Source organism: Arachis hypogaea, chromosome 19 (assembly GCF_003086295.3).
Source record: "Arachis hypogaea cultivar Tifrunner chromosome 19, arahy.Tifrunner.gnm2.J5K5, whole genome shotgun sequence".
NCBI lineage: Eukaryota > Viridiplantae > Streptophyta > Magnoliopsida > Fabales > Fabaceae > Arachis > Arachis hypogaea.
In genome coordinates, this window is record NC_092054.1 from 99,154,899 (window position 1) to 99,226,987 (window position 72,089).

General features: G+C 35.9%; 4 protein-coding genes across 11 annotated transcripts; 2 read left to right on the forward strand and 2 right to left on the reverse strand.

Annotated features, from left to right (window-relative positions):
• The first annotated feature begins 23,352 nt into the window (after nt 1–23,352).
• Nucleotides 23,353–29,785, forward strand: LOC112777646 (protein HLB1). Its single transcript, XM_025822030.3, has 14 exons — nt 23,353–24,086; nt 24,471–24,602; nt 24,785–24,854; nt 25,245–25,358; nt 26,455–26,538; nt 26,753–26,803; nt 27,060–27,089; nt 27,766–27,828; nt 27,953–28,018; nt 28,136–28,264; nt 28,453–28,488; nt 28,747–28,866; nt 29,006–29,194; nt 29,470–29,785. Exons 1-14 carry the CDS (start codon nt 23,728–23,730, stop codon nt 29,578–29,580), a joined length of 1,554 nt encoding a protein of 517 aa, XP_025677815.1. The 5' UTR covers nt 23,353–23,727; the 3' UTR covers nt 29,581–29,785.
• A 484-nt stretch (nt 29,786–30,269) lies between these two features.
• Nucleotides 30,270–31,428, forward strand: LOC112777647 (uncharacterized). The gene is made up of 4 exons (XM_025822031.3): nt 30,270–30,394; nt 30,504–30,525; nt 30,606–30,822; nt 31,152–31,428. Exons 1-4 carry the CDS (start codon nt 30,322–30,324, stop codon nt 31,251–31,253), a joined length of 414 nt encoding a protein of 137 aa, XP_025677816.1. The 5' UTR covers nt 30,270–30,321; the 3' UTR covers nt 31,254–31,428.
• LOC112777645 (metal-nicotianamine transporter YSL1) lies at nt 31,394–35,898 on the reverse strand. Of its 8 annotated transcripts, none has more exons than XM_025822024.3 (7): nt 35,017–35,898; nt 34,446–34,867; nt 33,931–34,103; nt 33,506–33,600; nt 33,147–33,281; nt 32,738–33,051; nt 31,394–32,623 (listed from the first exon to the last, which is right to left on the reverse strand). In XM_025822024.3, exons 2-7 carry the CDS (start codon nt 34,834–34,836, stop codon nt 31,692–31,694), a joined length of 2,040 nt encoding a protein of 679 aa, XP_025677809.1. In that variant the 5' UTR covers nt 34,837–34,867; nt 35,017–35,898; the 3' UTR covers nt 31,394–31,691. The 8 variants fall into 8 exon arrangements, with proteins under 8 accessions (XP_025677809.1, XP_072083901.1, XP_025677810.1 ...); XM_072227800.1 differs by having other exon boundaries at nt 31,394–32,620; nt 35,024–35,879; XM_025822025.3 differs by having other exon boundaries at nt 35,024–35,879.
• A 30,098-nt stretch (nt 35,899–65,996) lies between these two features.
• On the reverse strand, nt 65,997–67,594 carry LOC140182300 (serine/threonine-protein phosphatase 7 long form homolog). Its single transcript, XM_072228460.1, has 2 exons — nt 67,517–67,594; nt 65,997–66,536 (listed from the first exon to the last, which is right to left on the reverse strand). Exons 1-2 carry the CDS (start codon nt 67,592–67,594, stop codon nt 65,997–65,999), a joined length of 618 nt encoding a protein of 205 aa, XP_072084561.1.
• Nucleotides 67,595–72,089: the final 4,495 nt, after the last annotated feature.

Below are 72,089 nucleotides of genomic sequence, written 5' to 3' on the forward strand. Positions count from 1 at the left end.
TCACGTTAGCAACGTGGGTTGCCCTCCAAGGCTGCCTAGCTTACTGGCGTTGTTGCTGAACACGCCATGCAATCCCAAGTTGGCAACGTGCTTCTCCATTCCAAGGTTGTCTAGCTTGCTGCGTTGTTGATGAACACGCCCATGCAATCCCAAGTTGGCAACGTGCTCTCCATTCCCAAGGCTTGACAAGCTTGCTTGGCGTTGGAGGCAAACACGCCTTTACATCTTCAAGTTGCCAACGTGCTTTCCATCCTCCTTGAGCCAAAATCTTGTGTTAGAGTTGCCAACTCAAGTTGGCAACGTGCTTAGTGGCTTCCCTCTTGCTCTTGAGCTTATTTTGTGCTTTTTGCTTCTTTTTCTACCATTTTCTACAAAATAAATCAATTCAAAGAGATCAAAGCAATATATAACTTAAGCACAAGAACATTACATAATTAAGCTCTAAACATTAATTTCTTGTGTGAAAAAGCATAGAAAACACAACATGATGCCCATGCATCAGGACAGTGGTGTTTGGTTAGAATAGAAATTCCCTAAGATAGAGTACCTTGTTTATTTATGTTAAGATTTATACACATATGCTTTATTGTTTTAGTATGCCTTAAGATGAATCCTGTGGTGGATATGAAGTTTAGGATTGCCTCTGGCGTTCCGGGGTCTTATATCTTACATCACTGGGCACTGTTACCATACTGAGAACCTCCTGTTCTCATATCATATTTCTGTTGTGTTTTTCAGATGCAGATCGTAACCCACCTCGGTGAGTTGCTTTGATGGTGACAGGAGCGGAGGATATCTATTTGTTTTGAATTCTTTTTGATCTCTTTTGTATATGTCTCTCATCTTTTGTATTTTGCTTGGCCTAGAGGCTTAAGTTTGAGAGAACAAAACTTGTATAAGCTGTTTTTACTGTCTGGTTTCATGTATGGTTTGTATATGGCTAGCCGGCTTAAACTCTACGAGCCGTGGCTAGCGTCTTATGATATTATACTATTATACTATGATATTTTGTTATTTTATACCTGTTTCTTGTGCCTTAAGTCAGTAGCTTCGTTAGCACGTTTTGCGCTTTTGAAATCCTGTTTTTGAGCTGTATCCTTCATCGGGCTTCTAGATTATACTATTCTTTCTATATATATTATATTATGAGCTTAGAACTGTCGTAATCCTTGATTAACCTTTGCTTTATGACGCGAGGTAAAGCTTAGACTAATTAGGGTGTTACATTTCTATTCTCTGAAATTCGGCAAAGCAAAAAAAATCATCTATCTTCCCAAATCCCAATTTGTGGATCATCAATCCGTCCTAAATATTCAACTAAGGTTCAAAACCTACAGTTTCAAAAGGCATCCTTGCAGCAATGCCTACTCAAGCAAATTATCACAGTTATACCAAGTACACAACCAATTCAAAATATCTGTTAAACATCAATCCATGCAAACTAACATGATATATTATCTAATTGTCATGGAATAAGATACCTTTTCTTGTTTATCAGACAAGGTATCTACAAAAGCTCACAAAGGAGCAACCAGTTTAACTACACCAACTACTAAAGAGTTCACACCAACAAACAAAGTCTAAACAAAATTAAAATACCAAACACAACAATCTATTCAAACATTTTCGGCCTCTTCCTCGACGTCACCATCATCTTCAACCATGGCTCCATCCCGAACTATCTTCCCCGGATCCATCTAAGAAAAGTCGGCTCCTGGCACCAAAAACTTTGCTTGGATAGATGCTCGCTCAAAACTTTCCACAAAGGAGTCCAATATTTCTGTCTCTTTGCTTTTTTCTAAGGCCTTCATTTGGGTAGTTACCTCAATCATCCTCGTCTCCATACTTGTCAAATCAGCCTCCTTTTTCTTCAAATAATCAACTTCCTTTGCATAGTTCTCCTTCAGTAACTTCAGTTCCTTCTCACTTTCACTTAACTTAGCTTCCAACTGAGAAATTGTTGCTTTCTTTGACTCCAACTCCTCCATCAATAAGCTCGGATCTTCTGTCCGATTAACCAGCTTCTTATGCTTTAGTTCTTGGCTACGACCCAGACTAGCCAACCTCAAACCAAGAACCTAAAAACACAACAATCAGCACAATTAACTGTTCACCAAAAAAAAAAGAAAAAACCTAACCATTACCTACATATACTGGCCAATAGCCAGATCTCTGACCTCATTTGCCAAGCTCACATCAGTAGATGATTGGCAAACATCATCGGCTACAGCCATGAAAGGGAAGTCTCTACTCCAAACAAACAAACCATCACTTTGATCGGTGGTGACATGAAACTTTTTATGGTTATCCATAAAATTATGAATTTCCTCAATGGGAAGTTCATCCCCATCGTTATCCGAATCCTCGGACAGATCCACCACATCCGCTTTTCTCTTCTTTAAAATGACCTTTTTCCTCCTCGAACGAGGTTGATTAACCTCTCCTGCAGCAGTGGCGACCTTCTCGGGCTTCGAAGTCAATCCGTCTTTATCAACATTCTTACTCCTCACCCGAGCCCTCAATATAGCCACAGAAACTCCAGGATATTTTTCACCTATAAATATATAAATAAACTGTGAATCATAAAGAAAATTTGAAGTCTCAATGGGAGTAACGGCCAAAAACAATATGACTACCTAAATACTCCATCACGGCCTGTCTATCATCATCCCATTGTAACAAATCGAAAACAGATATCAACTATTTACAATCAACAACTTCAACCAAATACCTAATCACACATTCCACCCTCGGACTAATGGTCTCAAAGCCGATAATATTTTGAGGCTCCGAACACCACCATAAAGGAAATCTCTCATACAAATCCTGGTCTAAATAGAATGAAAACTCATCTTCAACACTCTGAACTTTCAAATACATCTCTTTGAAATCCTTGAAGGAGAATTTATACAGTTTGAACACAGCAAAACTAGGGGAGCTATTCAGATTCACCCAACCCCCCTTCCACACTCCTTTTGCCTGAAACATTGAGAAGAACAACTCCAACGTGAGTTCCTCCTCTAAATACTCCATTAAAATCTCAAAACTTCGGAGGAAGGCCCAACCATTAGGGTGCAGTTGGGATGGAGCATAGTTCAACTGTGTCAAAACTTTGCACTGAAACTCTGAAAATGAAAGTTTCACTCTTAACTCCTCTAAGATGTAACTGTACATATAGAAAAATTCAGGTGCATCACACCTATGAAAACACGATCATCAACAGAGCACGGTAAAAGCTCAACACGAACACCAGAACCTGGCCTCACTATTTTTTTCGAATCCATTTCTCTAATGACATCAGAATCAGAAAACAGAGAGACCCGACTCCTCACATCTTCGCTCACCTAGTCATACGACCAGTCAATTTTTCCATTCCCCTCCTTTTCCTTCTCGAAACCCATTTTCCTTTTTCCAAACATAAACCCAGAAAAACTACAGAAAAAGAGAAGTAGAGACGATACAGAACTTGAAGAAAGAAAATGTGTACCTCTTTTGCTCATGATAAAAAACCCTCTGATAACAATCCAAATGCCAAAAGACCAACTCTTTGGATTCCAAAGATTTTAATTGCAATTTGAAAAACTGCTTTGAAATCCACTAAGCCACAAACCGTCCCATCAGTTGCATCAGGAGAAACGATGCACATTGGAAACACGCAATTCATTAATGAGCATTCATCACAACTTCTCTCTCTTACTCACAGCAAATTAAATAACTATTTAATAAAGCATATTGAACTGGGAGCTCCAAGGCCATATCAATTGCCAAGTTATGCACCCGCTCAATGACCGATTTATTTATTAAAAGCTCAACCTGCTTCGTTAAACACATTTCCAGGCTAAGCTTGGGGGCTATGATCCGGCCGTTACAAATCTAATGTTATAACTCGGCATCACACACCATAATTCGGCATTATGGACCATAACTCGGCATAAAGCGTTACATCTCGGCTCAACGGATTACCTCCTAAAATAAAACGTTCGACCTGGTGTTGTCACCTACTAAATTCTAATAACTGCTCTTCAATGCAGACGACCAACAGAAGCGTAACCGATCTATCCTACTCCACTTATAAAGGTATGATATTTCATCATGAAGAGGTACATTTTTTGAATTCTTAATACTAACTTAAGTATCGGAGTGCCTTTGCAGGTATACTCCTCTCTCCTCCTCTTTTTGTTCATACTCTCCACGATTGGACATCTCCTTAGGTGGAAAGCTCGGACTTTTCCAAAGTTCATAGATCGGCGTTAAAGGAAATAACTCGGCGTCGATTCTTAGAAGCCGAGCTACCCTCAAGGTATTCATAAAAGAACAATAATAATCCACGATAATAATAATATTGCACGCTGTAACACCCTACCATACTTAATCTTATGCTTAAGTCATAAGACTGAGATAGTAAGGTATTACGACCTCTAAAAATAGAAATATATATAATAATAGAAAAAGAGATACTTAACTAGGAGCCTTGAAAAACGGGTAAATTAAAATCGCAAAATAAAAAAAAACGCAATGCTCAGGAAAAAGTATTACTTGCGTGCTAAGAAACCTAAAGGTTATAAACATAAATAAGCAAAAGAACGGAAAGAGAGCCAAGAATACAGTGAAACTAGCTCCTGACTCAGCCTGCGTAGCCAAGGCTGGCCGGAGAATATTTACATATATATACCACTATCCCAAAATACTCAAAATACAGAAACAAAGTCCTAACTCTCCTGTAACCTCTATGAGGAACAAAATAAATAAGTTTCTTGGAGAGCAAGCTAGGTACATAGATACATATATATATACAATCATAAAACCCAAAATAACCCAGGAGCTACTCCGCTTCAAGATCCATACGCTTAGTGAGAAGCCTCTCGACCTGCATCTGAAAATAGCAACACAATATGGAATGAGAACCGGAGGTTCTCAACATGGTAAAGGTGCCACGCATATAATAAATAAGGTCCTGGGAATGCCAGAGGCAAATCCTAGAACTCCGTCATGTAATTATAAAACTTAATCTCTAAGCAGAAGCCATAAAAGGGGTAGGTTACCTAAAGAATCCTAACCTTACATACTTTAAACCTATCATTAACTCCAAACCAGTCCACCCTTCCTCCGCTCCTCCATCACTAATTAATTTACACAGACAAATAAGCACACAAGGCAAGCACAAGTAACTTACAAGTAATACAGATAACAATTACATCAAATAGCATGTTATAATCACGTAGGCATTCCCAAATAGTTCATAAACAAGCAATTCAAACAATGTGCACATGATGCATGCCTGTTCTCCTGCAATTCCTTGAGAGACGACCCAAGGTTTAAATACTTCGGTTAATTTTATTGGGTTTGCTTAAGTGACAAACAATTTAAACGTTGACCGAGGATTGCTTGTCGATTTAGAACTATATTTGCAACGCGATATTTTGAGAAATTCTTTACCGACAATTTTTCTCCGTCAAGTTTTTGGCGCCGTTGCTGGGGAATTGCAAATGTATGCCTTGTTATTGGTTATATGTTAATATTGTAAATATTTTGATTGTTTTGGTGTGTTTATTAGTTTTTGCTAGTTTTAAAACTTTGTTTGCTTACTTTTTTGTTAGTATTTGTTTTTATTTTCTCTCACTATCATGAATTCTCACCCCTTTGGCTATAAGTGTGGTTACAATTATGTTGTATAAAGTGGAGATTACAATGAAGTCTTGCATCAAGGATGAGACAATCAAAGATGGGAGGAGCCACAAGGATTTGATCAACCCTCATGGCAACAACCTCCTCCAATGTACTATGAACAACAACCATTCCATGATTCATACAAAGACAATGGTTATAGTGGACCTCTTTGTGACAATCAATAACCACCACCATATACCTATGAACCCCCTCCTCAATATAGCCCTCAACCACCATACCCACAAGCCCCATTTTTCCAAACACCATCCTATGAACCATACCCATCATACAACCAATCTTGCTTACCTCACCCTTGTGACCATTATGAAAGAAAATATATAGAACCACAATAATTCTAACACAATTACTCCCAAGAACCACCACCTCAATATACACCACCTCCATATTTCCACTAAGAACCACCTTCCTATTATGAACCCTTTGTCTAAATAATGAACCCTCTTATCCACCCTAAATCCCAATGGATGATTCTGTCGCTTTATTACTTCAAGAGCAACGTAAAACTCAAAGGAGAACACTAGAATTCATGGCTACCTTGACTGAGGTAGTAAACACTTTGGCTTCCCAATACTTATGCACTAAAAGCAGTCCCATTGCCAATTGTGGAGAATCAATAGAAGAGTGTAGCATGAAGGAGAGATTAGAAACTCCAATGGAGAACAAGGAGTGGGATTTTGTATTGGAATAACTGGAGAAAGCTATAATTATTGAAGAGGAAGAACTGGTTGAAGACTTAGGAGATGCTGAACCTCCATGGGAATCTAGAGTTTTAGAGTATTCTTCCAAGAAGCTTGAAATTGATGTTGAGGAGGATAGTGCACAACCACCAAGGCATGTTCCCTATGAAGAATTAGACGGAATCGAGCAAGAAATAAGTTCCTTTGGTGATGAAGATCCCACATCACATCCTCCTAGTGATGAACTTGCATCCGCAATTGAACCCCTTGAGTATGAAGAACCTTCTCCAATTGAAGCTGAAAGTGATGTTGAGGTAGACTTTTCTCAACCTCCAACTTATGACTTGAGTGACGGGGAAGAATTAGAAGAACTTGAAAAGGGAGCAGTTAAAGTTGAAGAAGTTTGCAAAGAGGTGGAATGATTCAAAGAAGAGCACAAGGGAGTGGAGCTTGCAAGGTCATTAGAAACACCTCTCCCCAAGTCATTACCATCTAACACAACATTCAAGTGGGTAAAATTCCTATCCTTAAACTTTACTTTCCCACTTAAATATGCTTTGTTGAAAACGGATGGGCAACTTAGATCTTTTTGTGGTTTTAAGAGTAAAAGGGGGATAGTTACTGGTTGGCAACACAATCCTAGGTTCATTATGGTTGAAAGTTCAAGGTCTAAGTGCAATGGTAGGTATAGTTCTCAATTAATTAGGTCTAGGAAGATGTCTTGGTGCCTAAATGAGAATTCTTCAACCTTGTCACCCGAATGGAAGCATGAAGATCAAGAAGGACGGGTGATGACAAACAAGGTTTGGGACCCCGAAATACACCTCAACCATCATCAATCCTGGGGACTTGTCACTTGTTCAAATTTGCTTGGAAGCTTGATGCGCCTAGTTTGGGATCCCGGTGGATATTAGAAATGCAAACATTGGTGGAGATTCAAGGAATAGTTCAAGCATAAGCTACCCTAGTAAGGGCCCCACAAAATGTCCAACTTAAGGACAATAACTAAAAGTGCTAGGTGGGAGACAACCTACCATGGTATGATCTTCCTTTTCTATAGCTTTTTACTTATTTTCCTATCTTTGTTTCATTAGATTTGTGTGAAATTTTTCAATTATGCATTTTTCCTCTGTTCATGTTAAAAAAAACAAAAAAGCCTCATGCGTGCGCATGGCCGATGCGCACGCGTCATATTGAATGCTGCAACCTCCGGTACAAAAACCAGAGAGTTACGCTGGAACCATGCGGGTGGGATGCCAGGCGCACAACCCAACCCACGCATGCGCCTTGTTGATACGTACGCATCATTTGCATTTTAGGCCATCCACGCATAAGCGTGGATTGCGCATACGTCGTATGATAATGCTGCCATCCCTGGTACATAAACTAGAGAGTTGTGATGGAATGTTGCCAGCTTCGTGCGTCTAGCACGAACTCTTATCACGCGTACGTGTGATCGAGGCTTACGCGTTGTCTCCTCTTTTCTAATTCCCACACGTACACATGGAAGATGCGTACGCGTCACCTTCTTCTTTGCACCCCATGCGTACGCGTGAACGATGCGTTCGTGTCGCATCCCCACGCTGTTCGATCCCCCATTTCTCTCTTCTCTCTTCTTTCTTCACTTCTTTCCTACTTATTCTTCTTCTTTCTTCCTTTTTTCTTCCCTCCTCCCATTTCTTTTCTCCCTTTCTTACTTTCTTATTTTCCCTCTCTTCAACACTCCACTTCTCATTTTTATCCTCTTTATTTTCTTTTGCTTATTGCATTCGCATATTTTTATTCTTTGCATTTTAAGTTTTTTATTTTTCCATTAGTGTTGAATTTTCTTATTCAACTGTTGAATACTACATGCATTGTTTTGGTGTCTCGTGACTTGTTTTATATTGATTGGGTAATAAAATTTTTACATCAATGCTTAATCTTTATTGCTACTTGCATTCTTTGTGTATTGATATGAACTCACATTTTCTTTCATGACCCTCTTTTTCCTAACCATTATTGCAATTCTTGCACCGTTGATATGTGGTGCACGAAATTGTGATCTCCAGGCTCGAACAAATCCTGGTAATGGCTCCAAAGCTTGGTGCTCTGATCTTAATTCATAATTGTCACAACTTCGATACAACTAACCAGCAAGTGCACTGGGTCGTCCAAGTAATACCTTACGTGAGTAAGGGTCGAATCCCACGGAGATTGTTGGTATGAAGCAAGCTATGGTCACCTTGTAAATCTCAGTCAGGCAGATATAAAGTGATAATGGTGTTTTCGAATATTATATAATAAAATAGGGATAGAGATACTTATGTAAATCATTGGTAGGAATTTCAGATAAGCGAATGGAGATGCTTTTCGTTCCTCTGAAGCTCTGCTTTCCTGCTATCTTCATCCAATCAGTCTCACTCCTTTCCATGGCTGGCTTTATGCAAGGGCATCACCGTTGTTAGTGGCTACATCCCCTCCTCTCAGTGAATAATATGCTCACGCACCCTGTCACGGCACGGCTATTCATCTGTCGGTTCCCGATCATGCTGGAATAGGATTTACTATCCTTTTGCGTCTGTCACTAACGCCCTGCAATCGCGAGTTAGGAGCTCGTCACAGTCATTCAATCATTGAATCCTACTCGGAATACCACAGACAAGGTTTAGACTTTCCGGATTCTCTTGAATGCCGCCATCATTCTAGCTTACGCCACGAAGATTCTGGTTAGGAGATCTAAGAGATATTCATTCTAGCTTAATTCATGTAGAACAGAAGTGTTTGTCAGGCACGCGTTCATAAGGGAGAAGGATGATGAGCGTCACACATAATCATCACCTTCATCACATTCTTGGGTGCGAATGGATATCTTAGAAGAGAAATAAGAAGAATTGAATAGAAAACAGTAGTACTTTGCATTAATCTTTGAGGAACAGCAGAGCTCCACACCTTAATCTATGGAGTGTAGAAACTCTACCGTTGAAAATACATAAGTGAAAGGTCCAGGCATGGCCGAGATGGCCAGCCCCCTAAACGAGATCACATGATCAAAATACAATCCCGGATGCCTAATACAATAGTAAGAGGTCCTATTTATAATAAACTAGCTACTAGGGTTTACATGAGTAAGTATTTGATGTATAAATCCACTTCCGGGGCCCACTTGGTGTGTGTTTGGGCTGAGCTTAAGTGTAGCACGTGTAGAGGCCATTTGTGGAGCTGAACGCCAGTATTTGTGCCAGTTTGGGCGTTCAACTCTGGTTTTGGATCCTTTTCTGGCGCTGGACGCCAGATTTGGGCAGAAGGCTGGCGTTGAACGCCAGTTTACGTCGTCAATTTTTGGACAAAGTATGGACTATTATATATTGCTGGAAAGCCCTTGATGTCTACTTTCCAACGCAATTGGAAGCGTGCCATTTCGAGTTCTGTAGCTCCAGAAAATCCACTTTGAGTGCAGGGAGGTCAGAATCCAACAGCATCAATAGTCCTTTTTCAACATCTGAATCTGATTTCTGCTCAAGTCCCTCAATTTCAGTCAGAAAATACCTGAAATCACAGAAAAACACACAAACTCATAGTAAAGTCCAGAAATGTGAATTTAACATAAAAACTAATGAAAACATCCCTAAAAGTAACTAGATCCTACTAAAAACATACTAAAAATAATGCCAAAAAGCGTATAAATTATCCGCTCATCAATATGCCCTTTGTTTACATTGTTTTCTCACTGACATGTTGTAGCTACCATGTAGTTGAGAACCCCATTCTTATTTGGCATTAGCCCCACCTATATTTTATTTGCTTTATTTTTGGGCTTAATCTTCCATCTTTTTCTCTCCTTTCGGGATGACCATCAAGAAGAAAAACGGAACACTTCTAAATGGGGTGACAAACAAGTCCCTCCACACAATCTTTTGAAGAAGCTCATCAATTATGAAAACTCAACAAGGTGGAGTCTGACTTTCAGTATCCTAATCCACCTTGCTCATCTTTGCATACACCGAGGACAGTGCAATCTTTAAGTGTGAGGAGGTCGAGACCGACTTTCGTGGGTAACTACTTCCTATTTCAACACCAATGTTTAATTTTCTTTATTAGATTAGTTATTGCATTGCATAATAGATTGCATGTGTAGTTAGTTGCTTGCATTTATGTACTACTTGGTCGAAGTAATAATTTCTTTTCCAAGAAACTATTTTAGGGCACTTCACTAATTTGAATTAAAATCTTTGAATTTGCTTGAAGAAATTTATTTTTGGAACATGGTTTTAGAGCTCGAACACATAAGCCTAGTGAGATTTTTGAACCTATTTAATTGGTTGCATCTTATCAACCAATATATTTTGTCTTGGTGTGTGTTGTTCTCTCTAAGACTATGATCTTTGTCTTGCTTGATTCTATATTTCCATTGTTTGATGTATGCATGCACTTATGTGATTGAGACCTTTGTTTCACTAAAACTCGCATACCCATATGGCCTTACCCTTTCATTACCCTTTGCAACCCAATGTTGAGCCTATTTTACCCCATTTATTCTTTATTTTAGCACATCATTAACTCTAAGCAGAAAATAATAAATGTCCCCAATTTGAATCTTTGGTTAGTTTAGACTAGTGAGAGTGCACATGAATTAAGTGTGGGAAATTTGGGTTTGGGGAATACTTGGTTTGGAAAGTGGGTATTTTATATTCTTATATGAAAATGTGAAAATAGTTTGGGTACTTATTCATGCATCTAACACTTTAATCATATGCACTAATTCCTTTATGCATATCCAAAAAAAAAAAAGAGAAAGAAAGAAAAAAAAAAGAAAAAAAAAGAGAAAGCGATAAAAAGGGGACAAAATGTCCCAAGGTAAATAATGATATCAATGCGTATGATATGTATTCAAAAATATAAAGGTGCATAAATTTGTGTAAAGACAGTCAATGAGTAGTAGGTTTTGTATTGTAATGACTTGGAATGTCTTAGGTTAGGTGGGAAGTTTAGGTTAATCAAGAATTCAGATTTTAGTCCACTTAACCAAATATATTTCTACCTTGACCCTAACTCCATTACAACCCTTGAAAAGACCTCTTGAAATGTGTATTCGTGCATTAAAATGTTGTTGATTGGTAGAAGAAGAGCAAGTCTTAGAAAGCAAGATTAGTAGAGAACCGAGAGAATCAACCCTCAAACACTAGAGTGATTAGAGTGTATACACTTTCGGTGAGGGTTCATACTCAATTCTTTGTTCCCGGCTTTCACAAGCTTTCTCTTGCGAGTTTACTTGTACTTCATTTTATAATTTGAATTAGTGGAATCTAGTTCATATTTGTTCTTAAAAGATTTATTTACTTTTAACCAAGTAGATAGAAGCATTTAGCATGTAGTTGCATTCATATAGATAAGTTGCATTGCATAAGTCTTACCATTTTCACTTCACTCCTCTGGTTCTCTTGAGTTTAGCATGAGGATATGCTAATGTTTAAGTGTGGGGAGATTGATAACCCACTATTTTATGGTATATTTAGGATTGAATTGAGTGGATTTTGTTAACTATTCTCACACTTATTCATATAAATTGCATGTTTTTAAGTTTTCTTCCTAATTTTGTGCTATGATTGAAAACATGCTTCTTTGGCCTTAAAATTGCTAATTTTTAATCTTCTCTTATTACCATTCGATGTCGTGATATGTGTGTTAAGTATTTTCAGGTTTTATAGGGCAGGAATGATTTAGAGGATGGAAAGGAAGCATGCCAAAGTGGAAGGAACATAAGAAATTGAGGATTTGAGAAGCTGGAGCCGACGTGCACGCATGGACGATGCGTACGCATGACTGGTTGATGAGCGGATATTTTATACGCTTTTTGGTGATATTTTCATGAAGTTTTTAGTATGTTTTAGTTACTTTTTATTATATTTTTATTAGTTTTTATGCAAAAATCACATTTCTGGACTTTACTATAAGTTTGTGTATTTTTCTATAATTTCAGGTATTTTCTGGCTGAAATTGAGGGACCTGAGCAAAAATCTGATTCAGAGGCTGAGAAAGGACTGCAGATGCTATTGGATTCTGACCTCCCTATACTGGAAATGGATTTTATGGAGCTATAGAAGCCTAATTAGAGCGCTCTCAATTGCGTTGGAAAGTAGACATCTTGGACTTTTCATCAATATATAATAGTACATACTTTGCCCGAGTTTTGATAACGTAAACTGGTGTCTAAACGCCAACTTTCTACCCTTTTCTGGCGTTAAACGCCAGAACTGGCATAAAAGTTAGAGTTAAACACCCAAACTGGCACAAAAGCTGAAGTTTAATGCCAGGAATAGTCTATGCACGTGAAAGCTTCAATGCTCAGTCCAAACACACATCAAATGGGCCCCAGAAGTGGATTTCTGCACTATCTATCTTAGCTTACTCATTTTCTGTAAACCTAGGTCACTGGTTTATTATAAAAACCACTTTTAGAGATTCATTTTGTACCTCATGATATTTTTACATATGAATTTTGTATCTTCTACGTTATGAGTCTCTAAACTCCATGGTTGGGGGTGAGGGGCTCTGCTGTGTCTCGATGGATTAATGCAATTACTAATGTTTTCCATTCAATCACGCTTATTTTTATTCTAAGATATTCACTCACACTTCAACATGATGAATGTGATGATCCGTGACACTCATCACCATTCTCAACCTATGAACGCGTGCCTGACAACCACTTCCGTTCTACCTTAGATTGAGTGTGTATCTCTTTGGTTCCTGGTTCACGGGTTTGATTGCCTCTCCTGACAACAGAGCATTCAAATCTGTGAGATCAGAGTCTTCGTGGTATAAGCTAGAACCAATTGACAGCATTCTTGAGATCCAGAAAGTCTAAACTTTGTCTGTGGTATTTCGAGTAGGATCCGGGAAGGGATGACTATGATGAGCTTCAAACTCACAAATGTTGGGCGTAGTGCCAGTGTGCAAAAGGATCAATGGATCTTATTTCAACACTAGTGAGAACCGACAGATGATTAGCCCTACGAAACCCGTAGCTGGACCATTTTCACTGAGAGGACGGATGGTAGCCATTGACAACGGTGATCCACCAACATACAGCTTGCCATGGAAGGAGCCTTGTGTGCGTGAAGAAGAAGACAGTAGGAAAGCAGAGATTCAGAAGACAGAGCATCTCCAAAACCTTAACATGTTCTCCATTACTGCATAACAAGTATTATTTAATCCATGTTCTTTTACTCATTCCAAAACTAAGAATTATTATTGATATCCTGACTAAGAGTTACAAGATAACCATAGCTTGCTTCAAGCCGACAATCTCCGTGGGATCGACCCTTACTCACGTAAGGTATTACTTGGACGACCCAGTGCACTTGCTGGTTAGTTGTGCGGAATTGCAAAAGTGTGATTGTAAGTTCGTGCACCAAGTTTTTGCCGCCGTTGCCGGGGATTGTTCAAGTTTGGACAACTGACGGTTTATTTTGTTGCCTAGATTAGGAAAAATTTTTCTTTTTGGTTTAGAGTCTTCTATTATTATTTTTGGTTAAAATTCTAAAATCTTTATTTTATTTTTCTAAATTATTTTCGAAAGTTTTCAAAACCAATAACTTCATAATTTAGTCTTCTATTTGAGTTTAGTTCCATATTTTAAGTTTGATGTCAATTGCATTAAGTTTATTTTTCTTTCATTTTTTTTCGAATTATTAGTGCTCAGAGTATAAAAATTTTTAAGTTTGGTGTCCTTTGTGTTTCTGTTTTCTTAAAAATTTTTCAAAAGTTGCTCTCAGTGTTCATCTTGATATTTAAGGTTTTCCTGTTTGTTTTCTTTGTTTTGATAAAAAAAATTCTAAGTTTGGTGTCATTTTATTATTTTTCTCTTTTCTCATTAAATTCAAAATCCCTTTCAAAAATCATATCCAAAGTTTTTCAAATCTTCTTAATTAAGTAATTATTTTAGTTTTCAAAATTTATATTTTAATTTCTAATTATTTTATTTTATCTTATTTTTTTTTGGTTTGTTTTTTTTAATAAAAAAAATTTAAAAATATATTTTATTTGCAATTCACATCAATTCTCTTTTCTCCATCATGGACCTAAGTGAAAATGAACAGTCCAGAAGGACTCTGGTGTCATATGCTAACCCCATTACGGCTGCATATGAGAGTAGTATCTGTATACCTCCCATCAAAGCAAGCAGTTTTGAGCTAAATCCTCAGCTCATTATCATGGTGCAGCAAAATTGCCAGTATTCTAGTCTTCCACAGGAAGAACCTACTGAATTTCTGGCACAGTTCTTACAAATTGCTAACATAGTACGTGATAAAGAAGTGGATCAAGATGTCTACAGATTATTACTGTTTCCATTTGCTGTAAAAGATCAAGCTAAGAGGTGGTTAAATAACCAACCCACAGCAAGTATAAGAACATGGAGACAGTTGTCAGACAAATTCCTGAATCAATATTTCCCTCCAAAAAGGATGACACAGCTAAGGCTGGACATCCAAGGCTTTAAACAAGAGGATCATGAATCTCTTTACAATGCCTGGGAGAGGTACAGTGGGATGCTAAGGAAATGCCCCTCTGAAATATTTTCAGAGTGGGTGCAGTTAGACATCTTTTACTATGCGCTTACAGAAAAAGCTCAAATATCTCTAGATCACTCAGTTGGTGGATCTATACATATGAAAAAGACAATTGAAGAGGCTCAAGAGCTCATTGATACAGTTGCTAGAAATCAGCATCTGTACTTGAGTAGTGAGTCCTCCCTGAAAGAAGAGGCTAAAGCAGTATCCACTGAACTTAGTCCTCAGGAACTAGTTGCTGAACTCAATCAGCAATTGCTTATTATAACAAAACAATTCGCAGAATTCAAGGAGATGCTCCAAGATACTAAAAATGCTAACCAGAATATGGAAGCACAATTGGATCAGACAAGACAGTAGCTATCTAAACAGATAACAGAAGAATGCCAAGCTGTTCAATTAAGGAGTAGGAAGACATTAAATGTCTCAACTTAAGGCAACAGAAAGTCAAGGAAGGAACAACTGACAAAAGATGAGCAGACCACTGCCCAAAATCCCTCTGAGGACAGTAAGAGCCCAGAGAGGAATAATTCTGGCATTCAAACGCCAGAAAAGGGTGAAAAACTGGCGTTAAACGCCCAATCTATGTCTAGTTTTGGCGTTCAAATGCCAGAAAAGGGTAGGAATCTGGCGTTAAACGCCCATCCATCCCCCTATCCTGGCGTTCAAACGCCAATAAGGGATCAGACAGCTGCAAGTGCTGATAATAACTCCCTCAAGAAGGCTTCTCAACCTGCCCCTGTAGGAAATAAACCTGCAGCAACTAAGGTTGAAGAATATAAAGCCAAAATGCCTTATCCTGTGAAACTCCACCAAGCGGAACATGATAAACAATTTGCTCGCTTTGCAGACTATCTCAGGACTCTCGAAATAAAGATTCTATTTGCAGAGGCACTTGAGCAAATACCCTCTTATGCTAAGTTCATGAAAGAGATCTTAAGTCATAAGAAGGATTGGAGAGAAACTGAAAAAGTTTTCCTTACTGAAGAATGCAATGCAGTCATTCTGAAAAGCTTACCAGAGAAGCTTAAAGATCCCGGAAGCTTTATGATACCATGCACATTAGAGGGTGCTTATACCAAGACAGCTCTATGTGATCTTGGGACAAGTATCAATCTAATACATGCATCCACTATCAGAAAGCTTGGCTTGACTGAAGAAGTCAAACCAACCCGAATATGCCTCCAACTTGCTGATGGCTCCATTAAATATCCATCAGGCATAATTGAGGACATGATTGTCAAGGTTGGGCCATTTGCCTTCCCCACTGACTTTGTAGTGCTGGAAATAGAGGAGCATAAGAGTGCAACTCTCATTCTAGGAAGACCCTTCCTAGCAATGGGACAAACTCTCATTGATGTCCAAAAAGGGGAAGTGACCCTGAGAGTCAATGAGGATGAGTTCAAGTTAAATGCTGTCAAAGCTATGCAGCATCCAGACACCACAAATGACTGCATGAGCGTTGATATTATTGACTCCTTGGTGAAAGAGATCAATATGACTGAAAGTCTCGATTCAGAGCTAGAGGACATCTGTAAAGATATTCAGCCTGATAAGGAGGAACCAGAGAAAACGAAAGAACCTCTGAAAACTCCTCAGGAAGAGGAGAGGCCTCCTAAACCCGAGCTCAAACCACTACCACCATCCCTGAAATATGCGTTTCTAGGAGAAGACGACACTTTTCCTGTAATCATAAGCTCTGCCTTAGAGCAACAGGAAGAGAAAGCACTACTTCAGGTGCTAAGGACATACAAGACAGCTCTTGGGTGGTCCATAAGTGACCTTAAGGGCATTAGCCCTGCCAGATGCATGCACAAGATCCTATTAGAGGATGATGCTAAGCCAGTGGTTCAACCACAGAGGCGGTTAAATCCGGCCATGAAAGAAGTGGTGCAGAAAGAGGTCACTAAATTACTAGAGGCTGGGATTATTTATCCTATTTCTGATAACCCCTGGGTGAGCCCTGTCCAAGTCGTCCCAAAGAAGGGAGGAATGACAGTGATTCATAATGAAAAAAATAAACTGGTTCTTACAAGAACAGTTACAGGGTGGCGTATGTGTATTGACTACAGAAGGCTCAATACAGTCACCAGAAAGGATCATTTTATTTTACCATTCATAGACCAGATGCTAGAGAGACTAGCAGGTCATGAATACTACTGCTTTTTGGATGACTATTCAGGTTACAACCAAATTGCAGTAGATCCTCAAGACCAAGAGAAAACAGCATTCACATGTCCATCTAGAGTATTTGCCTACAAAAGGATGCCTTTTGGTCTGTGCAATGCACCTGCAACCTTTTAGAGATGCATGCTCTCTATTTTCTCTGATATGGTGGAAAAATTTCTGGAAGTCTTCATGGATGACTTCTCAGTATTTGGAGACTCATTTAGCTCCTGTCTTGATCATCTAGCACTTGTTCTGAAAAGGTGCCAAGAGACTAACTTGGTTTTAAACTGGGAAAAATGTCACTTTATAGTGACTGAAGGAATTGTCCTTGGGCATAAAATTTTGAACAAAGGAATAGAGGTGGATCAAGCTAAGGTAGAGGTAATTGAAAAATTACTACCACCCACCAATGTTAAGGCAATCATAAGCTTTCTGGGACATGCATGATTCTACAGGAGGTTTATAAAGGATTTTTCAAGAATCGCAAAACCTCTGAGTAATCTGCTAGCTGCTGATACACCATTTGTCTTTGACACAGAGTGTTTGCAGGCCTTTGAGACTCTGAAGGCTAAGTTAGTCACAGCACCTGTCATTTCTGCACCAGACTGGACATTACCATTCGAATTAATGTGTGATGCCAGTGACCATGCTATTAGTGCAGTATTGGGACAAAGGCATAACAAGCTTCTGCACGTCATTTACTATGCCAGCCATGTTCTAAATGACGCACAGAAGAATTACACAACCACAGAAAAAGAGCTGCTTGCAGTGGTTTATGCCATTGACAAGTTTAGATCCTATTTAGTAGGATCTAAAGTGATTGTGCACACTGACCATGCTGCTCTCAAATATCTACTCACAAAGCAGGATTCAAAACCCAGGCTCATAAGATGGGTGTTGCTTCTGCAAGAGTTTGATATAGAAATAAGAGACAGAAAAGAGACAGAGAACCAAGTAGATGATCACCTATCCCAGATTTGGCAGCATTCTTGAGATCCAGAAAGTCTAAACCTTGTCTGTGGTATTCCGAGTAGGATCCGGGAAGGGATGACTGTGACGAGTTTCAAACTCACAAATGTTGGGCGCAGTGACAGTATGCAAAAGGATCAATGGATCTTATTTCAACACTAGTGAGAACCGACAGATGATTAGCCCTACAAAACCCGTAGCTGGACCATTTTTACTTAGAGGACGGATGGTAGCCATTGAAAACGGTGATCCACCAACATACAGCTTTCCATGGAAAGAGCCTTGCGTGCGTGAAGAAGAAGACGGTAGGAAAGCAGAGATTCAGAAGACAGAGCATCTCCAAAACCTCAACCTGTTCTCCATTACTGCATAACAAGTATTATTTAATCCATGTTCTTTTACTCATTCCAATTAAAACTGAGAATTATTATTGATATACTGACTAAGAGTTACAAGATAACCATACCTTGCTTCAAGCCAACAATCTCCGTGGGATCGACCCTTACTCACGTAAGGTATTACTTGGACGACCCAGTGCACTTGCTGGTTAGTTGTGCAGAATTGCAAAAGTGTGATTGTGATTTCGTGCACCACTGGTGCAGCAGACAAATCATGCGCACGCGTGGATGACACGTACGCATGACCAGATCAATATCGACGCGTACGCGTGACAAGCGTCACGTGCCTCAGTTACGAGAAAACGCTGGGGACAATTTCTGGGATGCTTTTGACCCAGTTTCAGGCCCGAAATTGAAGACAAGAGGCTGCAGAGTGGAGATTGGAATCATTCATTCAACTATTCATTCATTCACATTTTTAGGTTTTAGATGTAGAATTCTAGAGAGAGGCTCTCTCCCCTCTCTAGGTTTAGGGTTTCTTCTTCCAATTTCTCCCTAGGTTTAAGTTTCAATCTTATTTTAATTTAGTTTTCTCTTACTTTTATTTGTTCTAGTAGTTTAGTTATCTACTTCTCTCATTGATTCTTTTATTTTGCCCATTTAGTTTATGAACTCTTGTGTTACTTTCAATTTCCTTTTTAATTCAATTTTATGTTTCCATGTCTTTTTTAGGTTTGCTTTGGTTCCTCTTATTGCTTTCTTGCTTGTGTTAGTTAAAGCTCTTATTAATTCTTGCATTTATGATGTTTCTCTTTATTGCATTCTATGTATTTGATGAAATGTCTCTTTTAGCTATAGAGTAGATTTTTCTATTCTTGGCTTGAGTTGGTAACTTGGGTGACCTTGAGTTGCTAATGTCCAAGTGATTGATGGTTGATGTCCATTGACACTAGCTTTCTCTAATTTGATTAGTGAGTGGCTATGACTTATGGATTGGGATTGATGAAACTCATTTGACCTTCCTTCAATTATTAGAGAATGACTAAATGAGATTGATCCCTACAACTATCATATTGTGGTTAGTGACAAGGATAGAGATCCTTAACCATTAACCCTTGCCAAGACCTTTTTACCATTTGAGTTTTCCTTACTTTCTTGCTATTTACTTTCTTGTTCCTTATTTCAAAACTCCAAAAAGAAGTACATCATAACCAAGAATAAATACACTTCCCCGCAATTCCTTGAGAGACGACCCGAGGTTTAAATACTTCGGTTAATTTTATTGGGTTTACTTAAGTGACAAACAATTTAAACGTTGACCGAGGATTGCTTGTCAGTTTAGAACTATACTTGCAACGTGATATTTTGAGAAATTTTTTACCGACAATTTTTCTCCGTCAAACTACCGGAGCACCCACACCCTCAGTCATCCGCTGAGACATACCTAAAATAGGAAGAGCACCACCATCAGCCTACCAAAGCTACACGGCAGAAACGGAAGAAAATATGTCGGAGTACTATTATCCGCCACATCGTACGCCTACGACACAGTGGTGCTCATCCCCGCTAAAAACAAACCCACTACCCCTATTCGAAACACCCTACCAAAGAATAAAAACACAAAGCAAACACTGCCCCAACACATACAAGCAAAACATAAACAGACAAGTAATAAGGAAAAAGAGAAGAGCACCAACCTGATAAAACCAAGTATGAAGTGGAAAAACTGAAGCAGAAAACGGCATTGAACGTGGGAAAAAACACTAAAACGCACAAAGAAAGAAGAGAAATATGAAGAAGAGAGAGCAGAAAAGATACAAAACAGAGGGTACAACAGAAATGAAGCTGACGAGGAAAAAAGAAAGCGAAAATCAACACGGTTGCAAGAGGCATAATACCAAAAATGCCCTGGGAAACCAACAAAGGTAGAGGGGCATAAGAGGAATAGCAGTCCAAACGTCCCTTCGCAATAAATACTCTCTCTAAAAACGCAACTGACAGCGCACCTCGACAAGCACAACGGGCGCAAGAATATGAAAAGACCAAACCAAATCACCAACACGAATTCCAAAGGTGACGACCCAAGAGTCCCCCACTCCCACATCAGGAAACCCGTCAAAACGACCACCCGGGCTAAACCTCCATTCCAATAAACACCAAATAAAAGCCATAAAATGGCAAAACCCATGTCCTTCAGCGATGAAGACCGACCTTACTCGCTCTCCCGCTACGAGGGCAACTGTTACGGACCCAACCTCTGGATCCCATGCCTAGTGCGGCCCCCGAACTCGGCTATCCGGATTCGGCCCACTTCGTCCTTCTAGAAGGCCCAAATCGGCCTCTTATAATCTCCAACCAACATTCGAATTCAAATACCTCTCTTATCTTAGTCAAATAAGATAAGATAAGATAATCACCATCACCTATATAAAGGGGCGCCCCACGCCTCTTCAGGTACGTCATTCGTTCTATACACTTTATACCGCTTAGATCCATTCTGACTTAAACGTTGCAGTGTCTTTGCAGGTACCACCCCCATTGCTCCAGTCAGACAATCCGACAACCACCTCGACCCACAAGTCCCCAATCCTTCTCACAACCCATACCAGAGGCATCCAATACACATATTATAACAAAAAATTTAAACAAAACAACATTCATATAGTACTTATGCGAAAGAGATAATAATCAAACTCCAATTAAAACATGGTCAACATTCAAATTCACAAGGCAAAGAATGTTCATACTCAGCTTGTTGGTAGCTTTATACTAGATTCAACAGTGGATATTAACATACAAATTCATAATAAAATTGGCTGAAACAGAAAAAAAAAATGAAAAAGGAAAGACTTGTGAGAAAATGAAAAAAGATATCGACAAGAAATTCTTTAACTCCTAATTCATATCAAAAAATTAAGTAATTATAATTTTCTTGTAAGCTAGTCTGTTACAATAACCAAATTCTTTTAACCTATATAAAAAAATTACTAAATCATGAGAAGAGTTGGACCAATATGTAGTGCAGTTAAGAAATACTTCAAGTAAGAAAAATACTACACTGTAGAAATCAAATTCTTCTACATGTGTAGATGTAAGATGTACACATGTCGACTTCTCAGCGTGTCTGATCGAGACTGAGTAGAGTGATTCTCTGATGTAGACCTGCTGCACACAGTAGATTATAGAAAATATTAGACTCTTTGCACTTAGTGTTAATTTGAAGGGTTTTAATGAGTAGAATTTTATTTTATTTTATAAATATTTTCTTGGCTAAGACGGGCGGGTCCAGATTTTGTTGTGGGGCGTATATTTAATCTTAAAGTGTGCATTATTTTATTTTGTATTGCATTTTATAAATATTATAAGTATTAAAATTTTATATATTTGATTTAAATTATTTATCAATACATATAATGTTTAAAAATGTGATTTTTTATTATAATAATATATTAAAATTATTAAATCTAAGTTTATATTAATAATTGTTAATAATAAAGATTGAAAGTAAAGACTAGATTAAGTTTATATATTGTGTTTGGTGTAAAATATGTTAAACTGAGTAGATGTCTTGATATTATGTTTGGTTTAAAATAAATATAGAGACTAAAAGATATATTTAAAATTTAACAAGTTAAATGAGAGTATTTATTGTTGTTAAGAGACGTCAAATGTCTTTGAATATGAGAAGTAAAACGAGCTCAGTAATTTTATGCATATTGGATGCGTTACTTTTTGTGAATAATTAGACTTTATTAAATAAAAATAAAAAAATATTATAAAAAGAGAGTATTGATAGATTTTATAAATATAGAATATATTAATGTATAAATATATAAATATTTTTTAATATATATTATTTTAAAATAGCAAGTGCAATCTTTTTTAAAAATAAATAAATATAAAGTATATAAATACATATAAAAATATTTTTATTTATTAAAATTAATTATCATGCAGTATTATTTGTAATTACAAAATGTAATAGTATATTATTTGAAAATAATTAAATTATTAGTTAAAAAATAAAAAACAATCTAATAGTTAATTTTGTTAAAAATATATTATTATATAATATAATTTTTATGCAAATATTTGTAAACGTGCATCTTATTCAAAATATTATATGTTCACAAAATTATCCTTTGACATATACTTTAAAATATTATATATAACACATGAAAATGTTGATTTTTTAATTTTTTAACCTTTCAAAATATATTTTTTGAATTTTTTATTTATTTTCTTAAAAAATATAAAATAAACAAAAACATTGAGGTTAGGCTAGGGTTTTCAGTTTTTGTCCAAAGAGTTCCAACAACGGCTACTACAGAAACAGGTCCAACTGTGAATCTAACTTTGGGCCCAGGTCCAATATATTTTACCTAATGCAATTACGGTTATTGTAAACATTTTTATTAGCGATAAATCCAATTAGAAGTAGTCCTTACAGTAGAAGATCTCTTTTCTAATATGGACCCCATTCTTCAGTAATTGTCTGCTGTGAAGTTACTCTATTACCCAATGTTGAACAGGGAAAACTCATAGTTAGTTTGGTCCAAATATTTTCAAAGAATTAGAGTCTGTACCCAACTACAATCAAACATAAATTTGAATCAAATCTGAAACCTATGCTATAATCAAACAGGCTCATAACGATAATCAAATTCCAAAATTCCTAACTCATATATGAAATCGAGAATTTGAGAGAAAAAAAGCAGCAAAATTAAGCAAGAAGAAGGAGAAGAAATTCACCAAAAAGCAAAAGTTAATGTCACCGAAAGGTAAAAGTAGGGAAAGCAGAGAAGAATTAAACTCCAAAATCTCTAAATCAGAGTTGAAATCAAGAATTAGAAAAAAAAAAAAAAAGTGGACATCAAGCAAGAAAAAAGAGAAAAACTCACCAAAATACAAAAGATAATGTGGTCGAAATATAAAAGTAGAAAAGACAGATAACAAAGAGATAGCAAATGTGAGTAAACAAATCATAAATTCATAATTAAGAGTGGAGGAGACGGTGGTTTTGGTGCATGTAAACTTTTAGTACATGTACGAGAGTAAAAAGGAATTAATTTTTCAATTTTTAAAATTATGTCTGTATAACGTAAAATATAATAGCTAATTTTACCATACACCTCATCTAACTTCGAGGGAAAATAACATAGATTAGATAAAAGTTAAAATATTGTCGTCCTCCTCAGTCTTGTGTTTATTCGTTCTCCATTGTCACTAACCTCTGCTTCTGACCACACCAATCCCCTATCTCTTTCCCTCTCTGTTCTTCAACTGTGCCTGTGACTGCGATCACACGGAAAAGCTCTTCGCTTAAACCCCAAAATGCCCGAACCAGAAGAATCCCACAACGGAGTCCAACCCGAGCCTAATCCCCAATCACTAACGGACCAAAATCCCAACCCTCAGCCAGAGCCACAATCGAATCCTGAGCCTGTTCCTGTACCTGCAGCACAGGCGCGATCAGAGCCGGAACCTAGATCCGAAGCTGATCCAGCTGTTAACAATGATGCAGATCTCAGTGAAACCGCGATCCGTTCCAACCACACGGTGGATGCCAACCCTCCGGCGCAACCTCAGCTTCGGAAAGACGAAGGGAACCGAACCTTCACCATGAGGGAATTGCTTAACGGATTGAAGAACGAGTCCGAACCTGACAAAGAAGATTCCAATTCTCCCCGCACGTTAGTTCTCTCTCTCTCTCTCTCTCTCTCTCTCGCTGAACATTAGAAATCGAGAAAATGGAGTAAATTACGATTTGTTTAGCGATTTCGCAGTGATGAATGTTTGATTGAAAATTGTCGACCGTGAATTAGTACTTGAAAATACGTACATTTTCAACGTTGAAGAACTACATATGATGTTCAAAATAGAAAATACGTGAAGGAGAAGTTTTTGAGCATTTACTCATATTTAGCTCCTACACTAACTGCTTGTAGTTATTTGAATTATTATTCATATATTGTTGTGGTAAATCTGAATGATAGAAATGGGTTTGAATTTGGGAGTGGTTTCACCTTGCGCAACATGTAATGTGATCTGTAATGCATGATTTGGGAATTTTGCAGTCATCAGAGTCAACAGCAGCAGCAGCAGCAAACACAGCAGAACAACGCTGCAATGGAGTTGATAAACAGTGTTGTAGGTGCTGACGAGGAGGGCCGATCGCGGCAACGGATTCTCACATTTGCTGCCAGGAGGTATTGTCACCTTGCCCGTCTATACAATGAAAAAATGTCACATTGGGAAATTCTATCAAAACTTGGACCCTGCATTGTCGTTTTTTGAGAATTTTTGGAGCTCCATGGCCATAGGGTGCAATTTTTATATGTTTCTTGTGGAAACCTTTATGAGCTTGTAATTTCTTACATGAACTTTGTAGGTATGCTACTGCAATTGAGAGGAATCCAGATGATTATGATGCACTATACAATTGGGCATTGGTGCTTCAGGTCTGAACAGCTGTCTTGATTTATTGTTGTTGTAAAATCAAAGTCAGCTGTTTTTTGAATCACTTATTGAATTTCTGTTTTGTTCTTGGCTTGATTTTAATTTTACTCTTCATTTTAGGTTAGATTATATGCTTTCAATGTGATTGAAGTATTCAGTACAAATTATTCTATCACATTACAATGGTATATAAGTGTGCATTGACATTCCATGCTTTAATCTGATTGAAATATGCATTTTGCATATCCTCATGAAATGGGATTGCAATTGCAGCTTCATATGTGTTGTATGTTAGAAATAAATGGATATCGATTACCATTTTTCCAAGTGCCAGCAGATGTGAGCTTTATTTCCTAAACTGTCCTCTCAATCTTTGTTACGTTGTCATGCAGGAAAGTGCAGATAATGTTAGTCCAGATTCCACTTCACCTTCCAAAGATGCTTTACTTGAGGAAGCTTGTAAAAAGTATGATGAGGCCACTCGCCTTTGCCCCACACTACATGATGTATGTAAGGGTATCCTTATCCTATGAAATGACTTTTTATTTGGGTGGTGCCCAGGAAGAGAAAAATAACTTTTTTTTTTTGGGGGGGGGGGGGGGGGGGGAAGCTAATATTAATAACATAGGCTTGGTACTCAATAACTTTCACTATATAGCATTTTGGCTGATTCCACTGCTTGGACATGTTATCTTGAGGTCACACGACTATTGTCCTGTTATTCCAAGGCTCCCTTTCAATTTCCATTCTAAATAACATGCCATAATTGAATGCCTGTTATTCTATTGAATATTTTGTGAATTTGTGTCAATTTTTACCTAGGATCTGGGTAAGGGTGTAAGTGAGATTAATAGATGGTAGATCTGAACTGGAGTAGTTGAACCTAATGAGCCTGACCCATAGATGATACTTTGTACATAAATTAGTCTGGCCACGATAATATTCAAATAACACACACGACATATATGTGAAGGTTACAAAATATCATGCTTATATAATTAAATTTACTTCGAATATTTTATTCAGATATTGCCTATTAACAACTTGGCCTAACAGTAGAATTCTCAAGCTCGGCTCATTTATTAAATAAGCTTCTGTCCTATTAGGTTAGTTAATTATGTGGGATGAACTAGTCGGCCTGTAGTGAGTGAAGACTTTGCATCTCAATAAAAACATGTCTTGCTAGACCGCTGGATCTGTGTTTACTATCATCCTCTGAGCCGTGACCCTTGTTAAAAGAAAAGTAAAATGCATTGCACTGTTGGTACATTACCATTTCTTTTTTCCATTGCATTCCTTTTTCTGGGTTCTATCAGTCCACAATTCCCTATGTACATTGCGTTACTAGGCATGCTTTCACAACTAGCATTATCCCTATGTTGGAGGCAGTAGCCATGTAGCTAATCCATTTGCACGATGAATGCTGACTTAAATGTAGTGATGCTCGAGTTGTCCTCGTCATGTGTCTATTGATGTGATAGGAAAACCCAAATATGTGCCTCTTTGCAAATAAGTATGCTTGTAATTGGATACTGTAATTATAATACTGTGAACAAAATGAGTGTCTATAATTTACAATTTTTTCCCTCTATCAAACTTTAGGCTTTCTACAATTGGGCTATAGCAATCTCTGATCGGGCAAAAATGCGTGGTCGCACAAAGGAAGCTGAAGAACTATGGAAACAGGTCAGCAAAAATATGGTTCTTGGCAGCTCTTGCTCTTGTAGATTGTAAATTTGTTGATGGATACTGCATAATGCTGGATTCAGAATTCATAGTGAAAATAAATGGACTAATTTTTCACATTTGAATTTATAGTTGTCTTGTTAACTGTTAGTTGATATAGAGGCTTAGCATCACACATCATGATTATTGTAAAATTGAAATTTGCATTTCCCAGGCAACACGGAACTACGAAAAAGCAGTCCAGCTCAACTGGAACAGCCCTCAGGTTCATTTCATTATTTCTAAAACTTTGTCCCTTTGTACTGTGATTTCTCGTTGAGTTAAACCATTTCAAAAAAGTTATTTTTTACATGCTTCCTTAAACAAATATTTATTTTTAATTGTATTTTATATAAAAAAGGTTTCCTTTCCTTATCCTGTATTTGTTTGATTCCTGCAACTTCTAAATTTCTTTTCAAGAATTCTCATTTGCATACTGACATCCTACTAGTTGTTATTGACTCTCTTGAAATCTATTTCAGGCACTTAACAACTGGGGACTTGCCCTTCAGGTATATTTGATTTACTTGTATGCAAACTTTTTTATTTCATACAAAAGGCATAAGAAAGCAATGAGTCTGTATTAAGATTGCATGCTTCTTACTGCATTTTTGGGTAGTGCTTCTGGGGCAATGATTTATAGTAGAACTTTTGTTGAAGCAAAAAACTTGAGCTTCTTGGAAAAGATATTAAAGAAACTGTTTTCACCTTCCTGGGAGCCGAACACTTGAATTTCTCCTGAAAGGCCTTGTTTATGCCAAAAGCACTTCTTGACTCGTAAACAAATCTCATCTTCAAGTGCTGCTAGTTATCAATTTAAGTAAATTTAGGGGAGTCACATCTTTTATTAATCCTTAGCTAAGAAGGTTATCCGTACATACACGTAGCACACTCCAGATATATTAAACCAGAGTCTTATTTCATAATTAGCTTATTCTACTGTTTCTTTATTTTGTTAAGTAATAGTCATTACATTATATCACTGATTGTGTAACTATGTCACTAAAATTTATTATTCTATAGTAAATAACCACCCAGGCTTTCCTCATTTTATTTCTTTGATAAAATGAACTTAATTAAATAAAACAAGACATTGCTATCAATCTTGATATATGAATTATATTTTTTCTGTATTGGAGTTCTAACTTATTTTCTTTGTGCTTTGGATTTTTTTTTTCCCCAATATAGGAACTTAGTGCCATTGTTCCAGTTCGAGAAAAGCAAAAGATTGTAAGAACTGCTATCAGCAAGGTACAAAAGTTGTAGGAGCATACCAGATAGAATTTGCAAACCAGTGCTTTACATTTACTATGTCCTTTAGCATATAACTTATTCTCTCTTCCACTTTTTAACTTTCCAATATTCTTCAATGCAGTTCCGTGCAGCTATTCAATTACAATTTGATTTCCATCGGGCAATTTACAATCTCGGAACTGTTCTGGTCATAATGCTTCTCCATTTTACTTATATATCGTGCAATTGTGCTTTGTTTTACTTTGTGTGCATGTAACAGTATTATGAGTATAGAATTCACTTTCCTTTTTTTCTATCTTTGCAGTATGGTTTAGCCGAGGACACCTTAAGAACTGGGGGATCCGCGAATGCTCAAGAAGTTTCACCTAATGAATTGTACAGCCAATCTGCAATATATATTGCAGCTGCTCATGCATTGAAACCAAATTATTCAGTAAGATGCCCTATCACCTTCATTTAAAATTCCTATTGGTTGCATCAATTTCTCGGAATAGACTTGCTCTTTCTTCTACTTAACATTGCCTTTTTAATCCATCCTTCTATTGTTGCTTCCTTTACTTAATATCCTCCCACTTTTTCGTCATACAATCAGCCTATTTTTGTATTTTTGGGATCTGACAGGTTTATAGCAGTGCCTTGCGGTTGGTGCGATCTATGGTGAGTAATATACCCCTTTGATCTTTCTGAATTATGTTCAGTTAAGTAAAACACTCTACTGTATTATATCACATTCCCTTCACCGGTATTTAAAGTAGGTCATCCTCTTCCAGTTAGAACCTAGCTTATCTGCCATCTAAATCAACATGCAGTATGCATTATCCTGTAGCTATTGTAGTCATTACTACTATGTAAATGTGAGCATTAGATGACGGGAACATTTTTATACTAACCTTGATGGAATTCAATTTTCCACAGCTACCGCTACCACATCTTAAAATTGGATATTTAACGGCACCTCCCGCGGGGAGATCACTTGCACCTCATAATGACTGGAAACGATCAGAATTTATTTTGGATCACGAAAGGCTTCAACAGGTAAGAAGTCTGGCTAATCAAGTGAAAGCTTTTCAGAGGCTAATATCAAATTTTTTCAAAATCATTGGCAAACTTCTAGGCTCTAGTGTCTCAGACACAAATTTGCAATCAAATAACTTACCCACTACCATTTATTCAGGTGCCCAAAGGCGAACAGAGACAAGTGCCTCAAACTCTCGCAGGCAGATCCACAGATGCAGCAAATGGAGATAAAAAGACAATCAAAGTAGATATAGCAGATATTGTTTCAGTATCAGCTTGTGCTGACCTAACCTTACCACCTGGTGCAGGCCTCTGCATCGATACAATTCACGAACCTGTTTACCTGGTAAGCAACATTCAGCCGACCTGATTCTGCCTTGTCACACAGTTTTTGCCGCATCTTTCTATACACTTGTCAGCTTATTTCTATCCCCTCTCTCACCATGAAGTCATTAACATAATTTTAGCATTGTTATTGTTTTTGCCAAATCCAAATTTTGATAAATTTCTCAAGGCTTGGTGAAATCTTTGAAATGTGCTTAATCTGAAGCCTGCATCAGAATCCCTTTAGCTAAGAAAAATGCAGCTCTAATTTTTGTTCTCAATTCTTGGATTACCAAGGTTGCTGACTCGTGGGAATCGTTAGATGGATGGCTCGACGCAGTTCGTTTAGTATACACAATTTATGTACGGGGCAAAAGTGATGTGCTGGCTGGAATTATAGCGGGATAAATGTGAAATTTGATTTGTTAAACTCTCAGATTTGATAGCCATTTTTTTTTGGGTACTTTTCTCTGCAAACTTGTGTATAACAACAACAATGTATGAACGTTTTTTTGTACAACTGAGAAATCTGAGTTAACTGATTAGCCGGATCACTCAACATTCTAGTTTTTGGCAATAAATATTCTACAAGGATTAGAACTTATGATATCAATTCCTTAATGGGGTTTCTTATCGAGTATTTTCCAACTCAGGCTACCTTGCCTCATCAAACCTGAAAGACACTCAAAATCGCAAACCACAATCAACAACCGCAGGTGCTCGGGTATCAGTCAACAATAAATTCGAAGAAACTACTAAAATTAACTCATAAAAATCCCTGACATTAACGCAAAGAGTTTCTCCGTCACGATCAAATTAACCCATTTTTATAACATTTTTTAATGGAGGTTAATGTTCGTTTGGACTCTTTCCGTAAATTTTTTTTTGTGAAATCGGACAAATAAATTAAGTTTATAAAATATAAAATCATAACAAAATTTAAATTGTAAAATTCTCAAATCTAGATAGAAATTTAGTAAAATAGATTAATTCATCTAAAATTATAATATCAAAAAATTTAAGAGTTAAATTGAGATTTTAGACCAACAAATTTAAGAGGACCATACTTATATTAGTAACTCAACGTTAACATTGGACCAACTTTTTGCTGTTTCATTTGGTGTTCTTTGGTTGGAGTTGGAAGTTGGAATGAGTGAGAGTGGGAGTGCAAGTAGTTTGGTAGCAGAGACTGTGTGGAAGGAAATCGAATCTACACGCACAGGTTAACCGCTTCCTTCTCTCTCTCTCTCTCTCTCTCTCTCTCTCTCTCTCTCATGAATTGACCTTGCGTTCGTTTGATTAATGGTTGGAAGTTGAACTTTGAAAAACAGTGAGCGATGACCAACTTTGGACGTAAGTAATTGAATTCATTCAATTTCTCTTGTCAATTAAGTGTTGTGTTTGAAAAGATTGCGAAACCCTCATGCTCACAGATTGCATTTTATATTTGGGAAGAACATGGAGGGAGCCGCAAGAATCGTGGATCAAAGAGGCGTTAGCAGGATATCTGGGAATCCAAGTGGGAGGTTCGTCTTTCAGGTTACAGGGGAATCCCCAAGGAAGAAAGATCACTATCTCTGTTTTCCTCATCACTTCTGCGCCTGCTATTCTTTCTTCTACGATGTTCTCAACAGACGCCAACAACTCTCTGTAAGCATTTTCATTTCCCGCTTCTTTTTAATTCCATTGCTTCTTCTTGGAGTATGTTAGGATAGGTAAGAAAGAGCAGTAGAGAAGAGGTTTGTGTATTAGAATTGTGTTTTGGAATTGTGTAGGATACAAGATTCAAAGTATTTATAGATGTGATTATTGACTACTATTATAAATGCTAAGCTACTAACAACCAACATCATCAATACTTAAGCTACTATCTACTATCTACTAACAACCAACCACAAAGAATAAATACTTATAAGCTTCTAATTCTAATATTCTAATATTCTCTAATAGAGTATATGTTTCAATGTATTTGTCCTCAGTGTAAGCATCAAATAGCTGCAAGACTTGCTGCGTCATTGGGAGCTTATGTCGAATTGAATGTCTCCGATGAGGAGCTCGCTCTCTTGCTTTCCAAAATATAGATACATCATACATACATAGATACATAGCCCTTGTTTTCTTTATTTTTAGGGTAAGAAAATTTATTGTGGGGCAAGCAAGGAACATCTCATTTTTAGATTAGTTAAATTGTCAAGATGTATGTGTGCCTCGTGGACGAGAGTTTTGTTTTGATCTAAGTATCTCTCATTATTTCAATATTTGCTCGCTGATACTTGTTTACATTTTTGGTTGGGGTGTTGGGATGCACTTGCAAGAGATGGGTGCAAGATACAGGCCTTATTTTTGTCATTGAATTCACAGAATTGTGTATTACACAGTTTTCTGGTGCCAACCGTAATAGCTGACCCAAATGTGTTGCATCCCATGTTTGGTGTGAGCATCGGAAACTGCTATCTAATTCCTATGGCACTAGAAAGCCTGAGTGATATATGTATTCATTGCTTGATACTGATTGAGTTCTAGGAAGGGACAAATTTCATGCAAATTGGAGGATTGATCCTTGCAAGAGCAAGAATGGCTGCAGGAAGAGTCCAAAGTCCCTCCCCACAAATTAGTCCAGAAGCAGCTGCCGGAACCATCAACTTTGCCTTCTTGTCGTTAATCTTGTGCCACAAGAACACAATCACAGTTCCCATGAACATGTCAATTGCAAAGTATGCCCCAACTAGGAATGGCACTGCCATTACCATTGGTAATGGCATCCATTTTGCTATCTTTTTAGGCGAGTGATCCCTCACTACGTTTACTGCCACAGCAAAAGCAAAGAATGCATAGCAAAGCTGCAAGCAATGATGAGGCAATGCTGAGAAGCCTTCAACACCTATAACTGCCATGTTTCGGTATATCAGTGCATAAGGAGCCTTGAATTCTCCATTAGGGTCTCCCACATTGAATGCCTTGTAGTACAAGAAGAAGCTCAGAGGAGCTGTTACACATCCCATTGCAATGCCAATTACTTGGCACATGAACATTGCTCTGGGAGAGGTTAAGGTGTAATGAGCAGTTTTGAAATCTTGCATCAGAATGCAAGAAACTGAAACCACTGATTTAATCACACCACAACCCACCAGTCCCGCCACAACACCATTTTCTTTCCCGCTCAAAGCTGCCATCATAAAGAGTGCAACTTTGCCATAGTTATACGCCATGTTTATGTCTGTGAGACCAGCTCCAAAAGCATTACAGAAGGCAAGAGCTGGAGCGAAAATGTAAGCAACCACGACAAAGTACCATTTGAGCTGGGGAAACATAAGCGGGATCAAAATTGTCGAAATGACTGTGAAAACAAGGTATCCAACTATTCCAATCCACATGGGAATGTTCTCCTTGAGGAACAACTCAGTCTGTTTAATGTTTCCATTTGGATACCCTTGCTGCTCAGCTGCTACTGCTGCAGTGAGAAAAAGACCTCAACATTAGATATCATATCTTAGTCTTTAGATGTTATATGAGGAAAAAGAGGAGGGCAAGCATATAGGTGTAAACGGATTAGTTTGACACTTACCGTTCTTTTGGTTCCGATCGTTATAGTGCTTCATCTTGTCAATTATGCCATTAACTGTGGCAACTAAAATCTTGGTGAAGTTGTATATGCCATCACCCAGGATTAGAGCAATTGACAGAAAAACCTTATAGCCATATAAGCCCTTCATGTTGGTTTCTTCTAGATTATCAGGGTACCATTGTCCTTTAAGCTTACCAACTAAAGGGTACATGACCCCATATGAGAGCACAGCTCCAAGGAGCAAAGACACATTGACGAGGTGAGAACAAATCATTCCTGCTCCCACATAAGTCATGCTGAAATCAAAGTAGAATCTGCAAAGTCAAAACGATAAGATTAGTAACATCTTGAGTGGAAGTGGAATGTTTCTTTCCAAAGAAATTGGTACATGTTTGATGACAAATCCTACGTTTGCTTCCACGCTTGCAATCCAAAGGTAGGGAACTGTTCAAATCCACAGTCTTTTATCCCTGAGAAGAACCACTTAAATAAACCCCATAAGAAACTGATGGAAAAATATTTCATGAACCCCCTCACTTGCTTCCTGCAATGTTACAATAAGAATCAAATCATTGCCCTAGATTTGTTCAAAATTTATTACTCTCTGTTTATTAATAACTGAAAAAGTGAGAAAATTAGTACACCCAGAAATTAATGTATCTGGATACAAATTATGTCTAGATTTATCACAGATTTTGATGTACTAATTTTCTCATTCCATCAGTTATTATTAGAAGTAACACTAAATTCCAGATATGTGTTCCATACTTGGCCATTTTGTCACCCTGGGTATGAAAACCATTGATTAGAACAGCTGTTGCTAACCCACTTGGATATGTTAATTGAAGATCAACTATCATGATCTGCATCAAAGGGGAAAAATTGCAGTAAGCCCCTGAGTAATTTTTCATCTGTCTCTTGATGACTGGGATGAGTTTTAAATATAACTAAACTTCGGCATACTAGACCAGTTAGGCATATATATGAATAGAGAGGGGCAGGATATAAACCATAAAATGTATTAAATTCATAATTCAAAATACTCAACCATGCCGTTAAGTAGTCTTGAAATTTGAATGATGTGCAAGTAATCCAAAATGAAGTATAGAACTAAATATATAAGATAAGGAGAATTCGAATGTTGAAAGGATGCAATATTATATAAAATATGGTATTGCGTAACTCACTCATACCTTTCTGAGTGGGATCAAGACAAAAAGGCCAACAAAGCAAACCACAAAAAGGAAGCCAGTCATCCAACCAAATCCAGGTTCTTTAATGGCACCTGGACTGTTACCCGGAGTTCCCACCCCAGACAACTCATAAGTCTTCCTGTTTAATCCCAGTAGATAAGAAGCAAATCCTCCTGCAACATACACACATACATAGATCAAAATTTGACAGGAAATTATATAATCATAAAAATTTGATGAAGCTTTTTAAGTTGGCGGTTAAAAACCTAACACAAGCCTCTTCTTTCATCTTGTGATGTGAAGCTTTGCACAAAAGTTTAACATAGGTAGAGTTTTGACTAGAAATTACATAAGCAGAGGAAATTCATTAAATAATATGGAGGAGTTTTTTATATGCATAGTTGGTTCCAAACCCAGAAAAAGAATAAGGTTGTTTTAGGCTATTGACGTAGAAAATTGTCAAACCTTTGTGACATGGATATAGATAGATTCCAAAATGAATAGTAGGCTCTTACCTCCAATAGCAATGCTATAGCATGCAACAGCACAAGTCTGTATGATGGTGTTCTCTTGGCGGCTGAAGGGCTTCGACACAAAGCCAGCCTTTTGGAGAACCTTCGTCCAGCTGCGGACAAACACAAAAGCAAGGAGTGCAGCAGAGACATTCAGGTTGGGAACCATGCCAGTTGTGAGGTTGAGCTTCATGACTATTATGCTGTACATTATTCCAATCATCATGCTCACAAGCAACCCTCTCAGTGTTATCTGATCACTCCATTTCTGAGGCTGCAACTCAGCACCACCTTGCAGCTGAAGCTGGTCCTCCAAGTCATGGTCCCTGGCGATTTCGAGTTTGTTCTCTTCTCCTTCTTCCATTTTCATTGCACTTGATGGGGAAAACATCATCTCTAGTCCTAGCTATATGGCCTAGTACAAACTTCAAATATCAGAGGTAAACTCAGGTTAGTGAAATACAATAGGTCCATAGATTTTATTTTATTTTTAATATATTATTGTTGTGTTGTTGGCGTAATGCCATAGAGAAAGTACTGAAAAACAACGGAATAGAATAGTGTAGTAGCTTACATCTTACCCTGATGATTTGGTTGGTTCTCTATTAGCCTTGCTTTCTGAATACACCATTAAAGAACTAATAAGATGATTTTTATCTGTAAGAGGCACAGCTACTGCGTGGATTTTGTGTGGTGTTTGTACATATATAGAGCTTTGTTAACTAAGTAATAGGACACGCGGTAACTTTCTATGACTAGCTGTAGCACAATATAATAATGCTGATTCTTGGCCTTTGTTCTGCAGAAAGAAATCTACAGATAACGAGAAATATAAACTTATGTAAAGAATAAGATAGATATAGAGACAATTTTTTTCTAATTTTTTGTTCACTCAAATAGAAAAGTGAAAAAATGAATAAAGACTTAATATTGTCTTTGTATTTTGTCCATTCTAACAAGGACAATTTTATGACAAGAGAGTTTTTGTGTGAAAAGAATGAAGATGGGTATATAATCAATTTTAAAAAATCACATTTTTTTGATAGATATCTAACTATCTATCGAAGAGAATCTTCATCTCTTCACTATAGCATACGCCACTTAAACTTGTTTTATTTTTATTTTTTTGTGTATATATATATGGAAAATAATAATTAAAAATGTGTTGGATTTGGTGGATGTTTGAACAAGTTGTAGTCAACTTGGTCCCTTGATGGTTTATATAGTTGGCTTGTGGTTGAAACTTCAACGGAATAATTGAATCCAATAATTAACCTGACAGGGCTTAGCTCAGCTACAATATGCACAACTAGACTTTTCAACTTCTTTTGATGCTAAGAATTTAGAAGTCCTTGTAGCACTTTGAGAGGGAAAAAAATCAAGGGTTATTCTAAAAACTGAAACCCTGTCCCAAAGAAAAAAAAATTATTCTACCACATTCAGAATCGGAATATGTAAATATATACTTGTACAGGCACACGCACATATAAAGATGTCACTTCTTTCCACATACCAGAGAATTTCCCAGAAAGAATTTGATGCACATGCAAAAGTGGATGTTAGAATCAGCAAGGAGCTAAGTTAGCGAAAGATGTCACTTCTTTCCACCTTCATTCTTTATTGGTTTGACTAGTTTCACCATCCTATTGACTTGCCTACCCTTTTTTTGGAATGGTAATTTTTTTCATATTTTTTTATTGTTACGGTTTATTTCATAGATTGAGTCCAAAACAATGATCGGTTCAAGAATGCCCTTTCTAGGACTGTCGTTCCATAAAGAATGTAACTTGAATTATATTTGCATAGAATCTTGCGCATGTTTTGCATAGATTTGATCTCCAAACACTAAAAATAAAAGGCTTAACACATGCTTAAAGTATATTATCTCCCATAATTCTTGTCTCTTAGACAAATATTCATTTAATTGTCAGGTCCCTTATAAGTTATAAGTACATACTTATTGCCATGGAGATGCTAACCCGGCAATAAGAGTATACTTCTATAAAGTATGGATATTTTGTTGAGTTGTCGTGTCTATATATAGACACATTTTAGACACGACACTCATCGATAATCGTCCGTGTCTGTTGTGTCCAACTGTATCTTAAAAAATAAAAAAAATTTATTTTTAATATACTTAAACACACCTAAATACCATTACGTATCAGCGTGTCCAATGTTATTCTTAACATGTATTTTTGAGATAAATTTAAAAATAGTATATATTATTATTTATTAAAACAAAAAAATATTTTAAATATTTTATATAATTAAAATAAGACTTTAAAAATAATTAAAAATTAATTTATATTTTAATATTAATAAATTATCAAAATATCATTACGATTTATCAAAAAAATACTTTATATTTTAAATTTTAAAATTTATATATTAACATGTCTCGTATTTATCGTATCCCATATTCGTGTCAGTGCATCATAGAGTATACTACAAAGTTCTAACAAATGTAAAATTCATTTAAAATGTGAGTAAAACATCCACCCCTCGCTAGTTGCATAAAAATCCCACTACTATTTTTTGTTAATTACGACAATTGACACGAACAAATGAAGAAAGGCTTCAACTAATGAAAATAAGGAATTAGACAAATTCTTTATTGTACTTGATTCAGAGCACAATACCATGAGGGAACAATGGGAAAAAATTAGCAAAAATATTTGCGAATTTACACTGCCCGTTTTGTTATATTAATCAATTAAAACGGTTGGAAACTCCAAACTCATGAGTCATGACCACCTGTCTATTTCTCATTCTTAAACATAAAAACAAATTAATCCACTCATTTCAATATTATATCATTACTATTTCTCTTTATATTATTTTTAAAATAATATAAAATTTTGTAGTCCAAATAACGAAATAATTTTCTTAAAACAATTGAAAAATCCATCAAATCAAAATGTTCTAACTGAAAATATCGATCGTTTAATTACTCTTTTATGAAAAGATACCATTAGACAATTACTTTTGATATGAAAAAGTACATTTAGACAAATTACCTTTGGGCAGATAAAACTCGTCACAATTGTCTTTACGAAAAATTAATTTCCTTATCTAATGATTCGCAAATTTTCTCTAAAAAAAACTACTAGTACATGATACATTAATATTATTTTTGACCTCTTGAAACTTCTCTATATTACTACTCTGCCACTGAAAATTCGTATGCTTGATATTATAACATCTATGCTCTAAGTTAGGGGTATATACATAGTGTTCTGAGGGTTACTTGAAATAGATGAATTTATGTCTGACTGTGAGGTCTAGACTTTTTTTTAGAATGATATGCTCTTCGACTTCTCAGCAAGATGATGTTGTCCGAGTACTCTAGAGAAGATGGCGGGGAGTAACTGCAATGGACTCTAATACTTAAGTTAGCAAGAATTTTAGACAGACTTTTAGTAGGTTGGAATTCAAAAAATATCTGAGAGTGTCATGATATTTATAGTTGTGGGTGAACCAATAACCACTTTATGAAGTGGTTCCACCTTTGATGGTGGATAATTATTCCTTTTTATTAGGAAAGTTATTGAGATCTCCTTTCTAGAGTAATAGGAGAGATTGAAGAGTTGGTTACTTATTTAAATAAGTAGGGCTAGGCCCGTGTCACCGTGTCCGACTTCTGTGAGGTTGGGTAGGCCGTAATGTAGATATGCACATTGGTATTTGTAGAGTATTGATTGGACTTCAATCATTTTGGACCTGGCTCTTAAAATGGGTCATAAACAGTGTCCCTACTTGAAGTCGAGTTTCTGTAAGTCGGATTCAAGAATTCAATCAAGTTGGTTATTAGACCAAGATAAAGTAGCACGAGTAGGTCTTTCAAGTGGACTTTTTGATTTAATCAGGTCAGAAAATCTGACGTGATTGGCCCCTGTAGAGGTCAAGTACTCGACCTGATTCGAGCAATTCTAACGTTTTCGTAACTTTTTTTTATTCTGTAACTGCTGGCATACTTTTTTCGGTAACCATGTACCATCGTTTAAAATGGAGTATTTTTACCTTTTTCCCCTATTATTATATAAACCTAACTCTTCCTCTTCTTCCTCTTTTTTGTTTTTTCATTTTGCAAAACCTCTTGCAAGAAAACTATTTCTATTGTTCTTATCTTTAGCATCCTCATCACTGTCATTTCTTGTTTTTGGTGATCTCACCTTCTTCGATGTTGCTTCTTGCATTTTCTAATTGTTGTTTCTTTCCAGGATTTCACCGTGCGCTATCTTATTCATCATCAAAGGTTAGTTTCTACTTCTTTTTATCATCTACTTGTAGGTTTGTTGATTGTTATGGTATTTTGAATCTCTTTGGTGATCTCAGAGTTTGCTAGAGATGCTTCCTGGTTTTGCAAAGTTGAATGATTTTGTAGTCATTTTGTAGATTTTGTTTCAAGAGTTTTCAAGAATGTTGCTTGCTAGGAATATATTTGTATATTTTGATTTGAAAAAATATCTTATGAGTAAGAGATTTATTTACCCCCTAAATGGTATAATTGTTATGGCTACAATGGTACCATTTAACGCTTTGTTGATGTAGGCCATTCTTTTGGCCATTGTTGTTGTTTAAAGGTACAAAAGATAGGTTCTCATGATGATGTAGATTTTTTTTTATTTGTCCGATTTATAGCTTTGTTAGAGTTGTACTAACTTAGTTGTTTTATTTTATTTTTTTGTAGGTATATCTTCTATATGTATTGTTCAGTAGTGCAAATTGTCTTCAAACATTACTGCTGATTTAGATTGGGTAGATAGCACAATACTAACTGCTGTGTCTGTAGTTGATAGGAAAATGTTGGAAGAGTTCCGACTTAAGCATAGAATTTGTATGGGATAGGAGGAGGAAGAAAAGTATGTATTAGAAGCTCCTTATTCCGAAGAGAGGATTTGCTATACCCGTTATAACAAGTCAGATGAGCAGTTTCTCTTCATATATGAGTGCCTTTTCACTACGCTTGGAGTAAGACTTCTTTTTACCGACTTTGAAATGGACGTTTTGTTGGCTTCTATATATATATATATATATTGTTTGTACTGGAAAGAGGTGTCTGTAGTCCTTAAATACAATTTTGATGATCTTGATGAGTTAGAGCAGAATATTGTGACCTTCTTCTAAAAGAGTTAGGGCCGATCTTCTCATTTAGACCCAAAAAAAAATTTGCTAGCAAAATCTAGTTATGTTTGGATCAAGCTAGGTAGATATGTTTATTCTATAGAAAGTTTTCTATGAATTTAGTAATTAGTTGTTAAGTCTGTTTTTTCTTATGTGTAGAAAAAATTACTAGTGGCTCCGGCCATTATAATAAGCTGAGGCAGACAAGAAGAAATGAGATTGCTTGTCATGCTAGGTTGAAGAAGGCTAGCAAGTCAGGCGACCTTGGGACTTCCTCTCCTCAGCCAGTTCCTACCTTTTTCCCAGTTGGGAAGTTAGCACAACCTGCCCCATCCTCTATGAGTTCGAATATTGGTCGTAAGCGCAAAACACCCTCCAACAAATATGACAGCATCTACGACCCAGGATTTGATGTTGTTGCTTGCAGCGAAGAGTATATTCTCCCTAGGAGCTCTATAGCTATAGATGATGTTGTTGTTGACAAAAATATTAAAATGATGGCTAAGGGAGGGATCCGAACTACTAGCATTTGTACTACTCTTCTAAAAAAGCTTTGCCAAACCTCCCTTTATGCTACGCAGAAAGAAGTGGTCGACCTTTGCAAGGAGGTGGCTGAGCTAAGAAAAGGGCAAAAGCATGTGGGAGGCTAAGAGGAACACTTTTAAGTCTAATGCTTCTATGCTGAGGGTGATGGTTAAGGATTCCAACACCAAGCTTGACAAGGTGGAGGATTTGAAGAAGAAAGCAAAGGAGAGCTATACTCGAGTCTACGGAGAGAAGCTTGAGTTGACGTCCGAGTTAAAGGAGTTGAAGGGTCAACATGAGGAGTTGGTAGGATCTATTATTAAGGGCATGGATGAGCTTGTAGAAAATTCAAAGGCCCAATCTCAGGTAATTTCTCCTGGAGTTGATATCACTGCCATTGATCTCGACAAAATCGTGGTTGGTGGCGAGATTATCTCAATTTCGAAGGATGATGAAATTGCTCCAACTCTTCAAAGTCTGAAAACTTCTACCCCAGCCGGCGAATAGGTCCCTCCTCCGACTTCTACTGAAGAGGTCGTACAAGTTGCTCCTGGTGAAGAGGTCGCTCAGGATGCTGATATGGGAGCTCCTCAGCCCGAGAAGGACATCGCTCACTCTACCGATACTGAAGCTGCCTCTTAGTCATTTTCATATTTATTTTGATGGCCCGATTTGTGTCTTATGAACAATTTATTTTGTAACTTTTTGATACTGTTTTGCCCTTTTTCGGGCTTTTATAGTACTTTGTTGCAATTACTTTGCCTTTCTATGCTTATTATTTTTATGATTCTTGTATCATTTTTATAATATAGTATTTGAATTTAGAAAGGTTATTTACAATTCATTTCAAAATAACTTGATTTCCTTACACGTATTGTTTTTTGGTCAAGTCGTTTTTCTTGAATTAGTTTCCACAACTTGACTTAATAACATGTTTTTATACAAATCATTTCTGAAACTGTTTTGACTTCATATAATTTTTTTTGGTACAAATCATTTTCTTTAAAACATTATTTCATTAGTACAACCTGGTCTATCTCGTTTGATGTGAGTAGTTATAAGGTTTATTTAATGATTGATTTTATACAACTCATTTTAGATCCGAGTTGTTTTGGAACTCTACGACCTGTTTTAAGTACAACTCGTTTAAGTTGGGTCCCTCTAAAGTATCAAATCATCTTTGTAGCCATTAGGCCTCATAACCTTATCAATTGTGCCCCTACTCGGTGTCAAACTTTATGAAGTCGTGCTCAAGCAGTTCGAGTGAGTCGGATGTTCAAGTCAGATTATCAAGGTTGAGTTTTCATGAAGCCTTTCAATACTTTGTTCGACTCAAGTTGTTTCTATAGTGATGGAATTTTATACGACTTGTTTTTAATACAAATCTATTAGAACATACAGTTATTTTTTTACTTGATTTTGTTCAACTCATGAGTTTGAGTTGTTTTAAGTTGTCAAGTCATATTATAACCATTGGACGCCAACTCGAACCTAATCGCTTTATCCAAGCGACCACTTTAAACGTCGACCTGTGATTTTCGCGCTTTGTCGAACATGAATTTACGCCTTACGTGAAGGGATTATATGCTTATTCTCTCCCATTTCTAATTTTTTCAAGGTTGTCATCCTTGTATACGATACAACTTGTTTTACCCGAGCTATTTTAAAGGACCTGTTTGCAGGCACAGTCCGAAGCCTTTTTTATCTTGTTTGTCTTACCTTAAGAGGTTGTTATTAAAAGAATTAAAAAGTTTGTGAAAAGGAGACATATTATTTATTCAAATTATTTACAAGTATTTACTAGTTACTACCAAGACTTTTAAGTTATCCTAACTCTTAGCTCTTACTATGATACCTCGTTAAAACCCGTTTCAGGAAAATCATCTTGGAAAAAAACTATGAAGTTGGGAAAAAGAGTACACTAGAGAGTAAGATTCGTTGTGGTATCTTTTTATAGTACAAGCATGTCACGACCTGTAAAACTCGTCTCCCTTGATGTCAGACACTTTGTAGTAACTTTTTTTCTCTAAGACTTCAGTAATCTTGTAAGGACCTTTCTGGTTGGCTGCCAGTTTTCTTTTTCTCGACTTCTGCACTTTGATGTCATTTTAGATTAGGATGAGGTCGTTTGTGGTGAAGTTCCTTCTTATGACTTTTCTTGTTGTTCCTGGTTGTCATTCTTTGTTTTGGTACCTCCTCTCTTATTCGAGCTTGTTCTTGAACTTTTGGAAGGAGGTCAAATTTTTTTTTTGTGGGCCTAAATATTGTTAAACTTGTTGTAGAATTCTACCTTTGGACTTTCTTCATTAACCTCAATAAGAATTATCCCTCCCACACTATATGCAAGTCGGAACGGAGTTTCTCCCATCGTGGATTGAAGAGTTGTTCGATATGCCCATAGAACTTGGGGGAGCTCTTCAGCCCATGCTCCCTTTGTATCTTGTAGTCTTCTCTTGAGCCTCACCAATATGACTTTGTTTGTAGCTTCTACTTGTCCATTGGCTTAGGGGAGTTATACTGATGTAAATTGATGTTTAATTTGTAGGCTTGCCACCAAGCTTTGAAATGTTGAGTCGATAAGTTGAGTACCATTGTCAGTGGTAATGAAAAATGAAACTCCAAACCTCATGATAATATTTTTGTAAAGGAATTTTCGACTTTGTTGAGATGTGATGGATGCTAAGGGATCTACTTCAATCCACTTAGTGAAGTAATCGATCCTTATTATGAGGTATTTTGCTTACCCGAGAGCTGGTGGTGCTATATAGAAATTAGCATAAAGCTAACAAGGTAGATATTTCTTAACGAAGTCAGTCGCATCTTGCTTCAAGGTCAGCCAGTAGAAGCCAGCTCATAGCACTTTCTTTGCTAGTGATTTTGCTCCTAGATAATTTTCACAGATACCACTGTGAATTTTATTTAAGACTTTTCTATCCTTAAGGTTGGAACACACTTTTAGCAAGGGAGTAAATATTCCTCTTCCGTAGAAGATATTGTGAACTAGGGTGTAATTCTGAGCTTTCCTTATTAACCTCTTTGCTTTTTTTTCTTCTCTGGGAAGGATATCGAGTTTTAAATATTCGATAATGTGGGTCATTCATCCCAAGTTCATGTTGGAGACCGTCAATGAGTCCGATTTATCGACTTCCTTCGCTACTGAAGGTGGTTGTAGGATTTCTTGGATTAGACTTTTATTATTGCCTCCTGACTTTGTGCTAGCTAGCTTAGAGAGTATCAGCTCAGATAATTTACTCCTGAATTATGTGTTTAACTTCAGATTCTTGAAATATGATCAATTGGGCAAGTGTTTCTTCCAAGTACCTCTTTATATTAGGGGTAGAAGATTAGCGTCAATGGGTGTTAATTTAACTAACAAAGACCCCCACGTTATCGATCCAAGTAGACACAATGACTCAAGATCATCCAATTCTTTAACCTAGGCCAAGAGTGCTAAAATTCAATTCTAAAGACAAACCAAACATTTTATCAAATACTTGGTGTACATAAAAAGAAGCATAATAAATTACAGGAATAATAAAATCTAAAACTACCAAATGCAAGAAAATAATAACAATAACTCAAACAAGCATCAAGAAAACATAAAACATCAAATTGCATTAAAAGAAAATAAAATTAACAAGAGAGTTCATAAATCAAAATTAACCCAAATTAGAGAAACTAACAAGCAAGACCAAGAAAATTAAGACAATAATACAAGGAAATGTAAGCAAATCTATCCTAAAACAAGAATTAAAACCTAAACTAACAGAAAAACTAAACCTAAAATCCTAAATTCTAGAGAGAAAAAAGAGCTTCTCTCTCTTTGATCCTTCTTGAGTCTTGCATCATATACTTCAGAAATAAGTTGGATTGGGTCCAAGAAAGTCCTGAAATCGCGACCCACGTGTTTACTTAAATAAATCATGTGCTGAGAGTCATGCGTACGCATCTGCCATGCATACGGTGCAACTTGAGATTCATGTGTACGCATAAGGCATGCATACACGCAACTTGAAATTCATGCGTACCCATGGCCATGAGGAACTCCAATCTTCATTTCTTCATGAATTCTCCATTTTTGAATGCTTTTTCTCCATTTCTTCAAGTCATCCTTGCCTTCTAAGTCTGAAATCACTCAACAAATACATCAAGGCATCGAATGAAACTGATGTGAATTAAATTTGACAATTTTTAAGCATAAAAAAAGCATGTTTTTCATTATTAAGCACAATTAGGAGAAATTCACAAAACTGTGCTATTTCAGTGAATAAATATAAGATAAGTTTATAAAATCCACCCATTTCAACCCAAAATTTACCGTAAAATTGTGGTTAATCAATAATGACACTTCCAAAAATACAAAAAAGCAAAAGCAAACATATAAGCAATTTCACATACCGCGCAAGCAATGAAAGAGCAAGTGTTCCTAAAAAAAGAATATGCAAACATGATTAGTATCACCATTTTCATGCACAAGAATAGAAGTTAAAAGTATAAAATCCTCCTTTGAACCTTTACGCATCAAGGAGAATGCACCAAGGAAGTTATAGGCCAAATTGTAGAGTTAGTCACCGTCCTCTTTCTCTCATCGCACTCATAGCTAAGTGATAGTCATGAAAATACATATCACCTTCTCCCTGTATTGATTACCTATGGAGTCAAGTCATGATAATTATCGCCTCAATTTTTTAGAAAACATTTCTTTTACCCTTCTAAGAGAAACAACTCAAAAGCGATAAATTGCATAGTGCTCAACCAGTAAAATGCATGTGGATATTCACGCAAAGCGAATGGGTGCAGGGTTAAAACTATCATCCCTTGAAGCAGACTCGATATGTTGATCTAATTTTTTATTCACAAGTTCTCAAACATAGATCAACTTTAAAGAACCAAACTGACATATGCTAGAATAGATATACCTAGAAAATTTTGAAAGAGACCACAATATACAAGACAAACGTCTTCGACTCATGCAATGATGTCAATCCAACAATAGATTTTCTTCTTCCACCATCATCCTGGTAACTATTATAGACTTCAAAGTTGATCATTCTCTTCTCCTCATTGTCCGTGCAACCTAGCCGGATCTCAAACTCTACTCTCATCCTCCTTCATTTTTTAGGCAACCTCGTTGGATTTTAGAGTTTACACTCTTTGACCTTCATTATTTTCTTTCCCTCGTTGAGGAAGTAACCACTAGTGAAAGACGATGTTAATTGATTCCACATTTATGACGAAACTTAGCCACCAAGGCAAAAATCAAATCGATATCATTAGGATCATGATGCTATTAAACTCTCAAGAGGCATGGATAAAATCTCTATCACCTAACAAGGATACCAATCAAAGAAATAATTAGCCGAGATGAACATATTCACCATTTGAAGGAAGCCCTTACAACCTTCCATGAAGTCAAAGACATGACTCCCTTAACCCACTAAGAAGCACCTGAAATGTAGGGCCAAACACATGTATAAATTCTGGCAAACGTTGCACAACGAAAGCTTTAGTGTCAAAGGTAGTCTCTCTAGCAGATGGTCATTGAAGTCCCAAAATATCCCATGCCAAGTCTAGCGTCGAACACACCCATAAGGCATCTTAAACACAAAACAACATCGAAAGAAATCACCAGCTTTTCTCCATGCAAATTTTAGATGAGCCCATCTCCAAGCTCTTCCTAACCCTCCTTGTATGCATACTTATGATGGGATAACAAATTCACAACACCATTTGGATACCTTTGGAAGTTGGACAGGAGGTGACAGTGCCTTGGACTCTTCTAAACATACAACATCCTCATGATTTTTAAGGAAAATTATTGTGATTTGGCTCAACGTCATGAGGGGGAAGTGTATGTTCACCTTCCAGAGCCAACCAAAAAGATTCTCAACCAACTCAACTTAAAAAAAAGGTTTACCTAAGAATTATCGTAATATTTTCTCTATATTAAGCCAAAAGAGACTCAACAAGATGTTATGGATTATTTCAACATGAAATATGCTCAAATATGGATAATTTATAGTCCCATACAAGGCTAAAGGCCTTTGTAAAATGGTCATGGGAGGAAATTTCTTTTAGAAAGAACTTAACCAAAAAGGTATCATTGAGGTCCAAGCTACATGAATGAGTACCTGCAACTAGAAGTAGGAAATCCAACCCTGATGAAGTCAAGTAAGAAGAGAATTTTAATATCTCTGCGTTGAAGTCGTGCCCAGGGGGCAGAATGGCAAAATTCCTTCCATAATATTACCTTCTCTACATAGCTAATATTAGGTCCTTTTACCAACACCGATTCCCACTTTATCTCAGTCAGGATGTTGGGCTCTGTCTTTTGTCAATTTATCAACACTGTCTTTTGCCAATTTATCAACACTCTAATTAACAGTGGAGAGTCTAATAATAAACTCAGAGATTTTTACAAGGAACGTATAACACTTGACAAGTATACATCTGTGTTCATCGCTATCAGAATATCCTAGATAGTCAAACCTTTAAGATAAAGTGGCAAATCACATACTACGAGTCGGCATACAATAACACCATAAGAGAGACAAGTTTATACAAGGAAAGTGCCTCAATACCACCCTCTTTAGAAAAAAAAAAGAGCCTCTAAAATAGCAACCCTCTTAAGCATAATGGAGCCGAAAATCCCAGAATAAAAGAGAGGCATTAGTGTCCAATCAAAGCAACCACATTGACCAAAAGCCTTTAAGATAATCGGGACTGAAGTCATCCATTTACTCAAGATTATAGATCTATTATCCTAGATAGTCACAGATGCACCAAGGATCAACCTAAACTTTCAACAACTACTCTCCGTTGTGAGAGGAATAAACCAATTACCTAGCAGTAAAAATGGTTAAAATTGACAACATAATTGATATGAAGGTGCATATCCAAATCCTACTTGAACCAAGGTTCATCAGAGTGACAAATAATCCAACTTGCATGAGCAATTTCGTCGAAAACTTAAAGAGGAACGACTTTGGAGTGGATATCGTCATCCTCTTTATCAATCGTGAAAACCTATCGACTCCCAAAGTTAATATTCATCCTCATCTTCATTCCATGTGGTCGCTCAAAACAACTGGATCCCTCTTGACGCTATGAAACTATGTCAAAACTAGGCATCGATGATCCTCCACGTAATGTTGGACCATGGATTCGATGATCATCCTCCTCTTTTGTGCAACAATGTTGGATCATATAGTTGACTCTCATCCTCTCTTTCTAAAAATCTCGATAGATTTTGGATTTGATTATCACCCTCATTTCACCATTAGCACTATCACGTCAGATCTCGGGATCGATTCTCATCCATTCGAGTGTATCATGCTAAACTATAGAGTTGATATTCTTCCACTTACTCCTTCTATGGAAGCGATATGGAACCGAAGAATAGATATTCATCCTCCAACATGATCTGGTAGTGATGCTAGACCCCAGAATAAAACATCACCCTCCTTTCATCATATGTGCAACATTTCTCAACTTCGAATTTCATCATCATCATTCTCTTTTGATTTGTGCAAGTACATCAAAACTTAGAATAACTAATCATCCTTCTTTCAATATCTGCACAACTATACCAAAATTCTAAAGTGATTCTCATTCTTTTTTTCATCTATAATTGAGATATCAACTGTTGAATACAATAAATAATTTATTTATTAATGTATTGTATTTTATTTAGGTGAAACAACGGATCTAAAATGTAAAAAAAAAAGTTATATTCAAAATGAAAATAAAATTCTTGACACTCAACTAAAGAGCAGAAATCTATTTTGCTTAATCATACTCTCTAGTTAGATATATAATTTTAGTAATAAATAAATAAAATTATATATTTTAACAAGTTTAACCCATTTTTCTTGCACAAGGAAAAAAAGGAAATATTTAGCCCATTATGATATCTAGATCTTAGATATTTATTATTTGGATTTGGGTATATAAAGTAACCATTATTCTCTACATACAAGTGTTTTTTCTATACAAGTCATACAAGTTATTTATATTCACGCGCGCATGTTTTTCTTCGTGCCGTTACTGAACGTTCTTCTTCTTCTTCTTCGTTATTTTTCTCTCTCATTATCATCGTCACCAACACCACATCCTCCTCCACCTCCCCTTTCTCCTTCTTTTTTTCTATTGGAATTTCTTCTCCTCCTTCCTTTTCCTCTTTCTCCTCCATCATCAGTTATCTTGTTGTTGAAGATAATGAATAATTCAAGTTCAGATTGTCAATTGAACTAAAACGAAATTGATTATTGTTTTGAATCCAATCAAGTAGCTGACGTGTAGTTCGATTCTAGTTAATTTTTTCGTTAGTAGTTTATGATTCTTTAGGTGAGTAATGTTTCATCGTTGATGGTTTGAATTGAATGTAATGTAAAAGTTCTACATTAAAAAAATATTTTTCTATATTTGTAGCAAATTTAGTTGCAAGACGAAGATATTTGGTGTATTCTTTAAGAATTTTCGGTGTATATGTGCTGATAAATTCTGTATAATTCAAAACTCTTCTTCTCCCTCCTCCTCATCTTCTGCTACTTCTTCTTCTTCTTTTTCATCATCATCATCATCATCATCTTCTTTTTTTTTCTTGTTTTATCTTCTTAAGTTTCTTCTTATTTTACTCTTTTAATAACAAGAATAAAAATAAAAAAACAAACAAAGAAGAAGAAGAAATACATAATGGTAAAAAATTATTTGGAAGAGAATGAACTTACATCTATTCAACTAAAAGAAAGAAAAAAAATAACAAAAAAAAAAGAAGAAGAAAAAAATGCAGCATTAGAGGAAATATTTTTTCTATATTTGCAGCAAATTTGGTTGTAACACAAAGAGATTTGGGTGTATTGTTTAATAATTTTCGGTGTATGTGTGCTGATAAGTTCTGCAAAATTTAAAACTCTTCCTCTTCTTCCTCCTCATCTTCTGCTGCTGCTTCTTCTTCATCTTCTTATTTCATATTCTCATAACTCTTCTTGGGAGGATAAAATCAAACAAAGAAGAAAAAATACATAATGTTGCAAAATCAATAGAAATAAAAGGAGGGAAAAAATGCAGCAACAACAACAGTAATACAAAACGACGATAAAGATGAAACACGCGAAGAAAAAGGAGGAGAAATGCAAAGAAAAAGGAGAAGAAGAAAGAAGAGAAGGAGGAAGAACGTGAAGAAAAAATGACGGTTGTGGTTTTGATCGAGAGACAAGAAAAAGCGTCTTTTATAATGGTAAATGAGTGCGCTATAGAAAACTGTTGAGCGTAGCGCGCGTGTTAACACGCTCGTATAGGTGAACGTTCTTTTTATTGAGTTTGACCCAATTTATATAACTTATAAGGCAAAAACACTTATATGTGTAACAGGCGTGATAAAATAATAAATATTCACAAGAACACATCACTTGATAATATCCAATCCGTTATTTTATGTGAGATTTTCAACATAATAATCCTTTCGTCATCATTATCATCATTATATAAATATGTCCTCATATACATAATATATACTTAATTATTATATTAAATGTTTACTGATTTAATTGTTTATTAAGTGATTAGGTCTTAGTATTTAATTTTCAATCGAGAGAAAGTGATCTAATATTAAGTGATCTAATATAGACTAGTCAGAATATTATGTATATAATAATAATAATAAAAACAACATAGGAAATTTAATGTGTCCAAGTTCACCCTCTCCTGTGTTTATATATGGCTATGATGAGGTTTTGATAAGGTTTCCTAGATGGCAAAGATTCTCTTCCCATATGAGGAGTAAGGTCGACCATTGAAATTAATAGGTTACAACATTGATTGCAGCTAAGTGGGAGGGTCGATCAATTGCTATCAGCATCGAGTTTGAAAAGGATGTATAAAGATAAACTTGGATTGATGCTTTTTTTTCTCCCAATTCGTTTGATGATTGACATAATATGCATCGATATATTCACATATGTCATATGATCTTTTTTCTTTTGTTTTGTAATTTAGCATATAAAAGTCTACTCTTCTATAATGATTGCTTATTAGGGTCTAAATTCATCTTCTACACCATATCCTTCATCATAGTGCCATCAAGCGCCCGTTGAATTGAAAATGTAGTAATTTTTCTAGTGGCGCATATAGTTAAGTTTTTTTACAAAAAATAAAAAATAAAAAATAAAAAAAATCTAATTCTTTGAAAGATAAACATTGTGAATAAGAAAAGTTATTAAGTTAGTAATAATAAAACTATGGATATTGCAAAGGACTTTATATACAAGTACAAAATGCATACATTATAGATGTGAAATTTAATTAACTAAATTATTAAATTTTTAAAGTGATAGCAATAAATAGTAGTTGTGTTTATATAATACTACTTAAATAGCATTCATATCAAGAAGGAAATTGTAATGGAAATAATTTAAATATTTAAATTGTGAAAAAGAGAACCAATATATTTTTTTATTTAAATAATTTGAATATTTGAATATAATACGATTACCAATATATTTTTTATTTAAAAAAATTATTACATATTAAATACTATTTTTATCTTAATATTTTCATTTTATTTTTAAGTTATCCTTAATTTTTTATTTCAATTTTACTCCCAACATTTTAATATATTTCAATTATACTCGTAAGTGTGATAACATATAATATGAAGATCGTATGTTGATGTATCATTGACACAAAATTAAAGATTTTTGAAATTATTCAAAATTTTCAACAATAAAACTATACTTTATCCTAAAATTAACCTAATTAATTCATTATATTTACCCGTGAAGTAAGGGCAAAACCTGTTTCATCACAATTAAGATGAACATTAACTTAAAAGTTCAAATGAAAGTTTAGAAACCAAGAAAACCAAAAAAAAAAACAAATTACTTAGGAAATATGCATTTAGATTGTACTTTTTTTTCTTTGAAAAAAAAAAGGATTAATATGCATGCTGTTATCATGTTCAAATATATATCAAGGACAGAAAGAAATTGGATATTGTTTGTATCGAATTAAGAATCCTTGACATGTCAAGAACCCAAAAGGGTCTCAACGATGAACTCTCACTTTGAGGAATTATGGAGTCTCAATCACATTGAACAGTAACAAATGATAAGACAGAGGTATATATATGGTTTCTATTTTCATGTTTATTTCCATCTCATCACTAACAACCTCTCTAATTGCGTTTTTCATTCAAGGTCCCTTCTTGTCTGACTAACGTAAATTGCACTTTTAAAGTTGTTTGAATTTTTTTTTATATTAAAAAGAAAGCGCTTTTGTAGTTTAAACAATATTTTTTCTTTAACTAGTTTACTCAAACACTTCTATACATAATTTGTAGTTCTTAACATTGCTTTTAAATTTATCTAATTAAATATTGTTTCACTGGTATTTTGATTACCAAGTTTGTATTAAAAGATTTCAATTCAAAAAATAGATAGGACTTCTTTTACAAAGTTTGATCTAGAGACTTATCAATTTAACTTGTCAAGATTTTGCATTGAAACGAATAACTTCATTAATATTCTTACAATCTTGCTTTTGCACCTTTAATTCCTCGGTTGAAACTTTTTTATTGTGCACTTTATGATTGGTGGCTTCTTTCTCCACAACTCTCCAACTTCTTAACATGAATGCCTTGCATTCTTTTCTTAGATTGATCTCAATCTCACTTAAAAAAGTGTTAGTGAGTTTTGTTAATTGTTGAGCAATTTAGCCAATTTGTATTTTCAATTTCTTAAGTGAAGCACTTTGATTTTAAAAATTAGACCTTGTTTCTTCCATGAATTTCTCCAGGACAAGTTTAAGATAAGAGAGTCTTTGAGACTCTTGAGAGGGTTGTGTGAATTGTGGTTGCGGTTGGTGAGAATTGTTTGAATTTTGAAGAATTAAAAGTGATATTTTGTGGGTTTGAAAATGATTTTGAGTATTTGATTGGGAGTTGAAATTGTTTGCATGGTTGAAATTATAATTTTTTTTGTCTTGGTTTTGTTGATTTTTTCACCTAAAATTAGGGTGGTTTCTCTATCTAAGATTACATATTTAAGAGTATGAATCATTTTGTTGTGTCCTGGAGAAGTTCATAAAATTAACTTGCTCTACTTATAATTGATTAGTGTTGAATGAGTCAAAATTTTTACCAAATTGATTTCCGTCGTTCATATCATGCAATGAGCTTTGTGTGTTGATGGTAGAGACTTACTTCCTCCCATTTGCTTAGTGAGTATGGAGAGTTGTTGAGACATGACTTTATTTTAGGCCACAGTATCAAGAATTTTTAGTTACATCACTCCTCTTTATGTCTTCATATTTCTTTCTGAAGAGTAGACGTATTGATTATTTGTAATAATGTCAATGAATTCCATGACTTCACTAGGAGTTTTCATGTGTAATGATCCCCCTGATAAATTATCCAATGAACTCCTTGAGATTTGAGCGATTCTATCATAAAAGATTTGTAATTGGACCCAATCCGCAAATATATTTGGTTGACATTTTTTCAACATCCCTTTGTTTCTTTCCCAAGCCTCATATAAGGATTCTCCTTCAAGTTGCCTAAAATTTTGCACTTCTGTTCTCAATTATATTTTATCAATTTTTGAGGAGGAAAGAACTTAGTTAAAAACTTGCTAACTAAGTCTTTCCATGTGCCAATGCTTTCTTTTGGGTGTGTTTCCAACCATTGTGCGACTCTATCTCTAAGATAGAATGGGAACAAGAGGAGTTTATACACTTCAACGAACACTCCATTTGTTTTTATCATATCACAAATTCGAATAAAGTTTGAAATGTATTGGTTTGTGTTCTCTTGGGAGTTTCCTCCAAATTGTCAATTTTGTTGAACAAGAGTGAATAATTGAGACTTGAGTTCAAAATTATTAACATTGATATTTGAAGTCAAAATACTACTCCCATAATTTTCAGGATCAGGAGTAGTATATGATCCTAATATCCTTCTAGCATGTGGAGCATCATTGGGTTCATTGTTGTTGTGAAATTCTGTCATAATTGTATCTGGGGCTCCCTCACCTTCTTCTAGCACTCTTTTGTTTCTTGTCTCTTTTCTATCCTCCAAAGAATTCTTTCAATTTTTAAATCAAAGAGGAGAGGTTCTTCTTCTTGATTTTCTCTCATGTACACAAGAAAAAAAAAGAGAGTTTAAATTTCTTCTAGTAAAGTGAAAGAAACTCCAAGTTAGGCAATAAAACAAACAGTTAAAGGACTAAAGAAAAGAAAAAAAATTAAAAGCAAGTAAATGACTAAAATAGAAAAATAAAATAAAATAAAAGGTGCATAATCTAGATAATCAATCAACCAGTAGTTTGTTAATCACTGTTAATCTCCGACAACGACGCCAAAAACTTGATACGAGATTTTACAATCTCGCATAACTACCGGGAAGTGCACCGAGTCGTACCAAGTAATAAACTCACGGTGAATGAGTGTCGATCCAACGAGGATTAAGGTATTAAGAAAGCAATGATTGATTGAGTATTATAATAAGAAAATTCATATTGGAACGATGAGCAAAATTATAAACTAGAACTTAAATGACTTGAATTAAATAAAAATAATAAAATGACAAGAAAGTAAATGACAGAAATGTAAATAACTTAAAATTTAAATTGCTTGAATGTAAATACTGGAAAGTAAATTGCAAAAAAAGTAAATTACAAGAATGTAAAAAAAGCAATATAAATGAGCATTAAATTGAAAGTAATTAATAAAAAAGGGAATAAAAAAATAAGGAAAGATCATTGGGGTACATAGATATTGAATTCTCTGGATCAAATAGCTTTTCAGCTCTACTTCAATCATACAATTATTGATCTTTTGGCAAATCATAAGTAATTAAATTCCAATGTCATGGTAATTCAATCTCTCTTAACTTGATCAATTGCCAATGTCTTGATCTAATTGTTCATGAGAAGAGATAAAGATTGATCTCTAATTTAGAGCCACACAATTTCATAAATCAAGTTATGGATTGATTACGTGTCACCTATCAATCCCAAATCCAAATTCATCAAATTGGGAGAAAGAACTTCTAGTTTAATTCCTATGATCCCTCTCTCAAGTTTTCATAGGATTCAAATGAGATTTAAACTATCTCTCAATAGATTTGAATCCTTGGAATGAAGAACGAAGATTCTTTCTAAAAGAGCAAATGAAAGATGAATTGAAGATGAAGAGTAAATCACAATTGATCCATTAAATTCAATAGAACTCTTTTTCCCCAATGAAAAGGGAATTAGCCACTCATGGCTTATAAAATGTGAAAGGTAAAAAGAGGATAAGAGTGAATGAAGAGAGATTAGAAAGCCTAGCTGCCCCCAAAATGTCCTTTTAATCCTCTATTTATAACCTATCTAAATTACAAATTCAAATAAAATTCAAATTACATTAAATTCAATATTAAATTGAAATTGAATTATTAGACTTGATCCACTCTTTTAAACTTTGGAGAATTGAGGAATGAATGAGAAAATTGAAGCCTAGGAGATTGGATTAAAGGTGAGCCATTAGGTAGCATGCAAAACAGGTTAAATGACACACTTTGCTTCAAGAAACAGCCCAATTTGACCTCTGCTTTACTTGTCGTGGCACGCCAAGTGATGGGAGTGGGACGCCTGCAACATTGCTCTAATTTCATGGCTCAAATGATGTTTTTATTTTGCTTCAGTGTGGGACGTCACAAAATTGGCGTGAGATATGAAACAGGGGTCATGCGTATGCTTGACATTGTTAAAATTATCACTTGTGCGTACGCATGTTTTCACTTATTTGAATAATTGTGCCTACGTATGAAACATGTGTACGCACGAATGCCATAGGACGCCAGGATCACCACGTTAGGCAGCAAAGCTTCTAGGTTTAACTTTTGAATTTGAAAAAGTGTATCCTAAACTTTTAAAGCGTGTCCTTTTTTTCAAAACGTATTTTTAGTTTTCTCCTTTATTCTCTTTTGATTCTTGTTTTATTTTTTACACTTATCAAAGTACAAAATAACTCAAAAAAATATTGATCATGTTCGGTAGGTCGGGTACCGGACGGTTCGGGTTAGGACCCTGAGGTCAACGCTTGGGATGGTGGAGAGGCTCGTCTGGTCGTGGTTTCCTGGTCTCGGGTGTGCGAGGTCCCGAGCACTTCGTATGTAGAGGGGGGTGCCACCTGCAAAGACACTCCGACGCTCTTGTCAGAATATGTGCAGGCGGAAAGGAGGTGGTGTAAGAATGTGACGTACCTTGGGGGGAGAGCCAGTCTCCCCCTTATATACATGTCAGTAGTGGGCCCCTTCAATGGTCAGGCCCATACCCTCAAGGGCGCTGTCCTTCGGCTGTGTGCAAGCCGTACGGGACGCGTGTCCGGGTCGGGTGGAGGGCGCATTACTGGGCCGGCGAGAACTCGGGTCGGGTTGACCCGCGTGAGTTTGGGCCAGGCCGTAACAGTGCCCCCGACGCGTCAGCGATGGCCGTGGGGGCCATTGGTGGCGCGTGATGTTTACACTCGTGCGTTGTCGTCGGGTCGGCTGATCGTGGGAGGGACGCGTCTCTTGCGCGCGTGTCTCTTGATCTGCTGTGGCATCTGTTTGCCGTTTCGTTCTCCGCGCTGGGCATTTAATGCTCATAATGATTTGAAAAAACCCGTGCGCAAAGACTATCTTGCCCCTGCTTCCTTTCGCGCTTTTGGGGGTGGTTTTTAAACAGTTTTTCTCCCTATCCACCTCCCACTCTCACTATTTCCAACTCTTTTTCTCCCTAACATCCAAAGCTTTCTGTGCGAACTCCCTCTTGCTCCAACTTTCAGTCCAGATTTCCTTCATCGTTCCAGGTAATCTTCTGGTTTCTTTCTTCTGGTATCTGTGTTATGTTCTGTTGTTGTGTGATTTGCTGTTTGCGTTCGTTGCATGGCTGGTTTATTTTTGTTGAGAGGTTTTTCAGTGCTGGGGTAGGTGAGTTAGGGAAGGGGTACCATTCCAGGATAGGCTTTTTTGGGTGGTTTGTGAGGTAGGCGTAGTTTTTAGCCGTATCTGGTCATGATTGAGTTGAAAAGGTGTAGTTTCTGAGTTTTTTCGTGCGGGAGGTTTCTGTTTATGAATGTGAATTTATCGTCCTCCTCGCCGACTCTGAACTTTTCCAAGTCTCCTTCTGGCTCTGGTCTGGGTTTGTCGTCTACCCTGGCGTCCAGGTCGGCCAGGAAAACCCCTGACGCTTCCTTGGATTTTTTCCTGAGAGAAAGGCTGGCGTGGTCGCAAGCGACCGCCGTTTCCAAGTCGCCCCGGAGGGATCCCACGGATCCGTCATCGGTGATGAACTTCATCACCAGTAGTTTCGTACTGATAGCTGCCCCCAGGTCGTTAATGGTCTTTCTCCCCAGGATGATGTTATAAGCCGTCGAATCTCGTAATATTACAAAGTCTGCCATGATTGTCCTCCGTCTTTGCCCTTGTCCCACAGAGGTCGGGAGTGTGATGATTCCGTTTGGCTTGATGAAGTGGTCTCCTAACCCTACCACACCGTGCTGGTGGGTCGTCAGGTCGGAATCTCTCAATCCCAGGGCATCGAAAACGTTTCGGAACATGATGTTTGAGTCTGCCCCCGTGTCTACCAGGATTCATTTGACGAGGCCAGTTCCGACCCTAGCCGTAATGACCATGGGCGGACTTTCCGGCACCTCGTCAAACCATTGGTCCTCCGGGCCAAAAGAGATAGGTGGGAGACCTTTAAGACTTCTAACAGGTGAGGTGGAGACCGCTAGGACCTTGGCATCTTTCTTCTGCGCCGATTTCGACCTCGGGGCGGTATTCCTGGCCGTCACCACGTTTACCACCGTGAGACCGTGGTCGTCACCCTCTGGTTCTTGTCGTCGTCTTGTTGGTCGGGATCTGTCTTCGTTGTCGTTATCCCGGTTGCGTCTCCTTGGTTCCCTTATAAGGTGGGAGAAGTCGGCGAGTTTGCCGTCCCTGATAGCTTGCTCGAGGGCATCCTTTAGGTCAAAGCAGTCTTGGGTCTTGTGCCCGTAACCCTTGTGATACTCGCAGTAGAGGTTCTTGTTTCCTCCCGTCCTGTCCTTCAGTGGTCGGGGCTTCGACAGTATCCCCTTTTCTGCTATCTGTTGGTAAACTTCAGTGATCGATGCCGTGAGGGGGGTGTAGTAGGTGAACTTCCCAACTCGGGGAAACGGTTTGGGTGGTTTACTCGGACCGCCGTCCCTGGCGTGTTCCTTTGGTCTTTCTCTGGCTTCGAAGTGCCGGGATTGGTTGTAGGCGGGCTGCCGTTTATTGGTAGCCACAACCCGGCTGACTTCCTCGTCATTAATGTATTCTTTGGCCACGCACTGGATCTCTTGCATTGTCCAGACGGGCTTTGTGGTGAGGTGTTTCCTGAAGTCCTCATTCGAGAGTCCGTTCGTTAGACACAAACTTGCCACTGAGTCCGTCAGACCGTCAATTTCCAAGCACTCGTCATTAAAACGGTCCAGGTACTTCCTGGTCGGCTCTCTGGGTCTCTGTGTTACCCCCAGCAAATTAATCGGGTGTTTGGCTTTGACAATCCTGGTTGTGAACTGAGCCAAGAAGGCGTGGCTGATGTCGGAAAATTGGGTCACCGAGCCTTGCGGGAGGTTGTTAAACCACCGTATTGCTGGGCCCGCTAAGGTGACTGGGAAGGCGCGGCATCTGACCTCATCTCCCACCCCTTCTAGGTTCATCCTGGCCTCAAAGGCCGTCAAGTGTTCCAGGGGGTCTTGCGTTCCGTCATATTTCATATCTGTCGGTTTGTCGAAGTGTTTTGGTAGTCGGACCTCGAGTACAGAGCGGTGGAAAGGGGTCGCTCCTATTATGACGGGTCCTCGGGTAGTTCTTCTCGACTCATTGTTCTCGCGGTGGGCTTCCTCGTCGCCCCTGTTCGACGCGCGCCGCCTTTCGTATCGGGCGTAGATGATGGGGTCGCGACTTCTCCTTCTGGGGCGTACTCGCCCCCCAGTGCTCTCCAACTAGTACTGGGGGCTCGGCGTGCGCCTCGAGCGGCTCCTCGAACGGGAACGGGTGGGGCTCCGTTCTGGGGAGCGTTGGTCGCGCTCTCTTTCTGCTAGCCGGCGCTCTAAGTCCTGCATTCTATGGCGTAGTTCTTGCATTATCCTGGCGTGGTTATCACCCGTCCCCCCGAAGGGGCGTCTCTCGTGAGTCTGTGTCGCATCCCTCGGGGGCGACCGTTGCTGTTGCCGGGATTCCGTCGCGACGGCGCCTCCCCCGAGTATGGGAGGCGCTACCTCGGAACCTGTCCCAGTCTGGACCAGCACGAAATCCATGAACGGTTCCCACAGAGGGCGCCAATGTTCGGTAGGTCGGGTACCGGACGGTTCGGGTTAGGACCCTGAGGTCAACGCTTGGGATGGTGGAGAGGCTCGTCTGGTCGTGGTTTCCTGGTCCCGGGTGTGCGAGGTCCCGAGCACTTCGTATGTAGAGGGGGGGTGCCACCTGCAAAGACACTCCGACGCTCTTGTCAGAATATGTGCAGGCGGAAAGGAGGTGGTGTAAGAATGTGACGTACCTTGGGGGGGGGAGCCAGTCTCCCCCTTATATACATGTCAGTAGTGGGCCCCTTCAATGGTCAGACCCATACCCTCAAGGGCGCTGTCCTTCGGCTGTGTGCAAGCCGTACGGGACACGTGTCCGGGTCGGGTGGAGGGCGCATTACTGGGCCGGCGAGAACTCGGGTCGGGTTGACCCGCGTGAGTTTGGGCCAGGCCGTAACAGATCAAAATACCAAAAATCTTAATTAAAACAAAGACAATGTCTATCTTGAATTTAAAAAAAAATTACTAAAAATATAGATTAAAAACATAAAATTCCTAATAAAAACACTAAATTATTACTACTATTTAAAAAAAGGAAAAGTCTAGGGGGTCAGCAACTTTGTTAAATTCTGGCCAGCATATAACCAGCAAAAAAAAGTGAACCATTGGATAAAATCTCACACCAATCTCACACAATTAAAACCACAATTGATGACTATTTGATGGCAACAAATCACAACCGTTACTGGCCCTAGCATTCCTCTTAAAAAAATAATAACTAAAGGTTACTAAAATACGCATGCATCAATATACAAATTTAATGTCAGTGAAAGTTTACGAGTAAGGGCTGATAAGTAATTACCTTATTACAATCTAAAAGAAGATATTTATTTTATTGATAGACCTCAAGGAGGTAAAAAGTTAATTTGTCCTAACTTTTGATGAGGTGGTATGATATTCCTCCAATTAAAGGAATACCAAAGTTGAGGCCAAATTTTCAACACAACACCGGACGGAGATGCAGAAGCTAATAATACTTAGTTTGTATTGTCTTTGGGACCGCAAAATATGGGGCACTAGGGATCACATCATGCACAAATTCGGTCTCCATATAATCAATTTCTTAGATCAAGATAGGCCAATGATTTTAAAATATTTTAAAATATTACCAAATTAAATATAATAGAAGTTTTTTTTTCTTCTTTTTATTCCTTTTTATCTCTTTTTTTTTTCCCTTTATTAATTGGCATCATTATAAGGATATATTATTTGTGGGTACGTGCAGGATTCGCATCAGATGTTAAGAAGGTGATGGTGGTGAATGTTTGAATTTTTGTAGTTGGTGGCCACTATAGTTCCGTGATGGATACTTTGATTTACTTGGTGCCCTTATTTATGACCTTACCATATAAAAAAGATATAACCATCCATAAAAATCGTGAACCACACATATATAGTACACGTTACATATCACATATATCATATCATAGATAATTATTGATTGCCTTAGCTATGACTATGAGGGAGGCGTGTGGACGCCATGTGCTAGTGCTTTGGACTTTTGCCAACTTGTGATCTTCACATTGATCATTGATCTCTTCCTTCTTTAGAATCCCCTACAAAAGTGCAATTTCTTTTTAGACTTTATTATAATTTATAAAAATTTAATTTTGATAAATTATGTGTTAGTATATATATATATATCAATAAAAATAAGAGTTATGCTACATATATATCAAAATCAGTCACCAGTATAAAATATATGTTAGAACACAAATATATATATATATATATATATATATATATATATAAAAATAAGAGTTATGCTACATGTATATCAAAATCAGTCACCAGTATAAAATACATGTTAGAACACAAATATATATATATATATATATATATATATATATATATATATATATATATATATATATATATATATATATATATATATCATATCAATAAAAATAAGAGTTACGCTACATGTATATCAAAATCAGTCACCAGTATAAAATACATGTTAGAACACAAATATATATTAAAAATAAATTAAATCACAAGTATTTATATATAAATACATTGATAACTAATTTTAGTGGCTGATTTTAGTGTACAAATAGTATTTTTGTAAAAATAATTATTTTTTATATTAATTATATAAATAATTATTTTAAAATAAATATAATTAAAAAATTATATAAAATACATTATACTGTAAATGCACAAAAAATAAATCTTATTATAAATTACAAATAAATTAAATGTATTATAATAATCCTATTCTTAGTTAGTAGTTCTTCTCTTTTGAAACGACCAGCTGTGTTGCTGTCTTAGGTCAGTTCTAATTAATAAGGTGTGGAATTATTTATTTATTTATTTATTTTTTGTTTCTAGGACTTTGTTGCGGCTAATTTTTTTGGTTATGGAAGACCTGGGTGTGTTGTGCTGGGTTATGGGATCAGAAGGAGCTAGACCAATATGTGGGACAGCTTTTTTGCTCAGAGTTGGTGATAAGAAATCGGACCATACGATTTCTTTTTTTAGATTGCTTTGAACAAATCGGAGGGTCCGTTTTGCATGGAGAAAAGATCTGAAAATAACATAAAGGATATTGGACCCTACGAATTGTCCATGAACAATTTTTTTTTATATTCCCTAAAGGAAATCGCATGGTCCGTTTTCATTGTTAACGAATTTTTGGAATTAGGTTTAGCAACTCGCTAGGTCCGAGTTGTGGAGGAGTAATTTTTTTTTATTTTCCCTAAATGAAATTGGATGGTCCGTTTTCATTATTATATAGTTTTTTTTTTTTTTTGAATTAGGTTACACAACTCGCTTGGTCCGATTTGTGTGTGTATATATATCCTTGCGAAGATGTGTAAACCTTAATCCGCCGACCAGATCTAACATTTTTCATCTTCTTCGACTTCTCTTCTTCTTTCTCATGGTCTGGTGTTGAGCTAGTTGGCTTGGATAGGAAAAAATTGATAGTGAAATATTTGTGTCTATTTAATTGAGTGAGAAGAATGGATGATAGAGTCCTTTTGAAAGTGTATTATTTTAGTCAAATTTTGTTGCAGACACCTGAAGGAGTAAAATTTGTTTGTGAAGATCCGTTGGATGTTATTACCCTTCACAATTTTATTTGAAGAGTTTAAAGGTGTGATTTGTGATAAAATAGATTCGGAGATGGCAATAAAAATATCATGTATTTTATACATATATCCTGTACCAGTATTTGGTGGATTCGTTCAATTTCAGACGAAATATATTACGGACGAAACGAGCATGCAGGAGATATTTTCAATGTATATCGAAAGTCGTGCTCAAATCTCGTTCACCGAGTTATACATTGAATTCGAACAATCTGAGGCCGATCGAAACATTTTACGGGAAGACTACAATAGTGACAGTGAGGAAGAGTTCGAAAGCAATTACGAAGTTGTTGGCCCAGACGGAGATGAAGACCAAGGTGACGGCAGTGTGGCTCCGAATGTGACAGACGTTGAAAATACACTCGCGAACGAAGTGCCATTTGAGGAGCCATCTTTCATGCGAGTTTTGAATTTGGAAGCCATGCATACTCCGGAGTTTCCGGACTATATGAGTGCAGGTACTCGTTCAGCATTTGTAAAAGAGTTTATTTAGTCAAGTTTAAGATAAAAATAATTTGAGTTAATTAGTATTTAGGGTCCAGTATTTATTTAGTTATTTAATTAATTAGAATTTATTAATAAGTATTTATTAGAGTATTTATGAAGTTATTTAGGCGACTGGTATTTATTTTTAGTTAATTTGTATTTATTTAGTTACTTAGTTAATTTTGGTTTATTAATGAGTATTTATTATAGTATTTATGAAGATATTTAGGCGATTAGTACTTATTTTTAGTTATTTAGTTAATTTGTATTTATTTAGTTTTTAGCTAATTAGGGTTTATTAATGAGTATTTCTTACAGTATTTATTTTTAGTTATTTAGTTGATTATTATTTATTTTTAGTTATTTAGTTAATTTGTATTTATTTAGATATTTAGTTAATTAGGATATATTAATGAGTATTTATTATAGGATTTATGAAGTTATTTGGAAGATTAGTATTTATTTTTAGTTATTTAGTTAATTTGTATTTATTTAGTGATTTAGCTAATTAGGGTTTATTAATGAGTATTTATTATAGTATTTATTTTTAGTTATTTAGGTTATTACTATTTATTTTTAGTTATTTAGTTAATTAGGGTTTACTAACGAGTGTTTATTATAGGGTTTATGAAGTTATTTGGAAGATTAGTATTTATTTTTACCGAAATATTTAGTTAATTTGTATTAATTAACAGTATGTGTTAATGTGTTTGTATTTTTATTTAATTGAAATTGAGATAATAACGTAATGTAAAGCTTATTTATATCGTTATTGATGTTGTGAGTACTGATTAACCTTTAATTTTGGTCATTAAACAATCGTGTATTAAATATTTATGGTATGGCTACCGTCCTGGCAGAAGTTCCTTTTTTCGCAGATGGTGAATTCGCCGTGGGATGGAATTCAGTTCTAGGGAAGCTATTATTAAGGCGATGAAGGAGTATACCTTCCGAAGATCTGTAGACTACCGTGTGTATGAGTCGGAGCCGTTGACATTTTATGCGAAGTGTACACAGTACGGGTCAGGGTGTGATTGGCTTATCAGAGTTAGCATGATCAGCAGAAAGTACTGTTGGGTTATTAGGAGGTACAACGGCAATCACACTTGTACCAGAGCAACCATTTCTCAGGATCATTCGAAGCTGGATTTAAATACAATTGCAGAAGCCATAAAGCCGTTGGTTGAGGCTGACCCCTCTTTAAAGGTAAAATCAGTTATTGCAGAAATTCAGTCGAAGTTCAACTATACCGTCAATTATCGGAAAGCATGGTTGGCTAAGCAAAAGTCAGTTGATAAAATATTTGGAGGTTGGGAAGCATCCTATGAAGCGTTACCTATATGGTTCGAGGCCATGTGTCATAAGGAGACATCAGCTGTCGTGCATTTTGAGACTATGCCTGCATATCAAGGGGATGACTCGGTAAGTGATATCCGGGTATTGCATCGAGTATTTTGGAGCTATTACCCCTACATTAGAGCATTCAGACATTATAAGTCAGTTGTCCAGGTGGACGGGACTCACTTGTACGAAAAGTATAAGGGTTGCTTGTTAGTGGCCATTTCGCAGGATGGTAACAACAATATCGTCCGGATTGCATTTGCTATTGTCGAGGGAGAGACTTCTGATGCGTGGCACTTTTTTCTGAGTAACATGCGTCAACATATTGTGACTCGGGATGGTGTGGAACTTATATCGGACCGACATGAGTCCATAAATGCAGCTGTGGAACGCAGTCACGGAGCTTGGTCACCTCCTAGAGCTTTCCACATGTTTTGTATCAGGCATATTGAGTCGAACTTTCTGAGAAAATTTAAAGCACCGTACCTGCAAAAGCTTGTCGTCAATATAGGTAACATTGATTACTTCAAAGTTTGTTACTAATGAAAATGCGAACAATCTAAACATCCTGAAGCTTATTTTGTGTTTGGTATATGATATTGTGCAGGATATTCGAGGACGGTTCGCGAGTATGAATTGTGTTACCATCGTTTACGAGAGCGAGGCGAGGCGTACACTAACTGGTTAAACCGTATTCCCCGTGAACAGTATGCATTGGCATTCGACGGTGGTTACCGATGGGTCACATGACGACTAATCTAGTGGAATGCATCAACTCAATCTTGAAGGGTGCACGCAATCTTCCCATCACTGCACTTGTGAAAGCAACATTCTACAGATTTAATGAGTTGTTCACATGGAAAAAAGCCGAGGCGGAGGCTCGGATTAATGCTGGCCATGTTTTTTCTGAGCATGTGACTGCCAAACTTCATGCAAATCAACTTGCATTAGGAAACATTCAGGTTAATTGCTTCGACAGGCAGAATGAAGTCTTTGAAGTGCGTGAGATGCCAAGTGGAGTGGAGTATGCTGTTGACCTCCGTCGCCAAAGATGTGACTGTGGTGAGTTCTAAGTGGACCGGATTCCTTGCCGGCATGTGTTTGCATGTTGTGCAAATCAACAACTAGATTGGCAGGTGTATGTGCATGATGTTTATAAGATGGACCAAATTAGACGCGTTTATCGGGCTAGGTTTAGGTCACTAGGGAATCCTACAACGTGTCCTTCTTACAGTGGTCCTCGATTCGTACCGAACCCGTACCTGAGACGCGTTGCCAAAGGTCGGCCCAGGATGACACGCTTCTTGAATGAGATGGACACACGAATGTTACATCGTCCGAGGCGATGTAGGCAATGTGGGGACTGAGGGTCACAGTCGTAGTAGATGCCGTCAGGGAGGTGGTCCAGGTACTGACCATAATGTGTAGTAGGTTTATATGATATTTGAAACAATGTAACTTATGTCAATGTACTTTCTGATAATGAATCATCGTTACCTATGTCAATGTACTTTATTATAATTGAATCATTGTAACCTGCGTCAATGTACTTTACGATAATTGAATCATCGTAACCTATGTCAATGTAATTTATGATAATAGAATCATTGTAACCTATGTCCAAGTGAAGCGTCACATGCAAAGTCATCATACATATAATAGTTAATGAAATTTAGGAACATCAACTGAAACATACAATACTTAGTTGGTACTTAGGAAACTATAGTCATACATAAATAGTTAAGGTATACATGACAAAAGATAACTGAATCATAAATAAAATTAACTACACCACAACTACTTCCTCGATGTCCACTTTCCAAAGTTCACGATGTTCTTGCATTTCTTTGCGGCCTTTTTGAACACAGACGGAGTGTATCGACTCGCGCTACGACGCGGTGGATCAATCCTGAGATTGTAGCCTTTGCCAGTCTCATCTGGAGTACAGGTGTCACCTGTATATAAAACAATCAAACCAACCAAGTATATAGTATAATCAACCTTAACCAACATACCATACATGAACATAATATCATCAGTTGACCAAACTGTCGTCTAAACCTATCAGTAGCATGCCATTCAATATATTTGAAAGATACCAACGGCACCGTTGCACTCCAAATGACTGAGTGCATGTAGATGTCCGCAGGAATTATGTCTGGATCAACATGCTCAATAGAATATGCAACCCACAAAAACTGGTAACAGTAAAGCAAACAAATAATTAAAATCCAAACAATTATATCACTAGATCTGAACCAAATACAACATTAATCCAAACACACCTGGCATTCCTGAAGATCATCCAAGGCCTTTCTAAAATGAGCAAGCTTAAGATATCTATAGACTCGGTCTCCACGCTCCCAGTTACGCCACCTAATATAACGCAATTTATTAACATAATTGGATTCTAAATATGAAGATACTAGGTAAATGTAAGATAATGTTACCTGTTTGCAAGCAGAAAACTGTGGGATTTCCTAGGAACCGGCGCTAGATTCGGTAGGTGAATCCATGTCCAACATAGTAGAAGTGTTAGCGGACCATCGATTTCCTTGCAATCAAAACGTGATGCCATGCATAAACTCCTATACAGGTGTGCTAGGCATGCTGATCCCCAACTATACTATCCAATACTAGCAAAATCACTGAGCAGAGGCAGAAACTTCCAGTGGACAGATGCCCCAGACTTGTCTCCAAAAAAGATCGTACCGATCAACAACATGATGTGGCACTTAACGTACACATGTATACTATTTTCATCAGTCAACTGTAACCGTTCTTTTAAATTCCGTAGCCACGTAAGTTTTATGCCGCTTCCTCGATAATCCAACTTTCTCGGTGTGACCCCAAATTGGTGCAGACACTCCGCCTCTAAGGCTTCAAAACTACTCAAAGTCATACCTGTCACTGGAAGACCATCGGTCGGAAGACCGAAGATCATAGCCACGTCTTCCAGTGTCACGGCACATTCACCAACCGGAAGGTGAAAGGTATGAGTGTCCGGGTGCCACCTTTCCACTAAAGCATTTACCAGTGTTTTCTGACATTGAACAACTCCAATCTGGGCGACATGGTAAAAACTGGTAGATCGTAAATGCTCATCCACCCTCTCGTTGTACCGATCCGGAGGGACAGGGTGATCACAGGTCAGCATCCGGTTACCCTGCAAAAGCGTAGCAAAATTACGATTCAAATTACACAACTATCATACATAATATAAAAATATCTAATTAAAACATATAATTTTACTCATAATACTAAAAACTACCCTAAAATAGCATATTTCTGTCAACATTATTCCAAAAAAATTAATCCAAAAAAATTATAGAACGAAATTATAGCAGTTAACTAATTAATTATTATTACTAAAATTATTACACAAAATTATAAACAAGTTATTTTTATTACTAATTTATTATATTCAAAAAAATTCTCCACAACACTTAATTACATTTAAGCACACATTTTCCTAACTATTATTTAAACATATAGCCTTAAATTTTTAAAATTACTTATAACAAGTAACTACTTAACTCTAATTTATAATATTATTATAAAAATTTATGAACAAGTCATTCTTAATACTGATCTACTAATTTCGAAATAAATTGTAAGCAAGAATTAATTATACTTAAACACACTTATCCAAGTATCATTTAAATATATATTGCTAAACTTTTAAAATTAATTATAATAGTTGACTAATTAACTGTAATTTCTACTATTATTACAAAAAATTCTAAAAAACTATTTTTTTTATTTCTAATCTATTATATTTACAAAAAAATCAGCCACAAGAATAACTACATTTAAATATATACATTTCTAACTATTATTTAAACATATATTCCTAAATTTCGACACTTAACTATAACAACTTAATTATAACTACTAATATTCCTCCAAAAATTTTTAAAAACGTCTGTTTTATTTTATTTATAACCTATTATATATTATAAACTATTTTAAACAAGAATCAATTATATTTACACTTTTTTTAAACATTTATTTTTAAATTTATATCAATAAAATTATAAACTCAGTCATTCTCAGTTCAAGTTCTAACAACAATAAAGTTAACTAAATTACAAAACTAATACTCAGAACTATAAAATATTAAAAAAATTTAACAAATAAACTTACATAATCAGAATAGTTGAGATATTTTACAATGTGAAATTCCGGACGATCAATTTTTCTAGATTTTGATTTCTTGGACATTTTCAAAATTTTTTCCCTCAGCCCACGGATGAAGGAGCAAGCTTTCAAAATTTCAGGGAGGAAGAAGATGGCATGCAACTCGCTGGGTGGGGAAGGAATGGGAAAGTGAAGATACGAAGGCAACTTGTGGGGTTAAAGGGGGCACCGTCCTGGGGAGTCATGGGTGTGCGACACGTGGATTCGCCTTCCACAACTCGGACGGTCTCCGTTGTGCCTGCTATTCGCTCGGTCCGATTTCTATGTGCACTGACATCATACGCATGTAAAGCTCTACTTCTCTCCATAACGCCGTCCAACCTAAACTGTGGCTCCATAATAAAATTAATTTGAGCTTTGTTGCATAACATTAACCAACCTTGGATATTTTTATGAGACAAGTAAAAATTAAATAAAATAATGAGTATAGGTTTGGACCTTCTGAACTTGGGAGTCATTCATGCATCTACAATAAAAGTTGTTGTCTACTTAAATAATAAATAATAGAAAAATGTTAGAGGATTAATAAAATTTAATTTATTATTTTTAGTTAAAAATTAGTCAATAATATTTAAAAATATAAACTAAAAATATATTGTTGAGTTATTATACTAAAAAAATTAAATTGATAATTAAAATATTAACAAAAAATAATAAATTTTATTGATTTTTATTTTTTTAAAATAATATTGTTTGGATCTAGATTTGATTCTGGTTTCGATGTCTAATTAATAACTTAAACTTTTAAGTAACATTATGAAGAAATTATCCAAATTAAACTGAAGATCAAATAATTTATTATGCTCTTTGTTCTTTAGAGTGAGTGTACAAAATTAGTCAAAGAAAGAGAAAATTCTTTATATTTTAGCCTAGAGTAGTTAAAGTCCAAGCTCTCTCAATAGAGAATATATACCATTTTTTCAAGGCCATACACCGAGAGATAAGAAAAGAGAAAGGGTTCTATTTCTATAATATATTTCCAATTATAGGTGGGTCTCAAAATTGGCACCCCATGTGCATTAGACATTCGTTATAACCGGTTAGGAGGTATATTATTATAATAAAGTCCATAAATAAAAATCAAATTAACAATACTTTCCCCTTCAACAAGGCTTTAGTCCAACCGACACAAAAAGCTTAATTAGGGTTTAATTAGTAGGATTAACTGTTATTTGACATTTAATTAGTCTACATCCAAGATTTTTTAGCCTAATAAGTGTCTGTTTTTTTACAATAATAATAATAATAATAATTTTTTGGATCATATTCCGTTATTAAACTCATATGGTTTCATCCTAAAACCTAAGGATATTCATGGATTAGATTCAATCCATATAAACGCAATATTTATCTGAATCCGATTCAAAAATTGTAGATATGATCTAATCTGCACACTAATAAAATTGAATTACAAATTTTAGGTAAATATCTACATATGTAAGCCGTATATCTGATCTATAGATCTGTAAAATAAATAAATAAATAAATATTTTTATTATGTTTTATTTTAATTAATAATTATTATATATGTTGTATTATTTTATTTTTATTACTTAAAAAATATATGTTTAATAATATTCAAGGAATAAACATATTTAAAAGAATGAAAATAAATTTTTTATTTATATTTTTAATAAAAATAAATTTTTTAAAATATTTTTATATTTTGTGAATATATCTAATATTCAATCTAATTTGATCCACAAATTTGTGGATCGAATAGATCCGAGCCTAAAAACGAAGATATTAGATCTAATCTATCTAATGATTTTAGCACAGATTGAATCGAGATTTTAGCCATATCTAATCGAATTCATATTCACCCTATTTACATCCCTTACTTAATGGTTTTGAATATTATCTTAAGCAATTAGTTAGTATTATTTTATAACGATAAATTTGTTAAAAAAAAAGAATTGCAAAATATTTTGAGCAATACACAAATTAAGTTACATGCCCCACTACTTATTAGAAGATATTATAATTAAGAATAATGATTAAGAATTCTAATTTATTTTTTAATTATTTTTTTAATGTTTAAATAAAGAGAAAATGACAAATAAATTTTTGACTTTTTGATCCGTGGACATTTATTTTTAAAAATTTAAAAATATATTTAAGTTCCTAACTTTCTCAAAATCTAGACACATTTATCTCTATTATTCACTTGAATTTGTCAGGCCTAACGAAAAATCAAACCTGATTTCTATTATACTGATTTGGCTAATGTGAATGCTCACGTAGGAGAATTTTTAAAATGGAACAAATTAAACTCAGAAATTGATATGTTCAGATTTTGAAGAGGTCAAAAACCTAAATGTATTTTTAAATTCTCAGAAACTTAAATATTCGTAGACAAAAAAATCAGGGATCAATTTGTCATTTTTTCCTAAATAAATAAAACTTTATATATATATATTTTAAATATCAAATGATAAATATTCAATTTTTTATTTAGAATTAGGAAGATAAACTAGGATTATTAATTATTTTTTATAACTAATTATATAATTTAATACAACTATTCATATAAAATCAAGCCGTAAAGCGAGTCCGTGAGGATCTATATACCATTTTAAGCTTCCATAATTAGGGGGTGGCAAAAGATTAGAGCACCAACCCTTTACGTATGAGCTTTGTTAAAAGATAATAATAATAATAATAATAATAATAATAATAATAATAATAATAATAATAATAATAATGCGTTTGTAATTTGTATGGTAATGGACAATGGTGACTATATTGACTCATGACTAGTGACTAGTAAGATATCAATTAAATGTACAAAGCATGCTCTCAAATATGTTTATTATTGTTAGGTGGGCTATGCTAGGCCCAATTTAGCTTCACGTTGTTCCGAATTCCTAATTGATTCTTGAACCTTAGCCAATCCACGCAAGTTGGGAATAATTTGAATGCATGTACCTTAACTCTTTGTAACTAATTAACTATACATAGATGAATTGATTGTATGCTTAAATTTTATATATAGTTTTAATGTTTTGTTTAATAGCTTTGGTTTGTGTATCTTAGCTTTTTTGTCTTGAAATTTTAAATCTCCTATGGTACTGTCTTGGATAGATTTCATAGACATAAGGCTAACCTTGTCATAATAGACGATTTAAAGGAAAATTATAAAACGAAGAAGTCAATAAACAATAACCTTGCAGTGTTTGTTTATGTTCATTAGATCACCTGCAATTTCTTTTCAGTAATGTGTCTTATCTTAGCAAGATACTAACCACCATCTTGGACTTTCTTCCTTCATAAATCATAAATAATAAAAAATCAATTATGTACAATTACAAGCTGCATGATTGCATCCATTCGTATTTTTTTTCAAAGAAAGAAAAATGAGAGATTAGCTTAATATCTTGTTGCCACTTATGATATTAATTATTTTATTAACTCTATTCATATTTATTTGTGAGCTCAACCATTTCGATACATGCCAAAGTATTGAGATTAGGATAAACTAAATATTGATACTTTTTTTTTGTATTTCTCATTTCGACAGGCCAAAAACTAGTCTCTCACGGATTGGAGCTTTATTTAAGAGTTTATTGTTGGCCAATAAATTGTTGCATACATACTTGCTTAAACAGACTAATAAATTAACTATTAAATCAATCTAGCTTAGTTTAAATATTGATACCTTTGTTACACAGTCACAAGAACTACTGACGAAGATTTTGGAACTTTGGAAGTTGGAACTACCAAGATCCAGTCAACAAAAATAAATCAGCCATTATGGGCTTGATTATGGGTAAAGGCTTAGGAGAGAACCCATTCTCTTTTCTATATCTCAAACTAAAAAATGATAAAACGATAAAAATGAACAAACTTTTCTCAGTTTGTCTCGTGAAAAGTAGGGTATGCCAGCCCAAAAAAATAGGGTGTCCAATGCCGGAGGTAATTACTAACTCCTTCTACGTATATAAAAAAAAATAAATAACCTCCTCCTACTGGTGGAGTTCCCTTTTAGTTTAGGATAATTACTAGGAAGATTCTACGGTAAAATTTCTCCGCATGTGCTCAAGAAGCGTGGCACTAGAGAAGAGACAACACGTGTTAGCCTTGTTTCTATACTTTTAGACAAGTTTTATGTTAAAATTTGTCAACGTTATGAATGCTAATTATATTGGTTTAATTTATTTTTAATGTGATAATTTATTTGTTAGGTTTTATTGGTTTTGAAAAATTTTGACCGTTTTAAATTTTTTGTAAATATTATCCATCACATAGAAATTGGTCCATAAAATAATAAATTAAAACAACAATAATATCCTTCTAAATTAATAATAAAAAAAGAAAGAGTTAAAATATCACCATCTAACTTTTTTTTCTTTCACTGAAATTTTTATTTAAAATTATATTTTTATTTTATATATATATATATATATCCTCATATTTAACTTATATAATAATAAATATATTTTTACCTTTAAAGCAGAGATAAATCCAAAAATTTAGTAGAGGACATGTCAAAAATTAAAATATTATATAGTTAAATATA

Coding starts and splice junctions, on each gene's coding strand:
- LOC140182300 (XM_072228460.1), bottom strand. CDS start 67,594: ATGTCCAAGAAATCAAAATCTAGAAAAATTGATCGTCCGGAATTTCAC. Junction 66,537..67,516: donor ATCTCAACTATTCTGATTAT/GTAAGTTTATTT, acceptor ACGCTTTTGCAG/GGTAACCGGATGCTGACCTG.
- LOC112777647 (XM_025822031.3), top strand. CDS start 30,322: ATGAGTGAGAGTGGGAGTGCAAGTAGTTTGGTAGCAGAGACTGTGTGG. Junction 30,395..30,503: donor AATCGAATCTACACGCACAG/GTTAACCGCTTC, acceptor TTTGAAAAACAG/TGAGCGATGACCAACTTTGG. Junction 30,526..30,605: donor AGCGATGACCAACTTTGGAC/GTAAGTAATTGA, acceptor TCATGCTCACAG/ATTGCATTTTATATTTGGGA.
- LOC112777646 (XM_025822030.3), top strand. CDS start 23,728: ATGCCCGAACCAGAAGAATCCCACAACGGAGTCCAACCCGAGCCTAAT. Junction 24,603..24,784: donor CTCACATTTGCTGCCAGGAG/GTATTGTCACCT, acceptor TGAACTTTGTAG/GTATGCTACTGCAATTGAGA. Junction 26,539..26,752: donor CTGAAGAACTATGGAAACAG/GTCAGCAAAAAT, acceptor TGCATTTCCCAG/GCAACACGGAACTACGAAAA.
- LOC112777645 (XM_025822024.3), bottom strand. CDS start 34,836: ATGATGTTTTCCCCATCAAGTGCAATGAAAATGGAAGAAGGAGAAGAG. Junction 34,104..34,445: donor CTATAGCATTGCTATTGGAG/GTAAGAGCCTAC, acceptor TGTATGTTGCAG/GAGGATTTGCTTCTTATCTA. Junction 33,282..33,505: donor CAGGGTGACAAAATGGCCAA/GTATGGAACACA, acceptor GTAACATTGCAG/GAAGCAAGTGAGGGGGTTCA.